A 72,089-nucleotide genomic window follows, 5' to 3' on the forward strand; every position below is an offset into this window, starting at 1 on the left:
ACTCTATATTACAATTACACTGGACTCAACAAAATAAAATTACCATCTTAGCATATACATCAATACTATAATTCATCAAATAGATGGGGATATTTTCGTCTAATTTCATCTTCAAGCTCCAATGAGGCTTCTTCAATCGCGTGGTTTCTCCATAAAACTTTCACTAGTGGTATCTTTTTGTTGCGCAATTCTTGTTCCTTTCTATCCAAAATTTGTACTAGAGTTTCTTCATATGTTAAAGCCTCACTGATTTCCAATTCTGCATGACTGATGATATGGGAAGGATTTGGGACATATTTCTTTAACATAGAAACATGAAATACGTCATGAACTCGAAATAGAGATGGCAGTAAAGCCAGCCGATAGGCTACTGACTCAATCTTCTCAAGTATCTCAAAAGGGCCAATAAACCTAGGGCTCAACTTACCATTCTTCCCAAATCTCAAGATCCCCTTCGGTGGAGTTATTCTCAGAAATACATGATCACCCATTTCAAATTCCAGTTTTCGGCGGTGAGTATCCGTGTAGGTTTTCTGCCGACTCTGCACTACACTGATCCTATCTCGAATAAGTCAGACTTTATCACATGCTTGCGGAATTATCTCTGGACCCAAAACTCACCTTTCGCTTACTTCATCCCAAAAAAGAGGAGATTTACATCTCCTACCATATAATGCCTCATAGGGTGCCATGCCGATACTAGTCTGATAACTATTATTATAAGCAAATTCAATTAGCGGCAAAAACTAAATCCAGCTACCTCCAAAGTCTAGCACACAAGCAGGAAGCATATCTTCCAATACCTGGATGGTTCTCTCAGTCTGACCATCGGTCTGAGGGTGAAAAGTTGTGCTGAATGCTAGCTGAGTCCCTAGTGCCTCCTATAAACTCCTCCAGAACCGTGATGTAAAATGTGGATCACGGTCCGAGACTATGGATACCTGCACTCCATGGGATCGAACAATATCCTGTATGTAAATTTCTGCTAACCTGTTCATAGGGTAGTTGATCTTAATAGGTAGAAAATGCCCTGTCTTCGTCAATCTATCAACTATCATCCTGATGGCATTCTGACCATGGATACGTGGTCCCACTTCCACTCAGGAATGAAAAGTGGCTGCAACTGACCAGTCGGCCTCTGGTGCTCAGCCTTAACCTGCTGGCATGTCAAACACTGCTGCACAAACTCTGCTATCTCTCTCTTCATGCCACTCCACCAGAAATAATCTCGCAGATCCCAATACATTTTTGTACTTCCAAGATGGATAGTGTATAGAGATCTGTGTGCCTCATCTAGAATCATCCTCTTAATACTATCATCTGCAGGCACACACAATCTGGTGCGAAATCTTAGAGCTCCATCATCAGAAATACTGAACTTTTCCCCCTAACCATCTTGAACTTTGGCTATCACCTCCACTAACTCTGGATCATCTCTCTGAGAAGCTTTAATCTTTTCATACAATGTGGGTTGTACAACCAAACTGGCAATAAACGCCTGAGGATCATCCTTCACTAACTTTACATCGAGTCTTTCTAAGTCCATCTGAATCGGATGCTGAACTATTGCTGCCAACTGTGTTGTGTCTCCTAATTTATAGCTCAAAGCATCAGCCACCATATTTGCTTTACCTGGGTGGTAGCTGATGGTACAGTTGTAATCCTTAATGAGTTCTAACCACCTTCTCTACCGCATATTCAACTCCTTCTGTGTAAAGATGTATTTTAGGCTTTTATGATCAGAAAATATCTCACACCTCTCACCATAAAGGTAATGCCCCAGATCTTCAGTGCATGTACCACCGCAGCCAATTCTAGATCGTGAGTAGGGTAGTTTTTTTCATATTCTTTCAGCTGTCTAGACGCATACGCCACCACCCTACCATACTACATCAGCACACAACCGAGCCCTTCCAAAAACGTGTCACTGTAGATAACATAACTATCGCCTCCTGATGGAATCGTCAGAACTGGTGCAGTGATGAGCCGCTACTTTAATTCCTGGAAGCTCTGCTCGCATTCTTCATCCCACTCAAATCTGGCATTTTTCCTAGTCTACCGCGTGAGAGGACTTGACAAGGCTAAAAACCCCTCAATAAAACGACGGTAATAACCTGCCAGTCCTAAGAAGCTCCTGACTTCCTACACATTTCTTGGCCTAGACCAGTTTACCACCGCGTCAATCTTGCTGAGATCCACTGAAATACCGTCCCCTGAAATCACATGGCCTAAAAATGCCACCTTCTCTAGCCAGAACTCACACTTGCTAAACTTAGCATAAAGCATCTCCTCCCTGAGAGTCTGCAACACCTGCCTCAAATGCACCTCATGCTCCTCAAAACTTCTCGAGTACACCGGTGTATCATTAATGAAAACTACTACAAAATGATCTAGATACTGGTGAAAAACTTTATTCATCAAGTCCATAAACACGGCCAGGGCATTCGTCAGACCAAAAGGTATAACGAGAAATTCATAGTGCCCGTACTTGGTCTTGAAGGTTGTCTTCGCGGCGTCCTCCGCTTTTACTCTCACTTGATGATACTCGGATCTGAGGTTAATCTTGAAATATACCTGTGTACCCTGGAGCTGATCAAACAAATCATCTATACGGGGTAGAGGATATTTATTCTTAATAGTAACCTTGTTTATCTCCTTGTAATCGATGCACATCCTTATGGACCCGTCTTTCTTCTTTACAAACAACACTGGAGCTCCCCATGGCGATACACTAGGTCGTATAAATCCCTTGTTCAAAAAATCCTGCAACTGCTCCTTCAATTCTCCCAATTCAGCTGGAGCCATACGATACGGGACCTTAGAGATCGGCGCAGTTCCTGGAGGTAAATCTATAGGAAAATCTATCTCGCGCACAGGAGGCAACCCTGGTAGCTCCTCTGAAAAAACATCTAGAAATTTTCATACTACTGAACTTCTATCAATCTTCGTTCATTCTCTGATGCTTCTTTCACAAATGCTATAAACCCCTGACCTCTGCCCAGGAGTAATTTGCCCGCCTGCACGGTTGTCACCAGCTGTGTTGGAGCACATGCCCGTGAACTAACGAATCTGAATTCCTGCTCTCCAGGAGGTCTGAAATTACTTCTTTCTAGAAAAAATCAATGCTGGCTTGATTGGCAGCCAACCAGTCCATACCTAGTTAGACCTGACAAAATGGATAAAAATCCGTTAATTCGAACCGTATCCGACCCGTTCTAACCGACTCATGATCATCCGTTTGTTAAATGAGTCGAATATGAGTTTTAATTTTCATATCCGCCCCCTTAGCGGGTCGGGTCGGGTTTATCCGGCGGATATCCGCCAACCCGCTTAACTATTAACTCATAAAAATAGCCCACAAGCCACAACCCACTGCCCCTAAGCCCACTGACACTGAAGCACTGCCCAAAACTCAGAGGCCCAATGGTCAATGCCCCGGCCCAAGCACCCACAGCCCACATGCGTGCCCCTCTTGACTATTGAGTCTCCCTCGGCCCTCCCAGACTCCCACCCTCAGGCTCCCAATCTTCCAGCCCCCACCCAGGTCAGCCCCATTCGCGATTCTTCCATTCGAGCCCTAGCCACAGACACTAGAGACTGAATCACTCAGACAAGGAGAAGTGGAAACCAGTCTAGGCGTCGCTGCCGCCGCACAAGACCCTTCTTCTTCGACCCTTCGAAGCCCTCTTCCCTCGGCCCTCTGAGTCGTGAGTTTCTTCGATCCTTCGAACCAGTCTTTGCAATCGCCATAGCAGGTTCCAGGAGCTTTGCGCTTCGAATCAATAGGAGCTTCAAACCAGCAGGTGCGAGGAGCTTCGAACCAGCAGGAGGGGGCTTTAGAACTCAGAACTCAGAAGGTAGTTTGGTTACTGGTAGTCCCTCCGAGCTCCGCTCTGGTTTATGCCTTCCAGGCTTCCACAGTTCCACCCCTATTTGTCTGTTCCACAATCCACACTTCCACTGTCACTGTGTTGTGTATTTTTATTTTTATTTTTCTACTTTTCTTCTTCATGCATCCATGAGCCATGCTACTGTGTATTGTATTTTTATTTTATTTTTTTACTTTTCTTCTTCATGCATCCATGAGCCATGCTTCTATTTTTATTTAATTTTAAATATATTAAATATTGATTCCTTCCAAATTGTTTAAAGAATTGGTATTTGCAAATTGTAACTTAGGCTTGCCACAGCAGTGTTTATGTTTTCCCCTAATTATGCATGGATGTTTCCCGTTGTGGGCATATTTGGTACTGCAATCCAGTCATTGAAAAAAGTTAAAGGACCTCAGTTGTGAAAAATAATTTTTATTTTTTCAAAGAATTACAAAAGATGACATACCTTGCTTTGTAGTTTTCTAGTATTTGTGCAGAAGAGCTGGAAAACAATAATAGAAGAAATCCTTTTCTAGCTTTCTTGAAAATAAAAACTCATTTTTGTAAAACATACACTTACAGGAAATACAATTTGACATTGCAAAACATTACTAAATATATTGTCGTGTAAATTGATAAGAGTTGGATGGAATGAAAAATGTAAATGAAGAGAATGACAAAACTGAGTAATAAATATGATTTCATGTCGCTTGATTTCATTATATTCTTATGTACTAAACATGCAATAAACCATAACATGCATGGATAGTGTTATGAGCTTGGATTTTGGAACATGGAATTGAATTTGTGTGGATTTTTGAAATAAAATCAACACAATTTTGTATTATTGTTTGTTCAAAGTAACGCATATCCAAATCTATGTCCTAAAAATCTATGCTCTTCCCATGAATCCTATGCATGGTTAGTGTTTGTTGCTCAAACAATCATAATATTCAAATTGTACTGTTCATAGAAAACGTGTTATTGTCATAAAAAAAAATTAACAATATAATATATATAGGCCTATAAAAATAAAGTTCTCTTAATCCATCTATCAACCTTGAGATTATTACTAAAGTCTTAGCTAATAGGTTGAGTGCAATTCTTTGATAATGGAGTCCTTAGTAAAAGCATTAATTCCTCCTTTAAAGCCTTGGTACCGAAGAAATTTAATTCTATTTAATTCCTCCTTTATAGAAAAAAAAACCAATGTTCAAGTTAGTGAAGGCTAGTGAAAATATGAATTTTTAGCTTTAAGCCAATACTTCTAGCAACTACATTATTTGTCATGTTAAATACTTTGACATTTCTGCATTGCTATTGTTGTAGGCCTTTGTCATTTTAAATACTTTGACATCTCTACCTTGTTATTGTTGTAGGCCAGCATAGTAGCATTGTTTTTGTTTCAAGATGAATTTAATCTTTCGCTAGGCAATGTAAACATTTAATCCCATTTCATAATTTTTTGCAGTGCATTACAAGGATTTGGGAAAAAAAATGTCTCAGTCAATAGCAAATTCAATTGATCAAAATGATGAAATGAGTGAAGAAGAAGTTCAGTTGCCAGATTCATCAAACACAGAACTTACAAAAGAAACAACTCCACAGGTAAAAAGAGCTAGGAAAAAAACATCTAGTATTTGGACAGATTTTGAGTTGATTGAAAGTGGAGATAAACAATATGCTCAATGTAAGTATTGTCCTAAGAAATATCTTTACCATAGTAAGAACTCTGGGACATCAAACTTACATTGTCATATGAAAAAATGCATGGGAAAGAAAAATAGTGATTTGAAACAAATGCTAATGAGTCAAGGTGATGGAAAGTTGTCTTTGCATACACGAAAACTTGATCAAGTTGTACAACGTAGGAAGTTGGCAATGGCAATTGTGAGACACAATTTGCCATTTTCTTTTGTTGAGTATGAAGGAATTCATGAATGGGCTTTAGAATTAAATCCAGAGACAAAATTTGTGACAAGAAATACTGCAAAAGCTGATGTTATGAGGGTTTTTTTCAAGGAAAAAGAGCACATTCGTGAGCTTTTATTGAATAATTCTAGTAGAATTCTCTTACTTCGGACTTATGGACTTCGTTAAATACTGATGGCTATTTATGTTTAACTGCACATTTTGTAGATAAAAATTGGAAGCTTCAGAAGAAAGTATTGAGTTTTTCAAGCATGCCTCCTCCACACACTGGTCTAGCACTTAGTAACAAAGTCATGGACTTATTGGTGAATTGGGGTATAGACAAGAAGCTATTTTCCATAACATTGGACAATGCTACATCCAATGACTGTTTTGTAGAGTTTTTGAAGTCTAATTTGAACTTGTAAAATGCTTTGGTAAGGGAAGGAAAATTTTTTCATGTTCGTTGTTGCACTCACATATTGAATCTCATTGTCCAAGATGGCCTAAAATTATCTCATTTCGCTGTGGACAAAATACGAGATTATGTTAAATATGTGAAGCATTCACAACACCGAAAGTTTAGATTTCATGAATGTTGTGAAAAGGTGAGAGTGCCACGTGTGAGAGGATTTCGCCAAGATTGTCCTACTAGGTGGAATTCTACTTGTATGATGCTTGAAAGTGCTTTATATTATAGAGATGCTATTTGCCAATTCAGGTTTAGTGAGGAGAATTTCAAGTTTTGCCCAAACGATGATGAATGGAAGGAAATTGAGAAAATTGCTAGTTTCTTGAAGGTTTTTTATGACTTGACAAATCTTTTTTCTGGGACATCTTATCCAACTGCAAATTTGTACTTTCAAGGAGTATGGAAGGTACAAGTAACTTTACTTAATGCAGCATTGGGTGATGATATCTTTTTAAAGAATGTGGCTACTCAAATGCAAGGGAAATTTGACAAATACTGGTCAGATTATAGTAAAATTTTGGCAATGGCTGTTATTCTGGATTCTCGTTTCAAGATACAATTTGTATCTTTTTGTTTAAAAGAAGTGCAACCAATGTCTTGGAAAGATCGAGTAAACGACATCCAGCGTGAGATGCATTCACTTTTTGATGAGTATGTGAAGCACCACTCCCCTTCGACTTCTAATAAAATGCCTTCCTTTGAAGCATCTATTAGTCATGATCGTGGTCATATGACACCTATTGCAACATCAGTTGACGTGACACTAAAAGTAAGATTTTTTTTTAAGTACAAATTTTATTTACTTTTATTATACATCTATAGAATTTTTATATTTCTATTGTTATATACTTGTTTTTAGGGTTTAAAAGCTTTTGCTAAGGAAGATGAAGAAGCTCCAATGTCAGAACTAGAAATGTTTTTTAGAGAGAGGATGGTAGATTGTGATAAAGAATTGGATATTTTGGACTTTTGGAGGAGTCATGAATATAGGTATCCGATTCTTTCTCGAATTGCAAGAGATATCTTATCAATTCCAATATCAACTGTTGCATCGGAATCAGCATTTAGTATTGGAGGAAAAGTGATAAATATGTCACGTAGTTCTCTTACGCCTGATAATGCTGAAACTATCATTTTAACTCGTGATTGGCTGTATAGTCGAGGAGGTATGCTTATTTAATTATATTTCTATGTTATTATAAATACTATGTATTATGCAATATTTATTTATATTTTAAAATTTGAATGCAGTTGAAGAATTTGTAGATAAGGAAGAACTTGCTGAAGATATTGCTCAAGCTGAAAGAGCAGGTCGTACCTCATCTAGTGTATCATCTTGCTCTATTTGACCTTATTTGAATATTACTACACTAGCACAGGTTGTGCAGCTAGTGCTTCTATTTATCTTTGAAAATTATGTAGTCGATAAATTATTATTTATTTGTTGTTTTAACTTGTAGTGTTGAATAAATTATTTGTAATTTTTTTTCCAGTTTGATAACTTGTAACTTTTGAGATGTTAATTAATAAGTTCAATTTATGTTATTCAATTAATAACTTAAATTATATTTTGAATTCTTTCATGATAGGCACACGAGGAGAAGAAGATGAAAGCTTTGATGTCACAAATGAAAGCATTTCAATTAATTCAAGGCATTCAAATAATTTTGAAGTTATTTGAAGGATGGATTGAGATTTTTTTTAGTTTGTTGATAGTTTTATTTTGAGAGATTCACACAATTTGAAAATAGTTGTATTTAAAGAAACTCACATGCTGTAAGAACAATTATAATGTTTAGATTTTAGACTCACACTCACACGAGTCACACAGTTTGAGTTTTTATTTTGAGTTGGATTGAGATTAATTTATTGTGTTTTACTGTTTACAGCTTTACTTGTATGAATTAGGAGTTGTTAATTAGTATAAATGATTGAATGATTGATATAGTTACTAAAAAAGTTAATACACAAACTAATTGCAAGTTTTAGTATACAATTTAAATTATTATGACAAAAATAAATTATTAATAAAATTATATTTGAGAATGGCGGATTATCCGCTCATCCGCCATTAATTATCCGACCCGAAACCGCCTAATCCGCCACTTAAACGAGTCAAATATGGATTATGATTTTTTCACCCGATAATCCGCCTTATCCGCCACGGATAAACCGACCTGATCCGCTTTGCCAGGTCTATACCTAGTATTATATCGAAATTTCTATCAGATAGCCCCTAAGTACCCTCTGACATCTGATCACTGATTTTGATGGTGTAGCTACTGACAGTGCTATATCTAATGACTGGGTCTCACTCTCAGATAATTTTACACAAGATATAGAAATGAAAGAATGAGTAGCACCCGAGTAAAAAAGAACAATAACTGGGTATGATGAAACAGTATATATACCTGTCACCATTAGTAGTAGCCTTTGCATCTCCTGGCATCAGAGCATATACTTGTGCTGGACCCACATTCCTCTACTGGCCACGACGAGGCACCTAGTATCCTCCCCGAGCTGCCTGATGTCCTCCCTGATAGGGCCTGGGTGCTGGGACTTGGTCCTTCTAACCTGGGCATTCACGCATCACGTGACCAGGTCTCCCACAATGATAACATACACCTCTGCCTGCCTGGCACTCCCCCATATGATGTCTCCTGCACGTCTGACACACCGGGTAGGTCGACACACCCTAGTTCCCATGAGGTCCTACCATCTGCCTCTGGTCTCCCCTATCGCGACCTCTTCTCCATGGGCCCCTACTGGAGCCAACCTGAAAATCCTGAGGCATAGGCCTCTTTCTCTGACTCTAAGCTACTACACCTTTCCGAATGCCACTCTCAATAATCGCGGCTCCATCTACAACCTCTGTGAATGTCTGAGCCCTGAAACCAATCACCTACTCAAATAAGTTCTGCCTCAATCCCTCTTCAAACTTCCTTGCCTGTTTCTCTTCATCAGGTGTCAGATGTGGAGAAAAACATGACAACTCAACAAATCGAGCCGCGTACTGGGATACAGTCATTTGGCCCTATACCAAATATAGGAACTCTGCTACCTTCGCACTCCGAATGATAACAGGGAAATACCGCTCGAAGAATAGATCCTTGAATTGGTCCCATGTCACTGGAACTGAAACCGGCCTCTGCTCCTCTATCAGATGCGCTGCTCTCCACCAGCGTTTCGCCTCCTATGTCAACTTAAATGCTGCAAATGCTACTTTTTGTTCATCCGTACATGGAAGCACTGCCAACGTCTCCTCGATATCCTGGACCCAATTCTTAGCTACAATTGGGTCATCACCTCCAGCAGAATGGGGGCTTCATAAGCGTAAACTGCTCAATCGAATAGCCTCGCTTCCCAAAGCTTCTGGCCATCTCAGCCATCACCTGCTGAGTGACATTGTGCAGCACAACATCAGTATCTCCTCCACCTATGCTGGAATGTCCAGGTCTATCCTCTCCAGCATTCGTGCCGCTGCTTCCTAGGTCCATCCTAAAACAGAAAACACACTTAAGCAACTTATCCCCTATACAGACCTATCTTGTACCCACTCAAAATTAACTACCCTTTCTGACCTTAACCAATATCCAGTTCTGTCACCTAGACACACGACCCGACAATAGTTTACTATGATTTTCCTAAAATCGTCACCCTAGGAAAAATACAAAAACAACTACGGTAATCCTGTACCCAGACACAGAACAATCTCAAATCCTTTTCCTATACTCTGGTATTGCTTCTGTTGCATTCTAAAGTCTACAGAACCTAGTAACCTAGACTCTGATACCAAACTATAATAACTAGCTTAATTAAATGGTTTTGTTTTTTTTTTTTTTATACTGTGATAATCTACATGCTTTGATACCAAACTGGGGTAAAACCAACCATAAACCTAAGCAACAAGAAGTGAAAATTAATTAAACATATCCATACAATACCAAACAATACCAGAGTACTAACATGTTTTCCAAAATATACGCATATATCTGTTTCCCCAAAATTTCCCTCAACTATGCTGGGATATACAAAAACACTCCCAAAATGTACTCACTCTCTACTGACAGGGCAGTACTGCGGCTCTTCTATTTGCGAGCCTAGTCTGCTCGCCTACCTTGATCACCTGAAAAATGATTCAACACTAGGATGAGTCAACACTCAGTAAGACGAAATATGTTATTACTAGTGTGTGGCAAATGAACTACAATATAAAGAAAATCTGTAATAATATAAACATGCATAACTGAATATGTAAGTACAGTATAAGTAATAAAATCCCCCCCCTTTCCATGTTGCTTAACATAACAGTATCGTAGGTTACTATTCAAAATACTTATATTATACGTAAGTATAATCCCTATTTCTGTAAATCTGTACGTACGTAATAGTAGCTGAAAATGTTCCCTGTGGATATCTGTGTGTCATGACTTAGCCCCTCATGACAGGGTTGTGCGGCCCGTAGGCGGGATTTACGCTGACTGGCCAACCAGGAATAAATCACTATACTCCATCGGTCGATCTGCCCACCTCAACTCATATCTGATGGGGGGACCTGTCCTCGTCAAGGGCCTAGGTGATCGACCTACTACTACGTATTATCTAAATAGGTGGTTACACTCATAACGTAACGTAATATCTGTAGCAACGGTAGCGTGCTCTGTAACTGCATAGTCCAACAAGGTCTGATACTATATAATGTATTTCTATATACAACTATCTGATTTACCTTGATTCTGAAATAATCGTAATAACCATGATATTGCATAATTGTACTATAATTCATACATCATAATATTGAGAACTGTATAATCATAACACTGAAACTGCATAATCATAATACTGATATTCGTATAATCATGGTACTGAGATTCATAAAATCATAGTACTAAAATATCGTAAAATTAGGATACTGAAATATCGTAAAACATATCTTCGTACTATATTCATATTCACAAGCCACACGATACTTAAATACATAGTTTTCATTGTCGCGATGTCCCGGCGCACATGTGCCTTGGGGTGGCGAAATAAAAATCAATTTTAATTTTCAAGGAAAAATGAGAATATCGGAGTTGCCACTAACCTTTAGTGTGGTTAGAACACATGATTACTACCCCATTAGGGGTAGAATGAGTCTACGTTACCACAGCTGGGGTTTGGAGTTCGGTTACGCGAAGGGAAGGTATGAGCACCCCCTACGCGCTCGTTCTTACGAACGGTACCTATTTAATTTGAAATCATCCCTAAGTTAATCTAATAAGTCTTTTAAAATTACTCCTCTAATGAATTTACCAATACACACGCAAAATGAATAAATAAATACATAAACAAATAAATAATACAAAAATATACGTAATATATAAATATTTACATATTCCCTCAGAACAAAAGGTTCGTGAAACCCGAAGGCTCATACCCCCGCATTAAAATCATAGGGATAAAAATTAAGAAAATACTTCAGAGAATACACTCCCAAATTTTGAAATTGTATTAAATTTTTTATGGGAAAATACTAGTATAGGAGGTTTTAATATATAATAATAGGATAATAAGTAACAAATTATCATAATACAATATATATATATATATATATATATATATATATATATCAAGATACTAAAGACATCATAAAAGGTAATACCATATATATTAGAAATAAATAAATATATATATATATATATATATATATATATATATGTCTTAATAGATAATACCTAGTATAGGTATAATAGTAATACCATAATATTCTATATATTATCATACTAAATATAATAGTAACTTACCTAATGTGAACACACAATCAATACATATAGAAACAAAATTACCAAAACTAAGGAAACCATCTACTCATCAAATTAAATCAAGTAACCCAAAGATTAGCAGGTAATTATACAAAGAAAAGAAGGTGGTGAAATTATGGAAACAAATACAAACTATTCCTAATATGTAGATATTCAATATGGTGACCAAGTACAAAATTATGGTAATAAATCAAAACAAAAATCAACACACCATTCTAAATTTTTGGATGTTAAACACAATAATAAAACATGACAACCATCTTACACGTGATATGATGACCAAAACCCTAATATGAATAATACACATTTGAATCAAGACCACAAAAAAAATCTTACACATAAGAACCACAACAAGATAACAACTCGAACCCTGAGAATACATATTACACATACAACTTGAATATTGCACCTAAAAAAAATATGACGACAGAAATTATTACATTTAAATATTACAATTGAAATCTTACCTTGGCAATAAAAAGAAAAATCCTACAATAATGAAGATAAACAAATTAGTATTTATAAATATGGACATTAATTATTAAAAATCCTAAAACAGTAAATATAAGTAAATGTTAATACCAAACAAATACCAAAAGAAATTAAACTTTAAAACAAGAAAAATGTGTGTATGTGTATTTACTCGCTGTGTATTTTAACGTGTGTGTTATATGTGTGCAGTGTGTGTTTTGCAGTGTGTGCTGTGTGTGCGTGTGTGCGCGCAGTGTGTGCTGTGTGTGTGTGCAGTGTGTGTTTGTGTGCTACTGTGTGCCTGAGTTAGTGTGTGTGCAGTGTTTGTTTTGTTGTGTGTTTGTGTGTTGTGTGTGTGTGTGTGCAGTATGTGTTTCTGTGTTGTGTGTGTGTGCAGTGTGTGTTTTGCTGAGTGTGCTGTGTGTGTTTACAGTGTGTGTGTTGTGTGTGTTTGCAGTGTGTGTGCGTAGTGCATAGATGCAAGGAAACTCACCAGATACTTACCAAGATGAAGATGGCCATAGAAGAAAGCTGGGAGACACCGCGAGTGGCAGTGCCTCTGCAGGTTGCTGTTGTTGGGCCAGCTGTGTTCTTCGCCGGAGATACTGGAGGCTAGTCAGAGATCCTGGACAGTCTGGTGTGTGGCCAAAGGGAGGGGCATGGTTCTGCTGTGCTGCAACTGGTGTCGAAGGCATGAAGAGCAGGTTTCGGCGAGTGGGTGGTGGTGACTGGCAACGAGAGATGGTGGCTGGATCTGCGGCGTGGAGTTAAGATTCAGCGAGACTAGGCTGGTTCCGCTTGACGCCGGCTAGGATTGATGAGTTGTGGCTGTCTGGTAAGGCTTTGAGGAGAGCCGCGGGCGGTTATAGGAGGAAGTTCTCAGGTGAAGAGGTAGAGGGGTCGTGCTGGAGGATAGAGATAGAGGATGGGCTCGGCGAAGTTTGGGTATCGTGGGGTTGCTGGGTGTTTCTGTGAAGGTTGGGTTGGAGGCAAGATGGCCGGAGATGAAGACGATATTGGGGAGAGATAAGAGTTTGCGGGAGAGAAGAGAACCAAGATGGGGTTTTTTGTTTTTTTGCCTCCGCCATCCTGGCTTGTGCGCTGCCCCCACTTTATAAAAAAAAAAAATTTGGAACCCTAGACTCTTCTTTTTTATTTTATTTGTTTTTCTTTTATTTTTCTGCTTTTACTCTTATGGTAATAATGAAAATAGTAATAATAATAATTATTATTATTATTATTATAATAATATAAGGATCAATAAGGTAATAATAATAATAATAATAATAATAATAATAATAATAATAATAATAATAATACTAATAATAAATAATAATAAATAATTATAGTAAAATAAAAATAATAAAGATACTATCAGTAAAATAATAATAATAATACTAATAATAATAATAATACTAATAGTAATAGTAAAAAATACTAAAAATAATGACAATAATAATAATAATAATAATAATAATAATAAATATATCCAAAATAATAATAGTAAAGTAATACTAATAATACTACTGGTAATAAATAATAATAAATAAAAATAATTATAAGAAAGTAATAATGAAAATACTAATAATAATAATAATAATAATAAGGTAATAATAATAATAATGAAAATAATAAGAGGGGACCCCTTGTTCTATTTGGTCAGGGCAAAAATAGGGTGTCTACATTCATCATTTAATAAATTGTATAATATTTTAAAAATACCTAGCATAGCATAGCATATTTCCCTTACCTGACTAATGGAAAACCCCTAAAATATTTTGGCCTAACACCCGTAGGATTTCCTGATCAATATCCTGAAACTGAAAACTCACAGTACTAAACTTTAGTATTTCTACGTATACATCATTTCTTATAACTGCCATGAGATCAAATTTGGCTTAAAAAGCCTTACCTCAACTTAGGGATGATTTCCAACTTCGTTTCCCCAACGATTCGCTTCGGCAAACTTGTAGAGAATTTTTCCAGAAACGTCGTGGTAGCCTCAAATCTTTGATCCGGCGACTGGAGGGGCCGAAATCAAAGAGAGAAGGGAGAGAGTGACGTAGAGAGAGAGAGAGAGGTGCACTAAAAGTGAATAAAAATCGGATTTTAGCAATTTATAGAGCCAGATTCATCGACGAGAAACGTCATTTCATCAACAAATCTTTCAGTAAATTCATCGATGAAACCCTGTGTTCATTGACGAAATTCAGAGTAGCCCAAACCGTCTCTCGGTATTTTCTCATCAACGAAGCCCTGTATTCGTCGACGAATTTCCTTATACACTCATCGACGAAGCCCTGTATTCGTCGACAAGTCTTGGAAATTCCTTGAATTATTATTATTATCTCCAAAATGCGATGTCGTCGACGAAGTCTACTGCCTCCTTTTGTTCTTGTTTTCACTTTCTCTCCTTATTTATTATTTAAATTCTATTATTCTTTGAGTCACTACATCCACCCTCTGCAACCGCCGAGCACAGCCCCAGGCAAGAGTCCCCATTCTCGGCCTTCTCTACTCCAGCTAGCCCACACCAAACCAGTCCACGACCAACCACCATCCTCACACAAGAGCTCCTGTCTGCCGCCTTAATAGAGCCCTGTTGCACAGCCCCAGTGGCTGAGAACCACCACAGCATTAGCAGTCCCAACTTCCCTCTAAAACTCCCTCGGACTTCCTCTGCTCCACGAGCCAAGCGACTGTCGAGAAGACCTACAGATCACCAGAACTCTCCAACAACCCAGTCGAGACCATCCTCGGCTCCCCCACTGCTACACCGGCACCCAACTCCGGCCTCCTCTGTAAGTTTTTGTACACCCACCATCCTCACACACAGCACAAACATGCTTATACATACTGATTTTTTTTTAATTCTTTTTTTTTTTGTTTAAGTATTATGTTCGATATAAAAACTAATTGATTTATTCTTCTTGGGTGCAGGATTTTTCTTCATATTTAAATTTTTATTGTTTTTTTTTCTTATGCATATATTATTATGTTGTCATATATGTTCATATGGTTAATATTCATATTTTTTTATTATTGTAGAATTTTTATTGTAGGAATTTGTTTTAGTGTTTAAAGTTTAAATTTTGATATCGAATATTGTTGAAGGATTTTTTTTTTTATATATATATATTCATGTTTGAGTGATCATTATTGTTATTTTAGAGTTTTTTCTTCTTCTTTTTTTTTTTCTTTTTGGCTAGAGGTTGTCTTAATATTCAAGTGAAGTCGTCTTAATATTTAAGTTAAAGTTTTTGAGTTTTCATTGTTGATGTGTGTCCATTTTTAATTATCTAGGGTTTTCTTTATTATTGGTGTTATGTTTAACGTATATGTGTGCGTATTTAAAGTGGTTATCATGGTTGTTAGATTTAATATTCATATTAAGGTTTTTCTTTATCATCTTTGTTATGTTTAATGTTTAATATTCATATTTAGGGTTTTCCATTTTGGTTATTGTGGTTTATTCAATGTTTATTTGTTCATATTTAGGGTTTATTACTTTGTTGTTATATTGTACATTTAGGTTTTGATTTATCATTCTCATTAGTAATATGATAGTTCATTATTAAGGTATTATTATAATTATTATTTATTATGGTAGTTTATTAAGGTATCATTATTATGTAGAAAGGTAGTTTACTATTGAATATATAATATTTACGTGTTTTGATATATCGTATTAGTATTATACTATGTTCTTTATTAACTATTTGAAATTTCGGTAAAATACAGGAAATCATAAAAAATAGAAAATTAGGAGAAAATTCTAAAAATATTTTTGATTTGACTTTCACTAATTGTCTTTTTGTTATTTCAAAATTCAGCAAAATGTGAAAAAAAATATAAAAATCAGAAAAATAAAAAAAAGCAAGAAAAATATTTTGAAACTTGTAAATCATTTTTTGACACCATTTGAGTTCCAAAAACCTCCCAAACTAGAATTTTAATACTTAGAAAAACCCTAAAAGATTTCCAAAATTTGGAAGTATATTTTGTAAATTATTTTATCCCTATGATTTTAATGCGAAGGTCTGAGCTTTTGGGCTTCACGTACCCTTGGTTCTAAGGGAATATATATATATATCGTACATTTTTGTATAATTTGTTGACTCATTTATTTTGCATGTGTATTTGTAAATTCACGAAAGGAGTGACCTAAAGACTTTTTAAATTAACTTAAGGATAATTTCTAAATTAATTAGGTATCGTTCGTAAGAACGAGCGCGTAGGGGGTGTTCATACCTTTCTCTCATGTAACCGAACTCCAGACCACAGTTTTGGTAACGCAGACCCAATTTTACCATTAACGGGGTAGTAATTAAGTGTTCTAACCACACTAAAAGGTTAGTGGCGATTCCAATACTCCATTCCTATTTTTTCCTGAAAAATCTAAATTTTTTTTTATTTCGCCGGTCCCAGGGCACTCGTGCTTTGGGACGTTGCGACATCAGGGAATCCCAGAGATCGAGTTTAGCGAGATCCAGGGGGTGGAGACTAGTTTAGTTACTTTTTGTCAGTGTCTTCAAGAACTCATATATGAGTAGTTTATGTAGTATGCCTTTGGGCTTGTATTATCGGTCGAGTGAACCGATTTAGTTGACTTACGAGTATGAGATGTAATATGTGTATGGAAAGAACCTTACTATATATTGTGATTTAGACTCTGGTAATGGAATGTTGAGACTATTTCATTTATTCCGCTGCATATCGTATGCGATATGATGGTATCAGGTATTTAGATATCACTGAAGTAGTACCTCAAGCCCACGTGTCGGGTTGGGGCATTACACTATGATCTTTTTCTTATGTAAATAGTCACTGCAAGGAATGAGTTACCATTTACAATATTGGAATATATGAAATAAAATTTTGTACATTTTTGGGAATGTGCGCAACTTTGCACATTGGAGCATATTTCTAGCTCTCTATGGTTCTTTGGTGTATGCTATTCCCCCTCGTATTTCTTGTACTTAAAGAAAATATTCAACCTTTCCATATTCTTATAAGTTAACCATGGGTTTTGAGAACAGCTTTTCAGAGGGACAATGGCTTGTTAGTTGACTGAGACAGAGTCCTCAGTCGCCTGATGAATTATAACTCAGGATTCTAAGGGTGTCAGTGCAGGGTCAGTCGACGAACAAAGGGACCTTAGTCGATTGACTGAGATTTCAAAAAAACTACCAAGAACTATCAAAGGGCAGTTGACCGACCTCTTTGGGGTTAGTCACCTGACCTGCTATAGGTTTGGATATTAAGCTGATTTTCACAGGTTTTGTTCAACTGAAACTTGTGGGATTTTGAAATGAGGATTTTTTAAAGTGGTTAAAGAAAATGAGGCAACGATAATGGAATAAATTTAAATTAAATGGGTGGAAAATGTTGGAGATAATAGATTCTTTTAACTTTCAGATGACTCATAAACGAGATAAAGTTTGTATATATAACTTAAAGGCACAATCAACTTTATTGGAGTGGATTACCAAAGGTGGATTACCAAAGGACAAGAGTAGGACCCCTAGTTTTGTTGAGATGTATTGAAGTGGGTACACACTCTGAAGGGTGGACAAAATCTTTTATCGAGGACTTTGTGATTTGGGAAGGTTTTGTGTTCCACATGATTTGGAAGAGGATGTCTTGCCGGAACTACTTCGTTCTAGATACATGATCTATCTTGGCAGCACTAAGATGTATATATATTGAGAAAGTCTAATCGCTTATACATGATAGCTAGGAACATAGGCATTACAGTGTTTGGATGTTTCAGATACCTGATATGTTTACTATTTTATGGTGGAATGTTTAGCAGCATAAGCATCTATTAATGGATTTAGCACTTTAGCTAAGGCATGATGAGAGAAGTGAACAAGTTAGAAGTTGCATTCAAACTTTTGTGGATATTCAAAAAGGGATAGTGTTCTTCCAATTGTTAAAACATGATTGAAAATTTATCTCCAATGAATGTATATGAATACTACATGTCGGATTACTAGGATAGACATGACATGGTTTAATGGTTAAGAAGAAACTAAGAAACGTGTTCGTAGGTGTGATCAGTTACATTGTAAAATGTCTTGAGAGTACCCTTTGCCAAGTTTTTGAATTTTGAGCTAGTGTATTGTTGTAGTATTTTTCGAGGGACGGTGTTGAAGCGGTGCCTCCTAAAATTCTTTAGACATTGTGTTCTATCATGTGGCATCTAAAACAAGGTCATTTTGTATTTTGAAGCTGTTAGACATGTTCATGCTTGTCTTTTATATGATAGTGAGATTCCCAAAATGTTGATTGAAAGTGTAAGCCCATGCATAAATTTGGCATTGAGAAGGAATGGAGTGATTAGAATTCTAGGGAATGCTTAGAAGCTCATATAATTTTTGCTCAAATGAATTACAAAACGATGGTAAGAGTTTTGAAGTGCCTTTTATACATTTAATCTGATAGGCAAATGATTGCACATCCCAATCTGAGATAACCTAGCAGGTATGGTGCTTGATGAGTATAAAGTCATCATTGTAAGTTCTCATTTTAAAAGTGAGGCTAACCATTGGTGGGAATCTATGCAATGGGTAAGAGATGTTGAGGGTTGAGGCTTTGAGTTAGGACTGACTTTAAAATAGTTTTCTATGGAAATATTTTCGAAAAGCACTCCAAGAAGCCAAATTACAAAAATTAATGTTAGTTGAGTCAGGGGAATTTATTTGTTAGCTAATAATATAAAAGAAATTTTTTTGAATTATCACATTTTTTCCAAAAACTAGTTAACACTGAGGAATTGAAGTATGATTCTTTTATACAACACTAAGGCAAGAGTTTATTTAATTTTGGTTCTACCCACTCCTACATTGTTACATCCTTTGCTAATATGTTGTGTTCATAATTTAAACATTTAGAGTATTGTTTTTCGAATTGCTTCACTTGTGGGGAAGACTATAAATGTGGACAGAATATGCAGACATGCATTTTAAAATATTGGTGGAAATGACTTCCCGGTTGGTATATTAACATGGATATTGTGGATTATGAGGTAATCCTATAAATGGAGTGGTTATGTATTTATCATACACTTAGTTGATTATTTCCAAAAGAAAGTAGTACTCGGAGATCCAAATGGAGTGATGGTTTCCTTCCAACTAACAAGCTCTCATGTTTGATATCTTGAGTGCTTTTGAAAGGATGGAATTTGGGCACATGTCTGAGGATTGTAACAGCAATGGAAGAAAATACACAAGGTAATAAAACCCGAACTGCTTTACCCATAGGTGATGAATTTCTAGATACTTTTCTAGATGATTTATTGGGGTTGCCTCCAAAAGAAGATTGAATTTAATATTGATGTGGTGCTAGGAATAAAGCCTATATCAATTGCTTTATATAGAATGACATTAGCTGAACTAAGGTAACCTAGAGTGCAACTAGAAGATCTACTCGTCAAGGAATTTATTCGATCTAGAGTATCACTGTGGGTTGCACCTGTGCTTTTTACTAAGAGACATAATGGGTCACTGAGGCTATGCGTTGATTATTGAAAGTTGAATCGGGTTACATTAAGAATTGGTATCGACTTCTAAGAATTGGTGGACTGTTTTGATCAATTGACAAAATCCCAAAATTTTTGAAAATTGATTTGCAATCAAGTTATCACCAATTGAGATTTGGGAATTAAATATCCCAAAGACGAAAATTAGTACATAGTATGATCACTATTAGTTTCTTGTGTTACTATTTGGGGTTATATTCAATAAATTTTGAGGACGAAATTTCTATAAAGAGGAGAGAATGTAACGACCCCAAAAATAATATACATGTAAGTGTAAAAATAATAATAATAATAATAATAATAATAATAATAATAATAATAATAATAATAATAATAATAATAATAACTAATACTAATGTGTGTGTGTGTGTGTGTGTGTATCATTATATCATATTATAATACTTACTTAACAACTATTATTATTATGTTAATAAATTATCATTATATAATATTATAAATTTATGATATATATGTATATATATATATATTAAGGAAGTTGAAGACTTCCTGAGGAAGCTTTCTAAAACCCCCTCCCTAGGCCGTACAAAACTCTCTATCTCTCTCTCTCTCTATCTCTCTCTCTCTCTCTCTCCATTCTCTCTCTCTCTCTCTCTCCTCAAGCTCACTTTCTCTCTCTTTAATTTCTCGATATCTCCCGGCTAAATCGAAAAACGAATACCACTATGAGGTCCTAGCAATAATCCTTAACAAGTTAACCAGAGTGGAATCGTCATTTGGGGATCCTTGGCACCACTTCATGGCTAAGGTAAGGGGAAAAATTTATGTCAGTTATTTTAGAAAATCCTCTTAGTTAAATCATAGTATGTGATTAATGGAATATTGTATATGATTTTCTTAGTAATTTTATGGATATGAAAATTATGATTTATTTATTAAATTGTAGTATTTGATTAAATTAGATTTTTGGGAATATTTTGGAATTAAGTTAAACTGCAGGGATTTGATTAAATTAGATTTTTGAGAATATTTTGGAATTAAGTTAAACTGCGGAAATTTGATTAAATTAGATTTTGGAAATATTTTAGAATTAAGTTAAATTGTAGGGATTTGATTAAATTAGATTTTTGGGAATATTTTGGAATTAATTTAAATTGTAGGGATTTGATTAAATTAGATTTTTGGGAAAAACTGAGTATTATGAGTTTGAAAAAACCCTAGAAAATGTTATATATTATTTTTCAGCAAAACCTATATTTTTCCTAGGTAATTATGATATTAAGAATTATTACTCAAATTGTGTGACATGAGAAATGATTATACGTTTACAATTAGAATATTTTATAACGATATACAGCAGATTATGATTTTTATATTGAGTACGGGATATGTTATATATATATATGATTTTATACTGATTTTAAAATTTTATGAATATGATGAAAAATGATATGGCAGTTTTATGCAGTAATTTGATACGATAGATTTATGGTAAGTTACGAAATGACGACTTTAAGCCGAGTTATGATATGATATGCTGGTTTTATACCGAGACAGTTATGACATGACGATTTTATACTGATTATGATATGATAGATATGATATGATAGTGAAAACACGCTTTAAACAAATTTATGAAATGATGATTATGAAATGAGATTACGTTATCAGTTATGTTATATAAATTTATTATTTAGCTTGGTTTGGATTTGTAGTTCTATTTTGGTTGGTTGTTGGTGTTGTTTTTGGGAGGCCTTTTATGTCTATTTTATTTGTAATCTCCCAATGTTTGTCTTGTAACCACGGTATTCCTCCGCCAAAAGTGAGGATATATCAATAAATAATTGGAGGTGCCGCCCTCATTTCTGAAAAAAAAAAAAAAAAATACACCATGATGGACTCGGTATGTTCAGAGCACGATACCCTAGCTAGCTAGACAGATCAGATAGTGTAACCCCCTTTGTGCCGGCCAAAGAAGTGTTGCGGAGAGTACGACGGGCGGACCAGGTTGGGTGTTTAGCCGACAGTGCAACCACACTATTCAAAAAGTGTTGGGTTAGAGGCCAATTAGCCCCAAAGTGTTGCAGCGAGTAGGATACCCATTGTGTGCCGACCCAAGAAGTGTTGCGGTGAGTTGGATGGGCAAACTAGGTTGGGTGGGCAATCGTGCATAGTTATGATATATTTGACTTAGCCTGATAGGCCAGTCATGGTTAAGTCTAACCCTCGGGCCGCACAACCCGATCATGCGGGATTAATTCATGATGTTATGTTAGAACCATCAAGGGAAAGAAAAGGACGTATCTTATGTATATATGTAGTTTTAATGAAAACTGAATTATCTATTATGTTAAAGTATTTTTGAGTAAAAAAATATGTACCTTGAAATGTATAGGTGTGAGTTATAATTGTTATATAGATGCTTTTCAGTTACAGTTTAATTAATAGCTATGTTTAAATATGTAAAACTCATCTGCCACACACTGACAATAATTTATTCCTTTTTACTAAGGGTGTCTCACCCCATGATTATATAACATTTTTCAGATGCCATGAGAAGATTAGTCGAAGTCAGAGTAGCGTAACAAAAGCGTGGGTGTGATAGAATATTCTATTTAGAATAAATATTAAATAAATTATGTTTTGATGAGTCCAGAATTTTAGGGATATTAATTGTGCTACTGGAAAATATTATTGTCATGATGAGGTAGATTAGTACTCTGGTAATTTGCATTTAAGGTCTTTTGCTGTCTGTATCAGTGATTATTATAATATGAAATATTCAGGTTATTATAAGTCGTATCAGATAAATTGAGAATTTTCCAAGTCGTCACATATCCATTGAGTCTTAAATCTTTAAAGCTAAAATAGATTTCTTTTGGATCTACTGGAATATATAACTTCATCAATTTGTAATAAAGTACCATTAGGTAACTTTATATTAGCTATTCTGGAGCCTTCAATCAAATTTATAGAACCAGATATTGTATTAACATTTATTGAAAATATATTCAAGTAATGAAAATATTTCTCATTTCAAAGAATTGTGTGTGTTGTAGGACTGTCAGCTAAAGAAACTTCTTCCGAAGACATCTTAGAATCGATTAAAGTTTTAAGACAATTCACACTACAACAAATATTTTAAAAACTCATTACTATAATTGATCATAACAAAAATTTATTTATAATCAAAATACAATATTACTTACAATCTATCCTAAAATATTACATCATTATTTTCATCTTGATTTACAAGGAATCAGCTACATCAAAATAAATAGAGTTTGATGATCCAGCATTAAAATCTTTTAAAACAACATTATCAGCAAAATTTGTTTCAACTTCTTTAATCTTTTTCTTTTCTTTTATAGATGCTTGGTATAGATCTACCAAGTGCCTGGGTGTACGACGGGTAGGCAACCAATGACCTTTTCCTCCGCATATGTAACATTCAGTTTCACGTTGCTTAGGTCGCTGATTTTGATCATTTACCCGCTTCTGGGGGCCATCCCTCTTCTGCAGGATTACAGTCTCACATTTATGCCAGTGATTGTTTCAACCATGCCCACGACCATGACCATGCCCACGACCATGCCTGCGACCTCATCCTCGACCACGAGATATATTCATATTCACTTTAGGGAATGGGTTCGAACTAGTTGGACGAGTTTGATGATTTTTCATCAAAAGCTCGTCATTTTGCTCAGTGACAAGAATACATGATATTAGTTTATAAAATTTAGTAAATTTCCTCTCCCTATATTTGTTAGTTTTACTGTAATCCCAAGAGTGGGGTGAATTTTTATTTTAAAAAATTAGTCTCCTAGGTCAATCAACTAGTAGCAGTATTACACAAATCTAAGGTCAATCTAGTGCGGATAAAATAAATCAATGTATATTCAACATAAATTAAACTACACAAGTAATCTAATTAAGCATGCACAATAAAGCAGTAAGGAGAGATGATACCAGATATGTTATCGAGGTTCAGCAAACTGCCTACGTCCCCGCCTTGACTCACAAACACAAGAATTACACTAAAGCTCACTTAACGGGTGGAGCGACACCTAAATACAATCAGGTCAATTAGCATATGGCTAACCAAAACCTTTACAACCAATCCTTTCGAGCTGGATTACCGTCCCCTCAAGCCACTCCTAGAATACAATAGAATCACTATAACGACCTAATTTTCATGCCAATTTTTTTTTTTTTTACACATATATAAACTGTAAAATTTCACCATTCTGATACCTTCTAAAGTAAACCATAACCTCATCACGGACCAAGTAAGGACTGTGGAACCTGTATAACCATAAACTACCTATGCAGCGGAAAGCATAAAGCAAATATCCACATCAAATATATACAATACTAGAGAGTCAGTAACTCTCCAAAATATACATACTTAACCATTCCCAAAATGCCCTCACCTAGACCTAGGGACTACTCAAAAAATGACTTCCCAAAATACTTACCCTCCAAACAGGGCAATACAAAGTCCCTTCTATCTTGGTGCCTGATCTGCACGCCTAGCTGGATCACCCGAAAAGTGGTAAATTACTGGGATGTGACAACTCTCAGTAAGGTGAAATATGCTAATACTAGTGTGTGGCAGATGAGTTCGCATAACTGTAATATCTAATTTAAAAGTATTATAAATAACTGAAACTAATATAACACATATAATTGATACATAGTATAACTCACACCTGTGTTGCTTAACATAAATTGTTTCTTAATGTTTTATTCAAAATAATTTTAGTATCTATAGGTATGACTGCTATTTCTATAAAGTCTAGATATATAATAATAACTGAGAAAACCTCCCTAGATGGATAATTGAAGGTCATGATTTAACCCTTTATGATAGGGTTGTATAGCCCGCAGGCGGGACCTTTCACTGGCTGGCTGACCAGGATAAGTCAACTGAACTCCGAAAGTCAAATCGGCCTCCTCAACCCTAACTGGCGAGGAGCTTGTCCACAACATAGGCACAATCGACTACTGAAAATCCACATACTATTTGAGTTATGTGGTTGCACTTTGAACTGAAAATAGCTACAGTATGGTGCTCTGAACTGATCTGGTCCATCAGGGTCTGCTACTATATTTATGTAACTTATATTTCTATATTACTATTTTACCATGATTCTGATGTAACTGAAATAACCATAACATGAAATAACTAATCTGAATGTGTTGTATAATATGAATAATTGAATATTTGAATACAAAATATCTGAAGATTTAAATACTGAATATTTGAAATGTTATGATTCTGAAATTTGTAAATCATGGTATACTGAAAATGTTGTTTTATATATTTTTCTGAATATATTCCATAAATTATGATTCTGCAAAATCTGAAAATATCTTTTTATCTATAGATATTTATACATGTATAAATGCCGTACATCATGATATTTTGAAATTCTTATAAATTCTGTATAACAATATTTTCTACTAAGATACTGTAAATCATGATATCTGAAAACTGTATAAATAATGTACTAATTTGTTACTAACTAATGCCACACAACTAAATAAAAGTTCATGTATTAAAATATGTATAAATCTATATTCTCAGTATTCAAATCACACCTTGTACCCATATTCAAATATTATAATTGATACTAATAAAAATTCCTGAATTTGCTAGCATAACATATTTCTCTTACTTGACTATTTGAGCACTAAATGCTATTTACAATCTCACGAATGCAGCGTTCATAATTTCAACATCCTAAGATAACACACGTATAATTTCCCAATCAAACAACTGAATTCACCTAAATAATTATCACATACATATTCTCCCCAAAGCCACATATGCTAAATTTTTAGACTATAAACCATTTATCATTTTACCTAGGTTCCTGAAATATCACCCACTGGGGTCCTCAACCCATACTTCCAGGGTCCCAAAGCACCCTATCCCTAAAAATATAATACCCTGATTTTACATCACAAAACTCCAGTATTTCTCATATAATACAAAATCTAGGCTCAAATAAACCTAGTAATACTGAAAATACCGAAACAATCTACTTACCCTGGTTTTGGGATGGTTCCCAAACTTCTCAAGTCAATATTTCGCTCTAGTTGTGTTATAAAGAATCTCCCTAGGATTATCGTGGTAGCTTCTGATCATTGAACCGAGGAGAATCGGAGTCGAAAATCTAGAGAGAAGTGAGAGAAACCGTGTAGAGAGAGAAAAAAACTGATAAAAATGAATTTTTTCTATTGAAATTGGTTTTGGGGCTATATAAAGAGTACTATCCACATGGCCTCGTCGACGAGCCACGTCACCTCGTCGACGAGTCCAGAAGGAGTTTCGTCGACAAGCACTTATACCTCATCGACAAAATTCAGGCCCTGGAAACAGCCTCTCAGTAACCTCTCATCGATGAGACACGCGCCCATGTCGACGATCCTAAGAAGATTGTTCGTCGACAAGGCCCTGCTGAACCCCCTTGAAAAATTTCTCTTCTCCCTCTCTCTTTTCTTAATTATTTAATTCCTATAATTATCTGGGTTACTACAATCACAATACAATTTGCGTACAAATATTATGCTTCTCAATCAAGCATATTTGCAGTAGTATTAATCAAAGCACACGAGTGTATCAACAAGCTAATCTTTGAAACTATGTAAAGATGAAAATCTCAATCAAAGTTTAGGATTTCAAAGATTTGTACCAAGAATAATCAAAATATCTCGAAAATATTTTCTCAATATCAAAGCACAAAGAGATATTCAAAAACAGGCTTGTAAAATTATTTTTGCACACATAAAAATACAAGCACAATGAGTCTTTCAATAATAATGCAAAGACTCACTTAGCTATAAGGTTTTTCCCACACACAGATTTATTAAATAAAATCGGTGGAAAAACCTATCTAAACCCTCAATCCTAAAATCAAATATGCAATAAACCAATAAGGGTTTTTAGCATACTAGAACAATTAATAAACATTCACAAGGCTTGATTTCTTAAAAGAATGGTAGTATATGAGTGTATAGGATTTGTATGAAGAAATAGGATTTAGGAAATTTCAGAGGATTTTTTACTTAATCAATGTGCTAATTAGGTGCTAATCCAAGAAAATGAACCCCTATATATAGAGGAGCTTAAAATTATAACCGTTGGGGATGTATAGGGTATTATTAAATTTGTTTTAAAAATTTTTAGAAAAATTAACCTTATTTAAACCCTTTTAACCACGGTAAAAATTTATGCAACTCGAGAGTTTCAGGTGCCTGACCTGTGGTTTCGTTGCCCGAACAAACACATGAGAAAAAGTACGTTCTTCATGTTCGGGTGCCCTAGGAAGAGAACGGTTTTCTGAACCAAGGATATTTTCCAAAAGTTCGTGATTCGGTTACTCGGTATCAAGTTCGGTTTATTGAACTTGAGTGTTCGGTAGCCCGAGGCAGTTTTGAACATGAAAGTTTGGGCTGCCGAGTTGGTGGAAAAAGTAATCGTGCGAGCTCGGTTGACTGAGGACAGTGGAGTCATTTTTGGTTCGGTCACCTGAAGTCAAGTCAGCTATTTGACCTTTTAACTGTTCGGTCGATCGAGGTGTTTTAAACACCAAGGTTCAATCGCCCAAAACCATATTCTTTTAGCCCTTTAAGTTCTATTTAAATTCAATTGATTCCCCTGATATTTTATGTGAATTTAGGGACAATCTTACGTGTAAGTGCAAGGACTTAGGGTCATTCTAAGGTATTTGAGCTTATTGGTTCCTACATGCATGATATGCATTCATTATTACAAACCTTTCCTATATTACTATTACATACCCAAATTGAACGTAAAATAAATTACAATGAATGAATCTTCTGGGTCTTTATTCTTCATGTAACGACCTACTTATCTTATCATACAATAAAATATATTTATTAATATAGTCAACCCGAACTCGTGGGTAACGGGGACACACCTGACATTCACAGCAGAAACCTAAGCAGCAGTAAATATAAATCGCATTCTTATAACCATAAAATACATAACACCAGAGTCAACTAAATCCCAAAATACTATGTTTATATACAATTTCCCAAAAGTACAAAATATATACATATCTAGGAACCTATAACATAAATCCTCTGTTCCTAGATCACAACTTACCCTCCTAGCTGGGTAGTACCACACTATCTCAACGGCGGCCTCGATTCGCCGGTCTTTATGGGTTTCTTGAAAATTATTTAACTTCGGGGGTAAGACACTTCTTAGTAAGGGAAAATAAACTAAATACAGTAGTGTGAATATTTAGTGCTATAATACATATATAGTACATTTTATATGCTGGAAAACATTCATCATAACATACTAAATAATCATATATTTTCATAATTTCTAATAATTCATACTGATCATGAAATGTTTAATATAACTGATAATACTAAAATTTACCCATGATGTATAGCTAGATGATGTCATGTATTACCCCCCATGACGGGTTGTGCAGCCCGAAGGCGAGACCCGACAATGGTTGACAAACCACTCCCGAGTCAAAAATGTCTGTAAGTACAATGAGCCCGCCACACCCTGGTTTGGACTGCCAGGTGGATGTCTACAACTCTACACTGAAAGCCACATCAACTATCCATCTCCCACCCCCTTGTGAGGCGGTTAGCACAAGTTTGAACATAGTAATCTGATCTATATAACTATAGTACCGTGCTCCTGTAACTGAACTGAACTATCATCCGGGTTCTGATAATATATAATACATGACAATATATTTGTCTAACATAAATAGATTGATAGTATTTTCTGAAATAACATACATACATATGGTCTTGCGCCAGTTTCTTTCATATCTGCGGCCTTGTGCTGAGCATTCATAAATACAGCCTTGCGTTGAAATCATTCGTAAAACAAGGCCTTGTGCTGGCTATCAATCACGATCTTGCGCCGAACATTTCATAAATATCATTCTGAATAAATAAATCATTATCATGTATTTTGAAACCATAATGCACTGCATTATTTCACAATTCCTGAAAACATACTTTATTCATAAAATTGTCACATCATAATACTTCTCACGTAAAATAATATTCATGTCACACATTACTGTATAAAACCATACATTATATTCTAAAATCATAATTCATAGCATTTCATACATATATATACATTTCAACATAATAACAGTATTTTCTCAAATATGCATTTTCTCCATAATATACAAATATAATACATATTTTCCTAAAAATTAAATTGCTAATAAATAATAATAATTTGCATGAAAAATAACTGCTTTAATTTACTCCCTTACCTGATACTGAAAAGAAACTCCTTAAAATATCAGTCCTGCACTTGTAGGGTTCCCCATTCAACTCCCTGAAAATAATAATTCCCAAAACTGAACTTCAGTATTTTTCTATGAATATCATTTCCTATAACTATGAGAAGATCAAATTTTGAATAAAAGGTCTTACCTTAAACCAAGGATGAATTTAAACTCGGTCCCACCAACGATGTACTTCGGTAAACTTGGAGAGAACTTCCCCAGGAGCATCGTGGTGGCCTCAGATCGTCGATCCAGCAAGAAACAAGGCTGGAATCAAAGAGAGAAGAGAGAGAAACCATAGAGGAGAGAGAGAGAGAGAGAGAGTGAGTGAGAGAGAGAATTTTTGCTGATTTTCTATGTAAAAATCTGAGTTTTAGGCTATTTATACTATGAGCTTCGTCGATGAGTCACGTCACCTCGTCGACGAGGTCAAGAAGGCTTCTCGTCGATGAACTCTCCCCCTCATTGACGAAATTTAGATTTGCCAAAAACATCCTCTTGGTATTTTCTCCTCGATGAAGCGTGCCCTCGTTGACGAGCCTAAAACACCACGTTCGTTGATAAAGTCTGTTGCTACCTTTTTATATTCCCATTTACCCCTTTCTCTATTATTTAAATATCATTATTCTTCGGGTCATTACACTTCAAGTCTTCATATGCCATCAAATGATCTTTCTAATATGAACCCACACACAAACTTGATGGACATTAAATACCTAAGTATTTGTCATAATTAAAATCGGGTATGACCTATTAGGTCAACATTCTCCCCATTTTTTATGATGACAAATATATCATGCAAATGTGGGTACAGCCTTGAAAAGCTCCCCCTGCCAATATGCATAATGAGACATTTAAAGATTTAACGTTCAAACATTTTCAAAAAAATACCCAATTTTGCTTCTTTTCAAAGTTCAAATATTTTTCAATAAGTACCCAATTTTGCCTCTTCTCCCCCTTTTGACAACAACAAAAAAGGCTACGGTAAGTATAAGGCATGTACGCAGGGCATTAAGTATGAATCATTTACATGTAGGATATGATCGGGAAAGTTTTTAGAAACTTCGGCTGCATGCCGTTTGAAAATAGAGCATTTTTCCAAAAATACCTATATAGAAATGACCTGATTGAGTTTTAAATTGACAATTTATCCACAACTACAAACTCAAATAGTTCAGTATAATCAAAACAGAAAACATAAACAAAACTATCAACATGCAAGAAATATGACAGTCATGCGTTCCAAAAACATATACAAACTCATAAAGTATAAATGAATGATAGAATTAAAGTTCAGAGCTAGAAGTTTCTATGCTTAAGCAGCTCCCACTAAGTTTGTGCATTCTATCAAATTTTTAGGAGGCATCTCTACTATGCATTAGACCTAACTCACGTCTAATCTGTATGAACCTATCTTCCTGAAGGGGTTTGGTGAAAATATCAGCTCATTGCTCATTTGTGCACACAAACTCAAGTACCACATCCCCTTTCTGCCCATTATCACGAATGAAATGCTGTCTAATCTCAATATGTTTGGTTTGTGAATGTGAGATAGGATTTTTAGATATATTAATTGCACTAGTATTGTCACATTTAATCATAACTGTATCATAGTGCAATCCAAAATCCATAAGTTGTTGTTTCATATAGAGCATTTAAGCACAACAACTTCCAACTGTAATATATTTAGCTTCGGATATGGATAAGACAACTGAGTTCTGTTTCTCAGAGAACCAAGAAACTATAGACTGTCCTAAATAGTGACAAGTTCCGCTAGTACTCTTCTTATCTACCTTGCTATTGGAAAAGTCAGTATCAGTATAACTAACAATATCAAATGACATATGCTTAGGGTACTATAAACCTAATTCGACAGTCCCAACTAGGTACCTAAGAATTCTTTTGACTGCTAATAGATGAGATTCCTTAGGAGCAGCCTAAAACCTAGCACACATACACACACTAAACATGATATCAGGACGGCTAGCAGTAAGGTATAGGAGGCTACCTATCATGCTACGATATAGTTTCACATCAACAGGGATGTCTTGCTCATCTTTATCAAGTTTTGTGGAAGAACTCATAGGGGTACCAAGAATTTTACCATCTTGCATAATAAATTTCTTGAGCAAGTCCCTAACATATTTAGATTGACATGTAAAAGTCCCACGTTTAGCCTGTTTGATTTGAAATCCTAAGAAAAAACTCAATTCACCCATCATACTCATTTCGAATTCACTTTGCATGCATTTGGCAAACTCATTACACAAATCATCATTATTAGTTGCTCCAAAAATAATATCATTAACATAAGTTTGAACAAGGAGCATATCATCATTTTTAGATTTGATGAAAAGTGTAGCATCAATTATGCCCCAGGTAAACCCATTTTCTAATAGGAAACCACTAAGCCTCTCATACCAAGCTCTAGGAGCTTGTTTCAATCATTGGACAATTGGTATACATGATCAGGATATTTATGATTTTTAAAATCAGGAGGTTGTTCTACATACACTTCTTCATTTATATCGTCATTTAAGAAGGCACTTTTAACATTCATTTGGTACAATTTAAAGTTCTTAAAAGTGGCATAAGCAAGCAACATAGGAATGGCTTCCATTCTAGCTATAGGAGCATAGGTTTCCTCAAAATCTATCCATTCTTCCTGATTATATCCCTGGGCAACTAGTTTAGCTTTATTTCTAGTTACTATCCCATTCTCATCCTTCTTGTTTCTATACACCCATTTAGTTCCAATAATAGTATGATCATTAGGCCTAGGAACTAGGGTCCACACTTTACTTCTTTCAAATTGGTTAAGCTCTTCCTGCATAGACATTACCCAAGACTCATCCTCTATGGCTTCCTTAATGTTTTTGGGCTCTTCCTGAGATAAGAATGCAAAATGACTAACTAAATTTCTTAAGGAAGATCAGGTGGCTACACCACGTGAAGGTCCACCTATAATTTGATCTAAAGGATGGTTCCTAATGAATTTCCAATCCCTAGGCAGTTCTTGAGCCTCACTTTCAATTATATCATTTTCAATTGATTTATCATTTGCTTCTGAATTGATATCCACATTATTTTCAATAGATAGCTTATATAATCCTTTTCTTATATCAATATCATCTTCATCATCTCTTTTAGAAAAAGGATTAGATTCATCAAACACAACATGAATGGATTCAATAATAGTTAATGTTCTTTTATTAAAGACTCTATATGTTTTACTATTAAGTGAATAGCTTAGGACAATACCTTCATTAGATTTAGAGTCAAATTTCCCTAGGTGCTCATGATCTCTAAGTACAAAGCACTTACAACCAAAGACATGAAAATAGAAAATATTAGGTCTATGATTGTTCCACAATTCATATGGAGTCTTATTAAGTGAAGACCTGATTAACAATCTATTCATGACATAACATGCAGTATTCACAGCTTCTACCCAAAAATATTTGGGTAATTTATGTTCATTTAGCATTGTCCTACCCATTTCTTGCAAGGAACTATTCTTTCTTTCTACAACTCCGTTTTGTTGTGGGGTCCTAGGTGTAGAAAAATTATGTGAAATTCCCTTTAAGTCACAATAGTTTTCTATGCCATCGTTTTTGAATTCAGTTCCCCTATCACTTCTTATGTGTATGATTCTGTAGCCTTTTTCATTCTGAATTCTTCTATATAGTTTAGTGAATTTTTCACATGATTCATCTTTGTGAGAGAGAACTAGCACCCATGTGAACCTAGTATAATCATCCACAATAACAAAGGCATACAATTTTCCACCTAGACTTTGAACTTGATTAGGACCAAATAAATCTAAGTGTAGCATTTCAAGTGGTCTAGTGGTGGATATGAATTTCTTTTTTAAAAAAACAAAAATTTGATTTAGCTTGCTTACCCATTTGACATGCATCACAAATTTTATATTTTACAAAATGTGTTTTTGGCAAGCCTTTAACTAAGTCCTTTTTGTCAAGTGTTGACAACAGATCCATACTAGCATGTTCTAAACATCTATGCCATAACCAGCTAACTTCATTTATTACAGAAAAACATGTAACTTGTTGAGAGGCTAAATTATCAAAGCTAGTAGTATACACATTTTCATGACGTTCAACAGTAGAAAGTACTTTGTTATCAGATTTGCTTTCAACTATGCATTTATCATTTTCAAAAGATACTTTATATCATTTGTCACACAATTGGCTAATACTCAATAAATTATGTTTCAAACCATCAACAAGCAGTACATTATCAATAACCAGAGAAGGTTCCTTACCAACCTTACCTACGCCGATGATTCTACCCTTTGCATTGTCCCTGAATGTCACGTACCCTCCATCCTTGGGAGTGATGGATGCAAACTTGGACTTGTCACCCGTCATATGTCATGAGCAGCCACTATCCAGGTTCCACTTGTCCTTGGATGAGGACGATTTCAAACACACCTACAAAAAAATCTAAGTAACTGATGCTAGTCCCCAAATTCTATTGGGTCCACTGGGGTTAGTGCCTGGATCACCTTTGACTCTACACACCCTTTTAATTTTTACATGTCTATTTCTAAGTAGATGGTCAAACTGAATATAACCAATTTGTTTACATTTAAAACATATCATTCGACACCAAGGATCTTTAGGTGGAATTTGGGATTTTAATTCTCGAGTAAAATGGCCCGAATAAAGATTAGGTCGTTTTACATTTTCAATACCATTTAATCCAAGACCTTCTTTGCTAAGAAAGTTTCTTTGGGTCCCAAGAAGTTTTTCAAAATTACGTTAGCCCTCAATAAATTTATAAACAAATTTGGAGCTATCCTCCAATTTTCTCTCAAGCTCAGTAATTTTAAAATCTTTTTCTTTAAGAATAGAGGCATGAGAATTCTTTGCAATTTTAAACAGTTTTGACCAATTTTCACATTTCTTTTTCAAAACATCATTTTCCTTGGTCATTTTGCTTAGTAATTTAGATACACAAATATATTCATATTGCAATTCTTTAAATGTAGGCATGCTATCAAAATCACAACCATCATTAGAATAATATGAAGATAAGGAGCAAGAAGACAGTACCTCATCGCCCCGTGCCATTAGGCACAAGTTGGCAATCTCAGAGTCGCTGCAACTTGAATCTAAATCGTTGTTGTTTTGTCTATCCCATGAGGTACCTACTTTCATGGCTTTCTTCTTTTTCTTAGACTCATTTTTCAACAACGGGCAATCAAGTTTGATATGCCTGAATTTGTTGCTATTGTAGCATGTGGGAGCGTTCAATTTTTCTTTTCTTTTAGTAGACTCTCCCTTCTCAGATACTGAATCTCTAAACTTTTTGCATGGCCTAGTGTTCTTCCTAAAGAACATGTTGAACTTCCCAGTAAGCATAGCCATGTCATCTCCAGATTCAGGTTCACTGCACTCACTAGATGTATTAGTAGACATTTTTAATGCAGTCACTTTTCTTATCCTATTGTGCTCATTTAGTCTCTCATTAATAGTTAACTCATAGGTGATAAGTGAACCTATCAATTCATCTAGTGACATAGCCTTAAGGTCTCTACCCTCAAATATGATCGTAGCCTTTGCTTCCCAAACAAGAGGCAAACCCCTATGGACTTTCATAATCATCTCATGCATAGGATAGGTCTTACCTAATGCATGCAGTGAATTAATGATGTGTGTGAATCTAGTGTACATGCTCTGTATGGACTCACCAGTGTTCATCCTAAATGCTTCATACTCACTAGTCAACATATCAATCCTACTATCCTTCACATCTCTAGTACCCTCATACGTGACCTCTAACTTATCCCATATTTCTTTAGCAGAAGAACATGTCATAACTCTGTTAAATTCATTAACATCAAGACCACGATACAGATTATTCATGGCAGTAGAATTTATACTAAGAGCTTTCATATCATCATCAATATATTCCTTTTCAGTCTTAGGAACTAAAGTTTCGCCTTCAGTTTTAATAGGAACATAGTTTCTCGTAGAGACAACCCTCCTCACCTTCCAGTCAATATTCTAAAGATAGATGTGCATCCTCTGTTTCTTGAACGTGTAATTGACACCACTAAAAATCGGAGGGCCTGTGGAAGAGGGTCTCTTAGGGAAATGGGTTACAATGTTATGAGTCATCTAGATCTTTTGCAAAATAACTATTACGTCTAAGCAACTAGGCTTTGATACCAATTGTTAGTTTTACTCTAATCCCAAGAGGGGGGTGAATTAGTATTTTAAAAATAAGTCCCCTAGCTCAATTAACTAGTGGCAGTATTATACAAACCTAAGGTCAATCTAGTGCGAATAAAATAAATCAATGTATATTCAGTAGAAATTAAACTACACAAGTAATCTAATTCAGCATGCACAATAAAGCAGTAAGGAGAGATGACACCAGATATGTTATCGAGGTTTGGCAAATTGCCTACATCCTTACCTTGACTCACAAGCACAAGGATTACACTAAGGCTCACTTAACGGGTGGAGCGGCAGCTAAATACAATTAGGTCAATTAGCACAGGGCTGACCTCAACCTTTACAACCAATCCTTTCGGACTGGATTACCACCCCCTCAGACTACGCCTAGAATACAACAGAATCACAATACAATTTGTGTACAAATATTATGCTTCTTAATCAAGCAGATTTGCACTAGTAATAATCAAAACACACCAATAATGTAAGACCAATAAGCTTTATGGTGTATATGTGCAATCAAAACTCAAAGTAATAATTATCTTAATTTAAGCACACGAGTGTATCAACAAACTAATCTTTGAAACTATGTAAAGAAGAAAATCTCAATCACGGTTTAAGGTTTCGAAAATTTGTACCAAGAATAATCTGAATATCTCAAAAATATTTTCTCAATATCAAAGCACAAAGAGATATTCAAAAATAGGCTTGTAAAAATATTTTTGCACACATAAAAATACAAGCACAATGAGTCTTTCAATAATAATGCAAAGACTCACTTAACTATAAGGTTTTTCCTGCACACAGATTTATTAAATAAAATCAGTGGAAAAACCTAGCTAAACCCTCAATTCGAAAATCAAATATGCAATAAACTAATAAGGGTTATTAGCACACTAGAACAATTAATAAACACTCACAAGACTTGATTTCTCAAAAAAAAAAAAAAAAAGAAGGTATTATATGAGTGTATAGGGTTTGTATGAAGAAATAGGATTTAGAAAATTTAAGAGGATTTTTTGCTTAATCAATGTGCTAATTAGGTGCTAATCCAAGAAAATGAACTCCTATATATTGAGGAGGTTAAAATTATAACCATTGGGGATACATAGGGTATTATTAAAATTTTTAAAAAATTTTTAGGAAAATTCCCGAGAGTTTCAAGCGCCTAATCTGTGGTTCACTCGCCCAAACAGACACATGAGAAAAAGTACGTTCTTTATGTTCGGGTGCCCTAGGAAGAGAACGGTTTGCTAAACCAAGGCGATTTTTCAAAAGTCTGCGATTCGGTCACCCGGTATCAAGTTCGGTTTATCAAACTTGAGCATTCAGTAGCCCGAGAAAGTTTTAAACATAAAAGTTCAGGTTGCGGAGTTGGTGGAAAAAGTAATCGTGCGAGTTCGATAAATCGAGGACAGTGGAGTCCTTTTTGGTTCGGTCGCTCGAAGTCAAGTCAACTATTTGACCTTTCAACGATTCGATCGACCGAAGTGTTTTGAACACCAAGGTTTTGTCTCCCGAAACCCTATTCTTTTAGCCCTTTAAGTCCTATTTAAATTCAATTGATTCCCATGATATTTTATGTGATTTTGGGGATAATTTTACGTGTAAGTGCAAGGACCTAGGGTCATTCTAAGGTCGTTGAGCTTATTAATTCCTACATGCACTGTCGCGACGTCCCGGGAGCACGTGTGCCCCGGGTGGCGAAATTAAAAATCAATTTTAATTTTCAAGGAAAATATGGAATGTTAGAGTCGCCACTAACCTTTTAGTGTGGTTAGAACATATGATTATTACCCCGTTAGGACTAGAATCGGTCTACGTTACCAAAGTTAGGCTTAGGAGTTCGGTTACGCGAGGGGAAGGTACAAGCACTCCCTACGCGCCCGTTCTTACGAACGGTACCTAATTAATTTGAAATTATCCCTAAGTTAATCTAATAAGTTTTTAAATTACTCATTTTTATGAATTTATAAATACATATGAAAAATAAATAAATAACTAAATAGATATAATATATACATATATATTCCCTCAGAGCTTAAAGGTACGTGAAGCCCGAAGGCTAATACCCCCGCATTAAAATCATAGGGATAAAAAAAAAATCAAAAATATTTAATAACAAAAATATAATAAAATAAAATAATAATAATCATTATAATAATGAACATAATAATAACAATAATAATAATAATAAATAACAATAGTAAAAATAATAATAATGGTACTAATAATAATAATAATAATAATAATAATAATAATAATATTATTATTATTATTATTATTATTATTATTATTATTATTATTATTAATAGTAGTAATCCCATAATGACAATAATAAATAATATTAATAGTAACAATATGCACATATTAACAATAAATACATACTCTGAATATCATAATGGTAACGTAATTAGGGGTGAGCATAATTCGGGGAAAACCGAATTAACCGAATTAACCGACCGAAATTGGTCGGTTCGGTTCGGTTAAAAAAACCGGTTCGGTCGGTTCGATTATGCATTTCAATTTTTCGGGGAATCGGGTTTTGGTTCGGTGAATAGAAAACATTAATTCGGTTAACCGATTAACCGAATTAATAATTAATTAAATTTTAAATTTAAATTAGTAAATGAAAATCCTGTTATTCTATTATCTATATTTCTAATTTTCCATTCCCTCTCACAGTCTCACTCCCAGTCTCACACTTAGACTCTCGGTGCTCTCAGAAGTCAGAAGGCCCTCCCTCTGTCCCTCATTGCCTCTCCCTCGCTCACCCGAGCTCAATCCACCACAGTTCGCACCACCATCTTCACGCGAAGGCGATGCTATCGCCTGCGCCCCTCGCCATCGTTGTCGCTGGCAGAGCAGTTCGCGCACAGAGCAGTTCACTGAGAACCACCCCGGCTCCTCCTCACTGGCATCAAGCTCGCCCGAGCCCAATCGTCTCCCTAACCAACCACCTTTCCTCCACATCAATCTCCACTTCTCAGTGCTCCGGTTCTCCCTCTTCGCGAATCGCCTCTTCCTGGCTTTGCGGCTTCGCCTGAGCCCCTCTTCGGCTCTTCCAGTCTTCCTAGTTCGTGACCCGTCCCGATCCCGAATCCCTCTTCAATCGGCTCTTCCCTCGCGTGGGCGTGGTGATGGATCTACACTCAGTGACTCAGGACTTCAAGGCTTCAACCTTCCCCCACCTTCCCTTGTTTCAGTTTGGATACACATACACTGATACACACAGTGATACAACAGTGATACACCTTCCCTCCTTCCTAGTTTCGGTTAAAATGGTTAACCGAATTACCCGAAAAATAAATTCGGTCGGGTTCGGTTCGGTTCAGCCAAATGGTTCGGTCAGTTCGGTTAACAGTATTTTTTAACCGAAATTTTCGGTTAATTCGGTTAATTAACTGAATTTGGCCGAACCGACCTTTTGCTCACCCCTAAACGTAATAATTTCACACATGATAATAATAATAATACACTATAAATAAAAAGTAATAATAATAATCTTCCTAATGGTACACACCCCTAATATCCTATAAATACCTTTACACCCATATGGAAATAATTAATAAAAGAAATAAACCAAATTTCAAATTAAAACATGGAAACCAATGCAAAAGTAAAGAAATAATGAAATTATGGAAACAAGGTATTGCTGAAAATAATATATACATACAACATGGTTGCCAAAATTAATACACAACCTTAAATGTACAAATATTAAACATTGAATGAATGCAATAATAACAAAAACACCAAATACATACAACAATGAAAATCCTTGCAACAGGAATATTAAATGATAATAACATTAACACTTAAAATGTAACCATCATGAAAACCCTAGATAGTAAACATACAATATGAAAATTTCCCATTTAATAATAATATACTAATATTGCAATGATAATAACAATAATAACAACACACAAATTATAATAATATAACATAAATATTTCCATAATATAATAATAATACTGGTAATAGTGTGCAAATAATATAATGCTAATACAATCCACATAATAATAATACCAACCATATACAAACAATAGAATATTAATACTAATAAAATCAATATGATAATCAATATAATAATAGTACCAATAGTAATATCCAAACAATACCGTAATTTTACTAATAGTGATATACAATTAGTAATATAAGAATAATGCAATCATGTAATTAATAATAATATACAAACTACGTAATTCTAATACTAATATAATTAATATAATAATAATGTTAATATTAATAAACCAACTATATAATAATATTACTAATACTAATACATAAACAATATGGTAATAACACTAATACAATCAACATAATAACAATACAACCCATATAATCACAATATTAAAAATAATATACAAACCATATAATAATATTATTGATGGTAATATACAAATAATATAACAACACTATTAATAATGATATTTACTATAACCAATAATGTATAAATAATATTATTAATCAATAATGTACAACTAATAATACTAATATGGTATATACATATATATATGCCTGCAAAAGTAAAAAAATCCTTCAGTATCTCAGAATATAATACACAAGTATCTACAATAAAGTGAGTGGGAAACTATGGCGGTGGGAGCTTTGATGGAGCTGTGACCCGAGGAGGCAGTTCTCGGCTCTGCTGTAATTGCTGCAATGCTCGGGTGGAGGTCTGGTCTGCTGGTGCGTCACGGGAGTTGCAGGTGTTGGAACAGGGGGCTGCCACGGCTGCTGTTTGCTGCTCTGGAGCTGGGCACGACAGGAAGGAGGCCAAAAATGGGGGGGCTGTTGCTTGGGGCTGTGCTCGGCGGTTGCAGAGGAACTCTGTGGTGGCTGCAGATGATGGCCGCTGGTCTGATGGCCGGAAATCTCCAATGGCTCGGGTGGCTGGGAATATTGCAGCAAGAGAGTAGAGGGAGTGGAAGAAAGAGAGAGCGGAGGGTAGGGGAGGAGAGGGAGAACCGAGGAATAAAGAAGAGAGGTTGAGGAAAGAGAGCAGGGAGGCAGAGGGTGCACGAGACACCTCTGTAGCAAAAATAGGTTTTTTTCTTGTGCGCCCGCCCCCGCTGCTCCTATGCTGTGCGCCCCCTCCTTCTATAAAAAAAAAAATTTGTGAAAACCCTACAAAAACTTCCTTTTTGATTTTATTTTTCTTTTTTCTTGTTTTTTATGCTTTTATTCTTATGGTAATAATGAAAATAGAAATAATAATAATAATAATAATAATAATAATAATTATCATAATAATATAAGTATCCATAAGGTAATAATAATAATACTACTACTACTAATAGTAAATAATAATAAGTAATTATAGTAAAAATAAAAATAATAAAGATATTATTAGTAAAATAATAATAATAATAATACTAATAAAAATAAATTAATAATACAAATATTAAAAGTAATAAATAATAATAATAATAATAATGATAACATTACCAAAAATAATAAAAATAATAATAGCCACAATAATATACTAATGCTAATAATAATAATAATAAAATAATAATAATAATAATAATATATCAAAAACAATAAAATAAATGAAAAATAAAAATAATTATAGTAAAGTAAAAATAAAATAAAGATAATAAAAGTACTAGTAATAATAATAAAAATGAAAAATAATAATAATAATGATAATAAAAATACTAGCAAAATAATAGTAAAGTACTAATAATATAGGAAAATAATAATAATAATAATAATGAAAATAATAAGAGGAGACCCCGTGTTTTATTTGGTTAGGGCAAAAATAGGGTGTCTACATGCACGATATGCATTCATTATTACAGACCTTTCCTATATTACTATTACAAACCCAAATTGAACGTAAAATAAATTACAATGAATGAATCTTCTAGATCTTTATTCTTCAAGTCTTTATATGCCATCAAATGATCTTACTAATATGAACTTGCACACAAACTTGATTGACATTAAATACTTGAGTATTTGTCATAATCATAATCGGGTATGACCTATTAGGTCAACAATATTGCTGCTGTAGGAGCATATTAGTAGAATGGAAAGTAGTAAAAAAATTTTCTAGCATGTCTTCAGCAGTAATATTTTCACCACATAATTTTAACTTCGAGCTAATCTTATGTAGGGCTGAGTTATATTCATCGGCTATTTTAAAATCTTGTAACCTTAGGTGCAACCATTCATATCAAGCTTTTGGTAAAATCACAGTTTTCTGATGGTCAAATCTATCCTTTAAATTTTTCCATAGGATAAGTGGGTCTTTAACAGTGATATATTCAATCTTTAATTCTTCATCTAAATTATGATAGTGGAAGATCATAACTTTTGCACGATGCAGTTTTTCCATTTAAAATAGTGTTTCCCAAATTCATTGCATTTAGGATGATATCAACATTAAGAATTCATGATAAATAATTGTTAGCTTTAATATCAAGGGGAACAAATTCAACTTTGCTTAGGTTCGACATCTGAATAAATTAACAATAATAAGGTAATTTAGAAAATAAAATGTAAAAACTGAAATAAAACTAGGATAATAATATAATATTATTTCCACCCTTCTAGGGTACTTAAATATGTTTCTTCAAGAACATTATATTATTTTTCTCAATTTATACTCTTCAAAAGTATAATTACAACTTACAATATTAAATTAGTTAATAATTTACCACCTCTTCCGGAGGTTAAATATACTACCTCATCTGGAGGATAAATGTTTCACCTCTTTAAGAGGTCGATTTTAACTTCTCTTCGGTAGGTTAAAAATATACTCTCTTCAAGAGATAAATATTTACCATTTCTTCTAGAACTTAGATACATAACCTCTTCAGAAGGTCTATCTCTTCGGGAGATTAAATATGTAGATTAGAAATTTAAATATATTGCCTCTTCAAGAGGACTATCTCTTCAGAAGATATATATATATATATATATATATATATATATATATATATATATATATATATATATATACGGAAGATTTAAATATATAGTCTCTTCAGGAGGACTATTTTACCATCTCTTCTGGAGAATGTTACTTTAAATATTTATAGGCGGTATAGAAATAAAACTGTCCATTAAAGCGGTATAAATATAAAAATATATATCAGTCGGTTGGAGTCTCGTAAATTAAATAAGAATTAAAGAAATATGTTAGCTGGTTAGAATCTCGTACTGATAACGTGTTATAAAATATGTTGAAAATAAATAGGAAAATAAATAAAAAGAGACAAGACATAAATTTACATGATTCAGCTATGCACGGACGGATGGAATCAAAACTTCACTATCATAGGATGAATTATAATATGATATGGAACTGACCTTGTACAAGATATTTCTATCTTCTCTTTATCTCTACTCTTCTTTCTATATACCCTACTTACTTCAAGCATGCAAGTGAGTATTCAAACATGTAATGTTTATACAAATATGTAAAGATATATATTACAAATGTGAGGGGTAGGGTGCCCTTTTATAGGGTAATATGGATACTAATGCATTTATTGAGGTGGAAACCAAAGTGGTGGAAGATGGAGTGACATCCACATTTCCCATAATCCTGTTTTTCATAATAACATTGTATATTTAATTTAACATTTCTTTTTTGGTTTATTGGGAGGCTCATTGGGCCTAAGTAGTCCCCATACTCATACCTCATCCCAAGATTAGTATTTATTACATCCAATATAGAAATTTCATGTTCAAATAGTTGTGAGGTGTCTCACCAAGTAATTGACCTACCCACAACAACGTATTGGATCTTGATACATAACTCATTAGATGCATTGTTAAAGAATTTGTAAATTTGCAACAGGATAGATAATAAATTACTAACAAAATATATTTCTCCCTAAGATGAAATTTGCCTCTATTATAAATTGGGCAAACGGGTAATATAATGAATCACTTTTATGTTGTATTTGAAAGTATGAATTTGGGTCTTAAATTTAGATTTGAGTAAATTTAAAGAAAAAAAATTAATATAATTTTATATTACATTTTATCTAAATTCAATACAAGTCTAAATCCAAAACTTATCCAAATATAAAGTTAAAATATAACAAAATACAACAGATGTTGTTGATAGTGCATATCTCAAAATAATCTAAATAAGCAATTGAAGACTCTTTCCGAAATAGATGTGTTTATATGAATTTAAATTAACAAATTTTTTTTTCATACAGTTGTGTTTTATGAATTTAAAGTAGATTCTTTTAATAAATGTCAAAGTCATATTTAAGATTTAGGATAATATGAATATCCCAAATTAGTAAAATTATAGCCCAAAGTTTTGGAAGGCCTATAATAATATCGATAACCTAGATTAATAATAGAAAAAATGACCAAAAATAAGATAGTTAAAGCCATGCAAACATGCAAGTGTAAAGTACTTTACCCTCATATGTTTTAACACATAGGGTTCAAGGGCAAAATTTATTTGGCATGGTAAACAACACATTTATAAATACATATTCTTTTTTAAAGATTTTCAATGTGGGACAACTTTTCTATTCCAGGCAACTTTTATAGGCATTCTATTATTTTGAAAACCCTAATGAAAGACTCAAGACTTGTTTGGGATTATATTTTTTAATTTCTATTTTTAGTTTTTTTTTCCGTTTCCTGTTTTTGTTTCACCAAGGTAAAGAAATAGATTATAAAATACGTTTGTTTCTGGGGTCACTTTTCTATTTTTGCTGTCGGTTTTCAATTGTTTGTCAAAAAATTAAAAATCATATATTATAATTTTTCAGTTATTTTGGCAGCTTGTTCCCAAAAATTTTAATATCTAAAAATAGTTTTTTATTAAATTATTTATTTTATAAACTTTTAAATTAAAATCAAAATTAAATGATCATATGAATTTAAATATAATTAAAATAAAAATATACATAAATTTTAAAAAAATAATAATAAAGTCAATTACGAAATACTTTTACCATTTTTCAATTGCCATATCCAATAAAATTTTTATTGTAAAGTAAAATTTGAAAATAAAAAAATTAAATAAAATAATCGTAATAAATTTTATTTTTATAATAGTAATTTTTTAATGTGCATTATTTGTAATTTTATTATTTTAATCATATTTTTATAATATTATTTGATTTAAAGATGAAACTAAGTATTTTTAACTAAAATTTTAATTTGTATTAGTTTTATAAATGTTAACCAAACAAGTTTCTGATTTCTATTTTTTATTTTTTATTTTTGAATTTTAGTTTTTATTTCTAATTTTTATTTTTTCTAGTTTTTTATGGTGATATCAAACAATCCCTCAATTATTTTGAATGTTTCCAAATAATTAATATAATTGATAATTTATCATCATACTTTCTACAACATGTGCTTCATAGGCTGGCTTGGGGGATCATTCCTTGTGGTTATTATGAATACAAAATTCACTAACATGAAAAGAAAATGGAAACCACACCCACCCCACGCCCCCGCGCCTCTCTTTTCTAGCATTCAACAAATGAAGTCAATTCCTTTTATCATTTAAATGAAATAATAATTATACTTCTTCCATTAATGGATCAAGTCTTATAAAAATAAAAATAATTCGATGTGCTATCTTTTTCTAAAATGGCATCACTACTATAAAAGGATTTGGAAAAAATAAATACAAATTCAAATACTTGATAACACATTGAAATTCAATTTATTAGTTTTAAATACTCGATTAACTATAGTTTCGATATGTAAAATAGTTAATCGGCTCACCACAAAATACAAATCGAAACCGAATTATTTATGTTGTATTTGTGTGGCTCTTATACTTTGTGGAGTACATAGCTAGACAAAAGAGAGAAAAACATATATGAAGTCCTTTGGTGATGAGCAACAGTGACTTGGTGACAAGTGTACCTCACTTGTCGACAAATAAATACCGAGAGTCAAAAAAATTCAGAAGTTCTGAGATACCGAAAGCAAGAAAATCAGACATTTAGTGACTTGTCGACGAATGGGTCTCACTCATCGACGAGTGGACCCCGATCGTTGACGAGTGGACCCCCTTCATCGACGAGTGCTCTCAGGGCTGCGAGAAAGAATTCAAATTTTGAATATGAACGTTGGAACAGTTGGGTATTTGGAGGAAAGCCTCTGAAGGGTTGTTAAATATGTCTTTTTGGGCATATTGTGAATAGAGAGAGATCATTGTAACCATTGTATTGTGTACTTTCATTTTCATAGTGAAATCCTTTGCCAGATTGTTCCCGTGGATGTAGGCTTTGCTAAACCACGTAAATCGTTGTGTTCTTTTTTGTTGTTTTTAGATATACTGAGTGTGTGAATCATATTTTGTGCTTCATTTGCTTGATGCGTTTTATATTTCCGCTATGCAATCTCATACTCGTTTATCTCAACAATTGGCATCAATGTTGTCATGGCATCGGGTTCTTCTTATGAAAGGTTTGACATTATCAAATTCGATGGAATCGGAAATTTGGTATGTGACAAAGGAGAGTGAAGGATGTACTTGTGCAGCAAGGGATCGTGAAGGTTTTGTATGGCGTTCAATCGGTCAATATGGATGAGGCAACTTGGAGAGAATTGGAGGCAAAGGCCGTTTCCACATTATAGTTGTGCTTAGCCGACGAAGTGCTCTATCATGTGATGGAGGAGGATTTTCTAGCGGCTGTGTGGCAAAAGTTAGAAAGCCGGTACATGTTCAAATCACTTTCAAATAAATTATTTCTTAAACAGCGTCTTTATTGGCTTAAGATGGTTAATGGTTCAAACTTAAATCAACACATCAATTCATTTAATCAAATCATGTGATCTAATGCATGTTGATGTTAAGTTTGATGAATATGGTAAGGCTTTGATTTTGTTAAACTCCTTGCCAGCGACTCATACTTACGAAAATTTAATTACCACTCTTACTTGGGGGAAAGAAACTCTTAATTTAGAAGAGGTGACAAGTGTGTTGTTGAATTTTCATCAAAGGCTAAAAATTTGTGATAAAAATTCACACGGAGAAGGACTTGTGGTGAAAGGTAATAATGAGCATGGCAAAGGAAAGTTCAAAAGTGGATTGAGTCAAAAATCCCGTACCCAATCCAAGAAGAAAAAGAATATACGATGCTATCAGTGCGGTAAAAAAGGGCATGTTAAACTTGAGTGTCTGGATTGGAAGAAAGGAAATGCTGAAAAGCATGAAGGGACTTCAAAATCAGCAAATGTGATTCAAAAAGAAAATTTAGTTTGTAGTGATGGTGATGTACTTTTAGTTTTGTCAAGGTCGGATCACCTTACGGACTTATGGATATTTGACTCGGCATGTTCTTACCATATAACTTCGAACAATGAGTGATTCAGCACTTACAGGTTGGTAAATTCAACTTACATTCTTATAGGCAATGATGTTTCTTAATTGTAAGATCATTGGCATTGAAAATGTTAAAATTAAAATGTTTGATGGAGTTGTGAGAATCTTGAGTAATGTAAAACACATACCAGAGTTAAGGAAGAGTCTTATTTCACTTGGTACCTTGGATTGTAATGGTTTCAATTACAAATCCGAAGGTGGGGTTATGAAAGTATGGAAAGGTAATCTGACGATGATGAAAGGGCAAAAGTTAGATGGGAATACTTACACACTGCAGGGAAATATGGTTGTAGGTGGAACTGCAGCTGTAGACACTGAATCTGATGAAACCTTCTTGTGGTATATGCGTCTTGGACATATGGGGGAACATGGTATGAAGGAACTTCACAAGAGGAAACTCTTTGTTAGATTTTTGAGTTCGATCTTTATTTTGATCCTGATAAACACAAGTATCACTTATGTGTGTATTTTAGTATTTGAACATGTATAATTCAGGTCACACATAAGATCAAGATAACATGGAAGTCAAGACAGGACTTAAAGCTCAAATTTGGCATATTCAATGATGTCAAAGAACAAAGGAGAAGAAGAAGACATAATACTTCTTTGTAATTGCATTTATTTTTATTATTTGGTCTGTAATAATGCATGCATCTGCATGATATGGTTATTTGCTTAGACAAGACCATAGATTGACCTTAGGAGACTTAAAATTTTGGAAGACAAACATTTTTATAAAAGCCAAAATCATACAAAAGGTTTAAATGATTTAAGGTCACAAATCGGGCTTTAGGCGCCCGAAGTTAGAAAGTTAAAATAGTTCAGGCGACCGAACTAGCTGAAGGTCAATTCATTGACTAAGGCTTAGCCGACCGTCCTAGTTTTGAACTAAACATCACCAGGCAACCAAACTCCTAAAGTTACTTTTTTCACTATCCCCATGCACTTGAACCTGTAGCTCAAAATAGGCTCGGGTGACCGAAGTGTGAGGTTCAACAGACCTAAGTGTTCACCGGGCGACCAAACCTCGAGCGTTTGGAAAATCACCTTGGTCCAGTCACCTGAACCTTCCCTCGGGCACCCGAACTTGAAAAAGTACATTTTCTTTTTGTCTCTATTCAGGTAACTGTCCCTATGGACCGGGCGATCGAAACTCTCGGTTTGTCACATTTTTACTGTGGGCAATTAAGGATATTTGGGATTAAACTTTAATTAAACTTTTCTAAAATTCCTAATAGGTCCCCAACTGTAACGACCTGCTTAATTTTCATACATTTTTTTTCCTTTTATGGTAATACAAAACCAATATAATAAATCTAGAAGATCATAATTAACCTGAACCTGTGAGTATTAGAGATACGTTAGAAACATAATACGGAATACTAAGTAGCAGGAAACATAAAATCATAAACATCTCGTAATAACATATACATAATACCATCCATCTCAATACCAGAATTACTACATCCATCGTATTTATAAATACACATCCCAAAAGAGTCCTAGGGTCACTTATCACAAAAGTCTATCTGACCCTATCAAAGTACTTACCCTTTAAAAAGGGCAGATTAACAATAATTATCTCAGCGGAGCTTTATCCGCTCTCCTATCAGGGGCTTCTAAAATGATCATATAATTTGGGGTGAGACGCCTCTTAGTAAGGGAAGATAAACTAATACTAGTGTGTAACAACATGAGTTTTTCGTGTTATACATAAATCATATATACATATATTTAGTAAATTGTTAAATCTTATCTTGGAAAACATATATCATCATAACATGACAGAACATACTTCATTTTCATAAACATAATTAATCTCATATGATAATAATACGAAAACAACCCTGGTAGGTTAGCTGGCTGTTGTCATGTATTACCCCTACATGACTGGGTTGTGTGGCCCGAAGGCGAGTCTTGACAATAGTTGGCCGACCACTGCCAAGTCAAAAGTATAATCTGGAAGTCCGATGGGTCTGCCAGACTTGGTCCGTACACCAGGGGTGCTCACACTTCTTAAAACCACATCGACTATCCGTCCTCACCCTACTCTGTACAGCAGCGTTAACACAATATTGTGATGATCACGAACACATAGTAGCGATACCATGCAAGTGCTAACCTAAACCAAGCCAACCAGGTTCTGATAACTTATAGCATATAATCAAATTGTGATACATGGATATTTCATACTATTAATTATCAAATCAATATCATCACATCATTTTGCACACATATATATATATATATACATCATGAAAAATCATCGACCCGTATGCCGGCATTTCACATTTTACCATAGGTCGGCCCGTACGCCGGCAAAACATATCCATAGCTCGACTCATACACAGGCAAATCATATACATAGCTCAGCCCGTACGCCAGCAAAACATATTCATAGCTTGGCCCGTACGCCGGCAAAACATATCTATAGTTCGGTCCGTACGTCGGAAAAACATATCTATAGCTCTGCCCGTACGCCGGAAAAACATATAAAATTCTCAGCCCGTATGCCGATTTTACATTATAAAAATCCATAATATTATCATGTTCCTAGAAAACACTAATTTATCATAATTTCTACTCATGCCACACAAAATGGGTATTATATATGTCCAAAACATATCATCTTTTTTAACAGTATTTTTCAACATAATGCATAATCATATATATATATATATATATATATATATATATATATATATATATATGTTGGAATTGGTGTGATCCTAAGAGGGGGGGTGAATTGGGTCTTAAAAAATTTTTGGCTAATTTAAGCAATTCGCCGATTCACCACAATATCATATCCCATTCAACATGTATACGTGTATGTAAAGCGACTTTAACAATAAAAACAAACATATACGTGTGCAGTATCTTATTTAAATCAAATGTGTGCATGAGAATAATTTTGACATTAAATAAACATTCATGCACATGCTGAAATTAAAGTGCAGAAATTTAAATAAGATAGAAAGAGTGACACCAGATTTGTTATCAAGGTTCGACCAAACCAGCCTACATCCCCACCTTGGGCTTACCCCTAAGGATTACACTATACCTGCTCACTTAACTGGACAGAGCAAAAGTCTTTTACATCATCTCCTTACGGGATGAGGAAAGCCTCAGCTTAATTGTTAGGCTGAGTCAAACTAGTCTCACTTACGGGGTTGAGACTCCGCAGTTCAATTCTGGGCTGAACCGAACTGGTCTTACTTGTGGGGCTGAGACTCCCCAGTTCAATTAAAGGGTTGAACCGAACCGTTATAATAAAATCATTTTGTACATAAAATATCCTTCTGAAATACAAGCAGAGATGTACACACTAAGCTTATAAAAATATACACTCCAATGATATGAAATAATGCTCAGGGGAGTAAGGGTGCTTAAATACATTTAAACCCTAATAAAAATTTTCTCCAAAAAGATATTTCAATAAAGATATAGGAGAACCTAAGGTTTTTCTCTTTCCATGATTTTTGCAAAAATAGAATGTATATGAAAAATATGTATTATGTTCTCCAACAAAGATTTATGCAAGTTAGAAATATTTGGAGAATCTAGGAGTTAAGTTTAATAAAATATTTGTGCAACAAAAAATCTTCTCCCAAAATATATTTATCAAGGAAATAATCTAGGAGAAAACCAAAGTAATGTTCTCAAAAATATTCTTCAAATATTTGGTGCCTAGTGAGAATATGTGCAAATGAAATGCCCTAAATAAAATATTCTCCTCAAAGAAGATTTTGAAATAAAAACATGAGAAAGAGAGAGAGAGAGAGAGAGAGAGAGAGAGAGAGGAGAGAGAGAGAGAGAGAGAGAGAGAGAGAGAGAGAGAGAGAGATTTGAATAAAAATATTTGACCCCAAAAGAGTAATTTAAACAATAAAAAGCATTTTGGGGGAACTTTGATTAACCAAGGATTAGAGAAAAATTTAGCATTAATCAAAGTTACTAATCTGGAGTAATGAGGGGTATTTATAGAGTTTGTGAGAAATATGACCGTTGGGGACACAGAGGTCATTTTATAAAAAGTTTAATGACGTTCAATTAAAATTAACCTCGTTTTAAAAAGTTAACCGCGATAAAAATTCGGACCAATTCGAGAGCACCGATCGACCAGAAGACTTTTAGTCGACCGAAGTTCATATGGCTCGATCGACCGGGCCAATTTTGAACTTCAAGGTTAGTCAACCAGGAAGGGCGATTTTTTCAATTTAGCGCTATTCGGTTGACCAGGGTGAAAATGAACTAACTGGTCGGTCAACCAAAAGAGGCGACTTTTCAAAATAGCGAGGTTCGGTCTACCGAGACATTTTGAACTGAGAAGTTCGGTCGATCAGGTTGTTGGGGCATCTCCCGAGGACCCTCGGTCGACCAGAGCGTTGAAATACATTTTGGGCTTGGTTGACCAAATGGTCAAAAAGTTGACTTCAGGAGGTTTCAGTCGACCGAGGCAATTTGAACTACAAGAGTTCGGTCGACTGGGACATGGTCAACCATTGACCTGGACCTAGGTTCGGTCGATCGGACTAAAATAAACTACCTAGTTCGGTCGACAGGACTAAAATGAACTACCTAGTTCGGTCGACCGGACTGTGGTCAACTTGTTGACCCGAATCGCGTTTGGTCGACCGGGGCATTTTGTATATAGGATTTCGGTCGACCGAATGAGCACATTTTGTGCATTTCAATTCTGTTTAAGCCACAATCACCTTATTTCAAATGACCAAGTATGGGTATGTATGAATGAGTATTCTAAGGTCATTTCTCGGTCCTTTTTGAAGACATCGAAAAAATTCAGTGTCAATCGACCATTTTTGTAAACTTTATTTTAGCCTCGATTTTGACCCTAAAGCTATTCTAAAAACTTTGTATGATTTTGATCTATTTAGAAAAAAATATTTGGTGAGATGTGTTGGTCCCTAGGGTCTATCTACGGTCGTTTGGAGCATTCAAACATATCATGCAGATGCATGCAATATTACAGACCAAAGACAAAAAATAAATGCATATACAAATTAAAAACAAATGTCTTTGTATTTTTGCTCTTCCGACTTCATGGAATGCACTTGATCGTATAGTCTTTAAGTCCTGCAAGCTTCCATCGACGTTGCCTTGTGTGTGTGTTAAATTAATGGACTTGTTCGCATGCTAAATACACACATAAGAAACATGTGCTTTGTCAGCATCAAAACAGAGATCAAACTCAAAAAGTCAACAATATATATAAACATATATTTCCCTAAAATCAAATACTATAAAATTATACTTATTTTTCATAAAACATCTAGTTTAGTTTATCCCCTTACCTGGTTCCTAAAAAGCCCCTAAGAAAAATAGTCCTGCACCCACAAGGTTCCCCGTTCAACACCCTGAAAATGATATTTCCCATAACTAAACTTCAGTATTTCTACTCGTACTACGTTTTATACAACTGTCAAGAAGTCAAATACTAAGTAGAAAGTCTTACCCTGAATTTGGAATGAATTCTGAACAAGCCCCACCAATGATCTACTCTGGTAGATAAGTAGAGAACTTCCCCAGGAGTGTCGTGGTGGCTTCAAATTGTCGAACTGGCAGAAGATCAGTCCGAAATTTTAGAGAGAAGTAATGGAAAACGAAATGAAGAGAGAGAGAGAGAGACATTCTCGCAGGTTTTTTGGCTATAAAATGAAGGTTAAACCTATTTATACACTGGCCTTCATCAGCGAATCACGTCACCTTGTCGACGAGGTCATGAAGACAACTTTTCGATGAACTCTTGCCTCGTCGATGAAATTTAAAATCACCCAAAACCCCCTCTCGGTATTTTCTTGTCGACGAAGAGCACACTCGTCGATGAGCCCAATATGCCGCGTCGTCGATGAACGCTTTGCGTTCATTGATGAGGACCTACTGTGTCCCCTTTTTAAATTTCCTTTTCCTCCCTCTTTATTATTTAAATATTATAATTTCTCTGGGTCACTACACCAATGGTCATATTTTGTTGAAAAATTATAAATACCCCTTTCATAACTTTAATTAGTAACTTTGATTAGCCAACTTTTCTCTCTAATTTTATCCTAATCAAAGTTCTCCCAAAACACATTTTTATTGCAAAACTCTTTTCTTGGGGCAAATTTTTTACTCTCCAAAACTCTCTTTCATTTATTATTGTAAATCATTTTTACAAGAGAGTATTTTTATTTAGGCATTTATTTCATTCAAGTGTTTTTAACTCTCTCTTCATTCAAGTGTTTTTAACTCTCTCTTAGCTTGTATTTTTGAAATAACATTTTTGAGAGCAAAACATTGAATTTCTCCTAACTATTCCTTTGATAAATATTGTTGGAGAAATATCTTATAGGGTTAAATCTTTGAAGTGTTTTATAATATATATCATCTTTCAAAGATTGGAAATCTATTTTAAGAAAAAACAACCTTACTTTACTGAACACATATTTCATATCATATTTAAGTGTGTATTTTATGAGCTTAAATGTGTACATCCCAGCTTATTGTTTGAAGCATGTAATATGTACAAAAATGTTTTATTGTATCGGCTGGGTTCAGCTTTAAATTTGAACTGGGGAGTCTCAGCCCTGTAAGTGGGACAAGTTGGGCTCAGCCTTATAATTGAGCTGGAGTTTACCTTACCCTGTACGGAAAGATTGCAATGCTTCTGCTATACCCGTTTAAGTGAGCAGGTTTAGTAGAATCCTTGGGGGGTATGCCCAAGACAGGGACGTAGGCTGGTTTGGCCGAGCATCTATAACAAATATCTTCTCTCTCTCTCTCTCTCTCTCTCTCTCTCTCTCTCTCTCTCTCTCTCTCTCTCACACACACACACACACACACACACACACACACACACACACACACAAACACATTTACTTTCAACACTTTAACTTCCATATGTGTATGCTAGTTTACTTACTGTTATTATTATTTGCATGCACACATTTGGGTTAAATGAAATATGCTGCACGTGTATGTTTGAATGTATAGTTACATCATTTTTTCATACACGCTATTATATTAAATGAGATATGAACTATGGTGGTGTAAATGTTTAATTTAGCCAAAATGTTTTAAAATCCAATTCACCCCTCTCTTGGGATCACACAAATTCAAACAATTGGTATCAGAGCAAGGTTACAATAAGCTTAACCGCTATTTGCATAAAGATTGCAACGACTCATTTTTTGGTATAGCCATGTTTTGAGGGTCAACCCTTCATAAATTCTCTACTGCTTTTATTGAAAAGATTTTACCATATGAAATTTGAAAATGTTTTTGTAAAATCAAATGATAAGAGGATTTGGAAAGTGTTGGCAAAGGTTTTCATATCCCATTGAAAAATGATTTCAAAATGCATGTTTCCCAAACCTGAAAATGATTTGAATATGCATGACATAATTTTAATGCATATCATTTGAATGCCATGCACATATTTATGTGATGCCTTAACTACTAATGTCTTTAAAAGATTATGTCTTGTAGTAGTCCTAAGGAATTTTGGGATCAATAGAATTTTGGAAAAATCGAGAGAGAAAAAGACACCACTTTGAGCTTAAACATTTAAGAAGGAGTAAATTGAAAAGGTATATATCTTCCTCCTTCTACTTTATTTGATGCTTGATTCACATGTTGTATGTTTTATGTCTATTCTTACTATGTGAATCTTGCAATTTTTGTATGCCATCTTATGAGAAGCTATATAGGAACATTTTTAATACTTAAAAGATCTTTATTAGAATATATTATATGTATAAAGGGGTTATGATGTTTTTAAATGCTTAAATAGTGCTTTGTGCTTAAAATTATGAATTTTAGTATACACTATCATTTTACTTTGAACCATTTGGAAAACATGCCTTTATGAAAATTTAAATGAAAATATCAAATCTATTCATTTAACTTCTACATATTATTATGATTGGTTATAATATGAAAATATTGGCAGTCGCATGGTTGAGTGAATCCACTGCTAGTGGACAAACGTGTATTTAATTCTTAATGCTATATATATTTGCTTAAAATTTAAAATTTTTGAATATAGCATATTTTGTCCTTCACACATATTTGAAGCTTAGGGAATTCATATTATATATATATATATATATATATCATATAACCCTAAGTTTAAAAGATTTCATAAGCTCATCCCCTTTTTAGAAAATACTAGGCATGCCAAATACTATTAATTGAATATAATTCCTTGGTTGCATAATTAAGGGGGAGCATCAAATTTTAGAAGATTCATCCAATATGCATTTTATTGTAATGTGTTTATTCTTTTTGGATGATTTGTTATTAAACTGAATGCAATTATTCATCATTGCTAAATGATTATATTATGAATGGATAATTTTTTTAAAATTACCTTGAGATGAATGTCACTATCCATTATTTGCAAAATGATTATGTTTTCTTATGGATAGTTTATATCATATATGAATTATTGTTGTAACTACTGAATTGCATGTTTGTACTAAATGTCTCTAGCATGGCTGATGTAGTGATATAAATTGCATGTTGGTAGTGGATATAGGTTCTCGCATGCTGAAACTGAATTATTATGATTTTCCTACTTGAATCTATTAGGTTTTAGTGCATAAATTTTTGGGAAATGTCCTATTTACAGACGGCATGCTGCCAAAATTTCAGTAGACTTTCCCAACATAGTTAAAGAATATAAATTATGCACTAATAAGATAATGATTTAATGCATGCTAAGATATTTTTGAAAGGATGAGTGAATAATAAATGGAATATTAATTCTCATCGTTAGTTGAAAATGCATTCACAAGAACATGTAGGGAAAGACTGCACTAGTCATATGATAAAATGCCTTAATAAAAAACTAGTGTAGTTATGTTAAAAGGAATGCTTGTACTATCTAGTTTATTTAGTGAAATTAATTTTTGATTAGTATAAGCAACACATTTTCCTTCCTAGGATGCACAGTAACCAAATAGTTCTGTACATGTAAAATCCAAACCGCTATATATTTTGAAGACATGTATACATTTTCTTGTCGTCCTAGGAGGAACTAGTTCATGGAAACCATTTGGTCCAATTTTTTGGTTTATGTACTTTCACTTAGGACCCAAATGGTAAAACATCGTCCTTGTATTTGAACTTCTCATATTTGATGATGGTCCATAAACTAGGAAATTTGCATGACTTGGAGGGAGTTTTTCATTTTGCACGCACTCATTGGTATTGTGAGTTGTGTCATCCTTTTTTTGATCCCCTATTGCATACTTGTTGAGTATAGCCTCAATTGGCTATCATGCCTTAAATTGAAATGCAATAAGTCATGCATGTATGTGCTAAAATGCCTATATTTGCTGCATGCTGAAATCTTTTGAAAGGATGAACATATGATGAATGTTTTAAATGACAATCATCCTTAAGCTAAAATTCAAGTATGTATGCAAATATACAGGGGAGTTTAAACCCCACTCTTAAGAAAAATGAATAAGAGTTTAATGCCTATATTCTCTTGCATACTGAGTTTTGTTATGAAGGATGAACATATATTGAGCGTGCCTAAACGAAATTCATCCTTGTTCGTAAATACACTTATGTGTGCTTGAAAATATATCGGGGAGCTTAAGCCCTATTATTAAGAAAAGGTTTAAATTCACCAGCCCCATGGACTCACATTCTCATTGCTTACTTTTTGAGTCCAAAGCCTTTTTAGGTACCATGAACATCATATCCTTCACCTATTGAATCAACATTTGATATAGATTGTTCTTGGGATACAGAACATTGCACATGACTTAAAATGTTAGACTTCTGGTGCATTAGTGTTCTAGGACTAATACTGTTCAATCACTTAACAAATTTTCACAATTATTAAACAATATAAGTAATTAATTGGATCTAAGCACATATTCAAATTGATAGGGGAGCATCTAAAATTAATTTTCCATCTTGTTATGCTCACCAACATTGTAGGCTTAGATCTATTTTGAATTTATTGTGGCATATGCTTAAATGTAATGTTTCTACTGATTTTTTTTAATTAAAATATTATTTTTGTCACAGGTTCTTTAAGTTTTCCACATGATCCCTATTTTTTAAAAAAATTATTTATTTTCTCTAGATCCATATGGTTGTTTTTTTTTTTTTTTGTTATACCTTGGAATGCTCTTAAATGTCAAACCAAAAGAACATTGCTTGCTTGAACTTTATTTTAAAGTTTCGTTTTCAACAAGCATTGCCCCTAGTTCTTATCTAAAATCATTAGGGGATATATATTTTATACACATATTTATTTATATACATTTTTTTTTCTTTCAAATGCAAGAAATGAACTTTCATTGAATATATCTTGTTTCTTGCTTGTGTGTTTTAATGTCTTCATAACTTGTGATATCTTGTTTTAAAATTGTATGTCATGAAATTTTTTTTAAGGGCGTTGCATAACTAATTCATGGATCATTCATGAAATGCATGCGAACTTGTTAGACCACTATTATGCTCAAACTGTCTCATGTTATCATAATTGCAATGGTTTGAGGATATTTCTGGTTTGACCATGGTTAGCATGTTATTTTCTTAATGACCAGTTATATTGTTTTATGAAAAATAAATGTCAAAACCATAAAGGGAGAGTGTTTTTCAAAAAGGGGGGAGTTCTCTTGCTAAGTTTGTTTTAGATAATCAAAATGTTTTTTACTTATCTTAGCATTTTTTGTTGATTCCAAAAGGGGGAGAACTTTATGAGCAAAATGTTTATGACCACAAGGAAAATTTATTGAGGGTAAATATCATAAGGGCAAATTTCTGAGTTTGTGTTTTAATACAAAAATTAAATGCATGATCATTTGTTATGTCTCTTCTTTCGTGAATATGCTTGAATTTTACTGCTTATATTGTCTATGCATATTGTTGGGGGGAGAGCCTTTTCAAGTTGTACCCATTTTGCACTTATGTGTTTGTCGTCATAAAAAATAGGGAGATTGTTGGCTTTTTGAGTCTGATCTCTGTTTTGATGCTGACAAACACAAGTGTCTCTTATGTGTGTATTTTAGTGCGTGAACAGGTATGACCAGAAGGAAAATTTATTGAGGGTAAATATCTTAAGGGCAAATTTCTTAGCTTGTGCTTTAATGCAAAAATTAAATGCATGATCATTTGTTATGTCTCTTCTTTCGTGAATATGCTTGAATTTTATTGCTTATATTGTCTATGCATATTATTGGGGGGAGAGCCTTTTTAGATTGTACTCATTTTGCACTTATGTGTTTGTCGTCATAAAATATAGGGAGATTGTTGGCTTTTTGAGTTTGATCTCTGTTTTGATGTTGACAAACACAAGTGTCTCTTATGTGTGTATTTTAGTGCGTGAACAGGTATCATTCAGGTCACACATAAGATCAAAAAAACATGGAAGCTAAGACAAGATTTAAAGCTTAAATTTGGCGTATTCCATGATGTCAAAGATCAAAGGAGAAGAAGAAGACATAATATTTCTTTTATAATTGCATTTATTTTTATTATTTGGTTTGTAATGCATTTGCATGATATGGTTATTTGCTCAGACAGGACCATAGAGTGACCTTAGGAGACCTAAAATTTTGGAAGACAAACCTTTTCATAAAAGTCAAAATCATACAAAAGGTTTTAATGATTTAAGGTCACAAATCGGGCTTTGAGCGACCGAACTTAGAAAGTTAAAATAGTTCGGGCGACCGAACTAATTGGAGGTGAATTCGTTGACTAAGGCTCGAGCGACCATCCCAGTTTTGAACTAAACGTCACTGGGCGACCGAACTCCTAAAGTCACTTTTTTCACTGTCCCTAGGTGCCCGAACCTGTAGCTCAAAATAGGCTCGAGCAACCGAAGTGTGAGGTTCAGTAGACCGAACCATTCACCGGGCAACTGAACCTCGAGCGTTTAGAAAATCGCCTTGGCCCAACCACCCGAACCTTCCCTCAGGCACCCGAACTTGAAAAATTACCTTTTCTCTTTGTCTCTATTCAGGCGACCGTCCCTAAGGACCAGACAACCGAAACTCTCGGGTTGCCATATTTTTACTGCGGGTAATTAAGGGTAATTGGGATTAAATTTAATTAAACTTTTCTAAATTCTCAATAGGTCCCTAACGGTCATATTTTGTTGAAAAACTATAAATACCCCTTTCATAACATTATTTAGTAACTTTGATTAGCCAACTTTTCTTTCTAATTTTATCCTAATCAAAGTTCTCTCAAAACATGTTTTTATTGCAAAACTCTTTTCTTGTGGCAAATCTTTTACTCTCCAAAACTCTCTTTCATTTATTATTATAAATCATTTTTACAAAAGAGTATTTTTATTTAGGCATTTATTTCATTCAAGTGATTTTAACTATCTCAAGCTTGCATTTTTAAAAAACTTTTTTGAGAGCAAAGCATTGAATTTCTCCCAACTATTCCTTTGATAAATATTGTTGGAGAAATATTTCATAGGGTTGAATCTTTGAAGTGTTTTATAATATATTTCATATTTCAAAGATTGGAAATCTATTTAAGAAAAACACCCTTACTTTGCTGAGCACATATTTCATATCATATTAGAGTGTGCATTTTATGAGCTTAAATGAGTACATCCCAGTTTATTGTTTGAAGCATGTAATATGTACAAAAATATTGTATTGTACCGGTTGGGTTCAGCCCAGAATTTGAATTGGGGAGTCTCAGCCTCGTAAATGAGACAAGTTGGGCTTAGTCTTATAATTGAGCTGAGGTTTACCTTGCCTTGTAAAGAAAGGTTGTAACGGCTTCTACTCTGCCCGTTTAAGTGAGCAAGTTTAGTGGGATCCTTGGGGGGTATGCCCAAGGTGGTCCGTAGGCTGGTTTGGCCGAACCTCGATAACAAATATCTTGTGTCACTCTCTCTTTCTATCTCATTTACTTTCTGCACTTTAACTTCCATATGTGTATGCTAGTTTACTTGCTACTATTATTATTTGCATGCACACATTTGGGTTAAATGAGGTATGCCGCACGTGTATGTTTGAACATATAGTTACATCATTTTTTCATACACATTATTATATTGAATGGGATATGAACTATGGTGAATCGGTGTAAATGTTTAATTTAGCTGAAATGTTTTAAAACCCAATTCACCCCCTTCTTGTGATCACACCAATTCCAACACTCTTGAAAAGTATAAAAACGTGTAAGATGGATTTTTGCAAGATTTGTGTTCTTGGAAAACAAAAGAGGACAAAACTTAAATCAGTTATACACAATACAGAAGGCATTCTTGATTATGTACATTTTGATGATTGGGGCCCAATCAAAGTAGCATTAAGAGGTGGACATGTTTACTATGTGAGTTTTGTTGACGACTACTCACGAAAAGTTTGGGTATACTTCATGCGGCACAAGTCTGATATGTTTTCCAAGTTCAAGTTGTGGAAAGCTGAAGTGGAAAACCAAACTGGGGGAGGGGGGAGAATCAAATGTCTTAGGTCAGACAATGGGACCGAGTACATTGATTCTAGGTTTATGGAGTTTTGTGAGAAGCATGGCATTAAGAGACACTTCACTGTTCGCCAGACACCTCAGCAAAATGGTGTGGCTGAAAGGGTGAACTGAACTTTAGCTGAAAGAGCTCGGTATCTCAGGCTTAATGTAGGGCCACCAAAGAACTTCTGGGCCGAGGTGGTTAGTATGACTTGTTTTGTTGACTTTTTGAGCCGATCTCTATTTTGATGCTGACAAAGTACCAATATCTTATGTGTGTTTAAGTATGTGAACATGTCTAAATTTCAGCACACATAAGATCAAGGGACTTAGAAGCCAGAAGAAACTCCAAGATCATATGTATGTGGTGAATTCCATGAAGACACACAAGCAAGAAGATTGAAGACATTTAATTTTATTGTAAATGCATTCTTGTTTTTAATTTTGTCTATAATAATGCATGACATGCATGATGTGAATGTAAGCTCAAAATAACTATAGTCTGACCATAGGGAAATTAAAAGACCATAGATAGACTTTGGTCGACCAAAGTTGGATTTTTTGGCTTAATTCAAAAGTCTCGACCTTAGGGAACTGGACAAGGACCATAGCTGACCTTAGGACATAAAATATTTCATGGAAAAGTCCCTCACTTAAAAACCATACTCATACATTTAAAGGGAAATTTTGTTAGGTAAAAAAGAGGCATTATATTGAATATTCAAAAACCCTTCGTTGACCAACATGTTGGCTTTATAAATGCTTCGGTCGACCAAACAGGGAGAAAGTTAACTTTTTTACTTGTCTTGGTCGACTAACCCATTTTTGAACATAACTTCCTTGGTCAACCAAACAGTCAAAATTGACTCTTCCACCTTTCTCGGTTGACCAGCCATATAGATCAAAAACACCTTAGTCGACCGAACCATATGAGTGGTCAACCAGTCTTTTGCCTTGGTCGACCGAACCCACGAAGGGTTCAGAATCGCCCTGAGACGGTCGACCATCATGCTTCTTTGGTCAACTGAACCTTGTTTAGAAAATCAAAATTTACATAGGTTGGTTGACCGACCTTTGACCTTGGTCAACTGAACCTCTCGGGTTGACAGGTTTTTACCGTGGTTTACAAGGGTTAATTTTTAATTAAACATAATTAAACTTTCTCAAAATCCAAATGAATCCCCAACAGTTATATTTTGTGGAGTATCTATATATACCCCGCATTTGTTTTGATTAGCAACCATATTAGAAAAATTGATTAAGAAAAATTCTCTCAAATTTTTATACTCTCATTTGCTCATACTCCATATCTTCAAAGCTAATTTTTCATACTCTCTTACTCTCATTAATTTCAAAATCATTTTCAAGAGAGTCTTGATTTGTTCTTTCACTCTCTTGCTTGCATATCAATTGCTTTTAAGGGATTGTTGAAAGAGTTTTATTTTTGGGCATTCATTCTTTGTAAAGCATTTTTACTTTATCCTAAGCTTTTATTTTGAAAATCATTTTAAGAGTTGCCTTCAAGTTTCTCCCACTTATTTTTTCTGGACAAATATTTTTGGGAAAACTTTTATTGGTTAATCTTTGAAATACTTGAGCACATATATACAATAATATATTTTGTGCTGGTAAAGTCTTCTTGCATTTGTGCTCATATGGATGTACATTATTTTGCAAGATCATTAGAAAACAAAAACCCTAACTTCCTTTGAACAAGTTTTTGAAAATCTTTTGGGAAGAGATATTTTGGGGTTGAATCTTTGAAATATTCACTGTATACATTATACTCAAAGATTCCGAAAAGTTATTTTTGAGAAAAATCCACATACTCACTAGAGCTTCAATTCATATCATACGTGAGGGCATTTGTGATTTATTGTTGTACACATCTGCTTGTAGTAGAAACATTTCCTTGTACACGAATTTTATTATTTGTTGTATTCCTGATGTGTGGTTAGAAGAGGGAGACAAGCTCTGTGAAAAGTCTCGAATTGCTCAGACTCGGTTAGGAGAGCACCAGACTGGTTCAGACCCAATTAGGTGAACTAGGTGCACCATCCTTGTAAGGTGTTGTATTCGGTGTCGCTCCACTCGTTAAGCGAGCCTTAGTGGAATCCTCTTACTTGTGAGCTTGAGGTGAGACATAAGCAGTATTGGCCGAACCCCGTTATCAATTTTTGTGTCTACTCTTTATACTTCTGCACTTTAATTTGCTACACATGTATCCTTATATCTAATTTATCTTATGTGTTGTGCAAGTGTTAAACATTGTGAATGATTGGAAAATACTGAGCTTGCAATATCTTATTTTAATAACTGCTCAGTTATATTGTGTTGGGTATTGGAATTTGGTTAGAAAGACCCTAGGTTGCGATTTACTGCTTGTAGATTTGAGCTTAACCTAGGAAAAGTTTTAAATTTCCAATTCACCCCCCTCTTGAGAATATACCAATTCCAATGTGTTTCTTGGTAAGTCGATTACCAAGGGCATCACTAGAGGTGAAAGTGGCAGAAGAGGTGTGGATGGGAAATATAGTAGACTATTTCGGATTGAAGGTATTTGAGTGTCCAGCTTATGTTCATATGTCTAGTGAGGAGAGACCGAAGTTTGACGCCAAGTACAGACGTTGCATAATTTTGGGATATCAAAAGGGTGTAAAGGGGTACAAGTTGTGGGATCTAGTGGCAAACAAGGTGGTGATCAGTAAAGTTGTAGTCTTTGATGAAAAGGCTATGGTGAAGCGTACTCAAGATAGTGAAGAACAGAAATAGGAACCAAAAAACTGGGACAGATATGAACATGTTGTGCAAGTGGAGTTGGAAGCTCAGGGCAACGACAATGATCTTGGTCCTTTGGTTGCAGGGATTTTTAGGTTAGGAAACCAACAAGTCAACAATCTTCCTATACAGAAATCCAGACGCACTATCAGACCTCTGCCAAGGTATGGATTTGAAGAGTTAGTGCCTTATGCTTTCCTTACTAGTTGCAACGATCCAACTACATTTCAAAAGATAGTGCACGACTAGAAGAAAGGTAGGTGGATGGGTGCAATGATTGAGGAAATGGAATTGCTGCATAAGAATCAAACTTGGGATTTGGTTGAGCTTCCAAATGGGAAGATGGCGATAGGTTTTTAATGGGTATATAGGAAGAAGGAAGCAATTTCAAAAAAAGGAAGGAGAAAAATTCAAGGCACGGTTAGTGGCAAAAAGGGTACTCATTGAAAAAAAATGAATAGAGTATGATGAAATCTTTTCACCTATGGTCTACCACACTTCTATCAGGATAGTGTTGGGGTTGGTAGCTCATTATGATATGCATTTGGAACAAATGGATGTGAAGACGACGTTTCCTCATGGTGACTTGGAGGAGCAAATTTATATGGTACAACCAGAGGGATTTAATGAACCAAGGAAAGAAAACTTAGTTTACAAGTTGAAGAAATCTCTTTACGGGTTGAAACAGTCTCCAAGAAAATGGTATAAAAATTTGATTCCTACATGATCAAGATTGGCTACAAAAGATGTGAGTATGATTGCTGCATGTATGTGAACAAACTTGATGATGGTTATCTTATTTTCTTGTTATTGTATGTCGATGACATGTTGATAGCTGCTAAAGATTTAACTAAGGAAAATAAGTTAAAGGAACAGTTGCATAAAGAATTTGACATGAAAGATCTTGGTTCAGCCAAAAAGATACTTGGGATGGAGATTCGTCATAACAGAACTGCAGGGAGGTTATGGTTATCTTAGGGTGGTTATGTGGAGAAGGTGTTGGATAGGTTTAGCATGGCTGATGCAAAATCGGTGTGTACACCTTCAATGAGTCATTTTAAATTATTTGCTGTAGATTGCCCAAGTATGGATGATGATATCTGGGACATGTCAAAGGTCCCTTATGCTAGCGCCGTAGGGAGTTTAATGTATGTCATGGTGTGTACAAGACCAGACTTAGCACATGCTGTGAGTGTGGCGAGTAAGTTTCTTTCTAATTCTCGAAGACAATATTGGGAAACTACAAATGGATATTCAGATACTTGCGGGCTACTTAGGGTTATGACATCATGTTCGGCAAGCAACAGGATAGTCCATCAGTTGTGGGGTTTGTAAATGTTGATTATGCAGGGGATATGAATAACAAAAGGTCTACAACGAGTTATGTATTTACCCTTGTAAGAGGACCTATATGTTGGATATCCATGGTTCAATCTCTGCTGGAATTGTCCACAACTGAAGCGGAATATATGGTAGTTGCTAAAACTGCAAAGGAAGCCTTATGGCTTACCAATTTGGTCAAAGCGCTGAGTTTACAACAAGATGGGGCTGTGCTGCGTTGTGACAATCAGAGCGCTATATACTTAGCAAAGAATCAAGTGTACCATGCTAGAACAAAACATATTGATGTGAGGTTCCATAGGATTCAGGAGTTGATTAATTCAGGTGAACTTATCTTGGAGAAGGTTCATACGTCTTAAATTGCAACGAATATTTTAAGAAAGCCAGTCGTTACTGAAAAGTTCAAGCATCGCTTAAACTAACTTCATGTCTCCAAGTGCTAGAAGGAAGACAAACCGAAGCGAACGTTCTAAGGTCAAGGTGGAGCAATCAGATATGTTTTTCAAGTTCTCTTAAGGGGCGTATAATCGCCAATATGGAGATTGTTGTATTTGTGTGGCTCTTATACTTTGTGGAGTACATAGACAAAAGCAAGAAAAACATATATGAAGTCTTTTGGTGGTGAGCAGCAGTGACTTCTTGTCACACCTTGAACCCACAGATGGACCCCAGGGTGTGATTTAGTAACCTAACCTATCTCTGTATCATTTAAAACATACATGATATTGTACTGAATGAGGGTTCGACCCCCTGGGGTACACGTATACCCTATACGCATTCACATACACATACATACACATCACATACGCAACGAAAATGTTCTTTCTATTACATACAACGTTCTATACTAGAATCTATACATATCTAGAGTCTATGCTCCAAAATACAGTACATACCCTGGGTGTCTACAAAATCCAACATTGAGAACCCGAGTACAAAGTCCGTACTTACACAAGTACTTCTACACAACTAACCAACCACCACGCTTTTGATACGCTAGGACGCTAGTGTTGGCTACTTGAAGGACCTGAAACACATTTGTATATTTGAGGTAAGACACTTCTTAGTAAGGAAGAAACATGTTATATCAGTGTGTGGCATACAAGTGTTATTTCGACATAAAACATAACACGATACAGTTCTAGTATTTTCACAATCCAGTTCTAGTACATACGATATAAAACATATGGTCAGTGTTGTCACACTTTTTGGCCGAAATCGGTCGTAGTGCATGGAGCATCCAATAACCTGGCATTAGCCAAAGCCCCACAATGATATCGTTGCTACTACGGTGTCAACTCACACCCATCGGTGACCATCCGGAACAAATATGTGATTTTTCACACCCTCGAATATAGAGCCGGACACTATTGCCCACGGTACTTAGCCGAGACATGGCAATTTCACAAAACCTGGAACATTTTGGAACTCATGTTCCTATACCTCTCAGCTTACGGTAATTAGTCGTCACGACGGTTTCACAAACCTGGAACATTTTACATACAATAGTTTATTCCACACTTAATTGGGTTTACAAAAAATCATATCGTTTTCAATTCGAGAATACAATTTAATACAAATACAAATACGATCATCTCTATACCACAATTTTATACAAACATACGATTTTCTAACGGAAACAGAGATGATACCCGAAACCCCCAAATTTTCTGAAAAATGTAACCTAAAATTCCGTATTTTCACCCAAAAGATTTCCCCAAATAAGTAGCCAACACATACGTATAATCGTAAGCTACATATTTACCGATCCTGATTTCAAGAATAACTGATATAAACAGAATTCCCTTACCTTTCCCCGAATACCAAAACACGAACTCTATGACTCCAAAACTACGAATTGAGTTCTCAAAACCTAAATATCAAAGAACTATACTTCACTATGATTCTTACTATTACATATATACCGAAACGAAAACGAATCGGACCTTTACCTCAGTTTTGGGTTGAAACCCGAAAATTCTCTAAACAAATTTCCGATCCACTATAAAAGTAGAGGTTCTCCTCTTGATCCATGTAGCAACACCGGATCATTGATTTTGGCAACAAACGGCCCGAAATCCGAGAGAGAGAGAGAGAGAGAGGATTTGGTTTTTTCTTCATTAAGTAAATAATTTAGATATTTATAACTTGATTGACCTGGTTAGACTCGTTGATGAGCTGCAGAAGGAAGTTCGTCGATGAGCCTGAGATTTCAGGATTTCCCAAAATCTCTCGGTATCTCCTCGTCAACGAACCACTAAATCTCATCGCCAAGCTACACAAGAGACTTCGTCGACGAGAAAGGAAGTCTCTTCAACGAGCCCTACTGATTTTTACATTTTTAATTTTCCTTCTCTTTTCCTATTTATTTAATACACCTATCTCGGGTTGGGTTCTTACTTTTTGACGAGTGAGACACACTCATTGACGAATAAATACTGAGAGGTAGAAAAATTAAGAAGTTTTGAGATACTGAGAGCAGGCAAATCAAACATTCAGTGACTCATCGACGACTGGGTCTCACTCATCAATGATTGGACCCCAATCGTCAACGAGTGGACCTCCTTCATCGACGAGTGCTCTCAGGACTGCGAGAAAGAATTCAAATTTTGAATATGAGCACTGAGATAGTTGGGTATTTGGAGGGAAGCCTCCGAAAGGTTGTTAAATATGTCTTTCTAGGCATATTGTGAATAAAGAGAGATCATTGTCACTATTGTATTGTGTACTTTCATTTTCATAGTGAAATCCTTTGCCGGATTGCTCTCGTGGATGTAGGTTTTACCGAACCACATAAATCGTTCTATTGTTTCTTGTTGTTTTTAGATATACTCTGTGTGTGAATCATATTTTGTGATTCATTTGCTTGCTGCATTTTATATTTCTACTGTGCAATCTCATACTCATTTATCTCAACAATTTAAAATAGTTAATTGAAATTCAGTTAATTGATTTTCAAACCAACACCCAATAACTACCAAACCAAACTGTTGAATCCAATTTAAAATTTTAAAACACCATATCTTAATATTTTTCTTTAATAATAATCAACTTATAGATTTTAATATATTCATTACTAAAATTTAAGCATCGATCTTCGAGTAATACAATTGTTTTTAAGATTTAAATTACTAAAATTATATATGATATTTAATAAATATTTATTTTATATATTTATAATATATCTGTCAATTTGATTAACCATGGTTATTGAATGTGTCGAAACAACAATAACAAGAAGAAATCCTAAGTCCCACTAGGTGAGTTTGGTTGACTTGGTTGCATGAATTCTTTTCCGCCAATTCACCGGATCTAAAACGTTTTCCTATATTAAATTAAAGGTTATTAAATCTTTACTCACTATCTCTTTCGAAGTTATTTTAGGTCTATTCCTACCCATTTTTCATGTCAGAAACAAAAACTAATTTACTTCTCCTCATAGGTTCTCTACTAGGCATGCGTTTTAAATGCCCCAAACAATATAAACTTGCCCTCCTTTATATTGTTGTCAATCGAAGCTATACCTAAATTATTGCATATATGTTTGTTTCTTATTTTTATATTTTAATTTTAAACCACTCATCCACATTAATATTTATATTTTAATAATTTTTACTTTTTGTATTATATGTTGTTTCTTAACTGTCCAATATTTTGAACTATAAAACATAATTGACCTTAGAGCTATCTATAAAAGCTATACTTTTAATTTCAAGAGTATTTTAGGATTACACAATACACACATTCCTTCATTTTACTCAACCTATTTTAATTCTATGTACCGCATGTCCTTTAATTTCCCTTGTAGCTTGCATAGTAGATCCAAAATATTTAAATTTGTGTTATTAATATCTTGATTATCAAATTTAATTTTTTTCCGTTGCTATCCTTTACATTTCATATATTATGTCTTATTTTTATTTATTCTAAACTCTTTAGACTATAACATGGCACTCCGAAGTTTTAAATTAAATGGATCCAAACAAAATAATTTTTTTAAAAAAATTTAAATGAAACCGAAATTTAAAAAACAGTCAATTGATATTTAATTTGATTTAATTTACTTTTTTGATTTTTAAATTTTTTTATCCACCTCAGCTTGTTGAAACATGACTACCCTAATTCCTTTTTCCTAAATGAATATATTTTCTTCATTAAAAAAAACACACAAATAATCTATATAAGTAATATTTCATAACTAGGTGCACTTCATAATCCACTTTGGGAATAAATAAAATTTAATTAATCTAATTATAATCAAAAAGTGGTCTAAAAATAAATAAATAAATAATAAAATAAATAAACAAAGACTATACACTTTTACTCCGAGTTCTTTCCGATTTTATTATTAAAAAATAATAAAATATCAAATAATGCTCTTATTGGAAAAAAAATTTCTCAAATTGATGCTCACGTAATCTCGCAGCTTGATGCAGCGAGATTTAAAAATTCAGCCAATGAGAAGTTGACACGTGGCACGATTGGAGAAAAAATCTCGCAGCATGATGCTGCGAGATTTAAAGCCTCTGACCAATAGGGTGGTGACGCGTGACACTGAGCAAATCTCGCAAGTTAGTCCTGCGAGATTTACGGCTATAATTATAACTTTCTCTTTTTACAAATTTAAATTTAAATAATAAACATTCCCTTTTAATAAATTTAATCATAACTTTCCCTTATAAATATAATTTAAAGTTGAAGTTAAATTTAAACTTAAATTTAAATTTTTAAATTTAAAATATATAATTTTAGCAATTTCCCTTATAAATTTAACAATTAGACAATTAAACACATTGTTAATTTTTTAAAAATATAATTGGAAAAAAATAAATTTTTCAATAAGTTATAAAAATGTCTAGTAATTATAATGCTGCAAAATGTTTATTGAATGTAATATTTAAAATTAACAATGTGTTTTATATAAATTTAATTATAATTAAATTTAATTATATTTTAATTATAATTAAATTTAATTATATTTTAATTATACTTTAAAATATAAAATTTAAGTTTATAAATTTTATAAACTTAAATTTAAAATATAACAATTGTTTAATTGTTAAAATATAACTTTCCCTTATAAATTTAAAATTTAATTAAATTTAAATTTTTTAAAGTTATAATTTAAATTTAATTATAACTTTCCCTTTTTACAAATTTAAATTTGTCTTGCAAAATGTTTAATTGTTAATTTTAAATATTACATCCAATAAACATTTTGCAACATTATAATTACTAGGTATTTTTATAACTTATTGAGAAATTTATTTTTTCCAATTATATTTTTAAAAAATTTTAAAATAATACATATTATTTTGTCATACGTATATAATTAGTTGACCCAAAGTATCAAAGCAGTCAATTCGAAATTTTTGTTCGGTCCCTAATCTACTTATTTGACTTTAATCATTATATTAATCATATATATTTTTTTATTTACTAAATTAATGTCATTTTAAAATATTTTAAATTATAATTAAAATATAATTAAATTTAGTTATAATTAAATTTAAATAAAGCACATTGTTAATTTTAAATATTACATCCAATAAACATTTTGTAGCATTATAATTACTAGGCATTTTTATAACTTATTGAGGAATTTATTTTTTCCAATTATATTTTTAAAAAATTAACAATGTGTTTAATTGTTAAATTTATAAGGGAAATTGTTAAAATTATATATTTTAAATTTAAAAATTTAAATTTAAGTTTAAATTTAACTTTAATTTTAAATTATATTTATAAGGGAAAGTTATGATTAAATTTATTAAAAGGGAATATTTATTATTTAAATTTAAATTTGTAAAAATGAAAAATTATAATTATAGCCGTAAATCTCGTAGGATTAACCTGCGAGATTTGCTCAGTGCCATGCGTCACCACCCTATTATGCTGCGAGATTTTCTCCCCAACTCACGTGTCAGCTTCTCATTGGCTGAACTTTTAAATCTCGCAGCATCAAGCTGCCAGATTACGTGAGCACCAATTTGGGAAATTTTTTCCCAATAAAAGTATTATTTGATATTTTATTATTTTTTAATAATAAAACCGGAAAAAACTCCTTTTACTCCCGCTGTAATTTACACAAACAGGATAGTCGCCTTCCATCTTAAACCCTCCAAGAACCCTAGCTGTCTCAAGAGAGAGAGAGAGAGAGAGAGAGAGAGAAATGGGAGGATCGCGAAGGAAGTTAAAGAGATCAAGACCGAAGGTGAGAGTAGGACTTCCAAAGAAGAAGCCTCGCGTCGTCAAACCAGCTTTCTGTATCCCTCCCAAGCTCCGAACCCTCGTTGACTCCGCCGATTCCAAGTGGGACGACGAAGGCACTGTCCTACACAACTACAAGTCTTTCGGCGTTGTTTCCAACCCTAACTTGCTCAGTGTCCGTTCTCGAACGTCTCACGTGATCGAAATCGACTCTCTCCAGGTCCCTCCTCCCCCTCCGCCCTCCGATGCCCCTGCTTCAGAGTTTGATCCCATAGATTCCGGAAGCGATCTTGAAGAAGATGGTCAGTATTCTCTCTCTCTCTCTCTCTCTCTCTCTCTCTCTCTCTCTCTCTCTCTCTCTCTCTCTCCATGTTAAATTATTACTGTTTTTTATTCGAATTTGCTTTGAGATTGATTTTACTGGGATTTTAGGGTTTTGGATGTTTTGGGGTTGACATTTTTAGAGGCAGATAATATGAACAAGATGCGTTCTGTGGCAAATGGGTTTGATTTAACAATGTTGTTATGGTTTCATTGAGGCTGTTTTTATGTTTAAATGGATGGTTTGAAATGTCATAAGCTGTAGTTGTATTGAGTACTTATTTTTGATGATGCTAATTTAGAATGCGACTCCTGGCTAGAAAAAGTTTACCAGACAATTCTGAACGGGGAAGCAACATAAGTTGTTCTAATGTTCCAATTTGTTAAAACTTGCAATCATGTTTATTAATTTTATGCCTTTTTCTTAAAATTTTGTTCTGCTTAACTTTGTTGATCTTTCCCACCCACAGAAAAGGGGAGGATGCCTCTGCTGATTATCTTCTTTTCAGAGTCCTGAACAGGGTTTAGCTCATCTCTTCTGGTCATTTGATGTGCATAATCTTTATTTTGCTTTCTTTATCCTGTGCTTCCAAATGGGCTATTTGGGTGTAAGCCGTTGGAATCTTTTTCCTTATTTTATACACCCATATCAACTTAAAGTTTTGACAATATGGTTACTGTGGATTTGAGAAGAACATGCAGCTTTACGGGCTGGTAATTTTAAACATTTTACAGGACTCAATCCCCCACTTGAGGCTCTGGGAAAAAATCCCTCCCTCAAATGTTTAGCTCTAATCTTGTAAAAGTTCTACAGAAACTTGTAAAGTTTTATATGGATGAGAGCAAAATAAGCAACTTTTTGAGCTGGAAATTTTAAACATTTTATAGGTACTTTTTACCCCCCCCCCTCTCCCCCCACCACAACCCCTAGCGCAAAAAGTCCCTTACAATTTTTAGCTCATAAATCTTGTAATAGGCAACACCACTTCTAGAGTTCGACAGATGGTTGTAGCAGTGTTTTAAAAGGCGTTCCTCCTTGATGCATTTTGGGCATAAAATGCACTAAGGTGTAACTTAAAATGCAAGACTCCTAAAATG

The 72,089-nt window shown here is 34.2% G+C and overlaps 1 protein-coding gene across 1 annotated transcript in view; it reads left to right on the top strand.

Annotated features, from left to right (window-relative positions):
* Positions 1-70,501: 70,501 nt before the first annotated feature.
* Positions 70,502-72,089, top strand: part of LOC131156687 (nucleolar protein 16) — an 8,062-nt gene continuing 6,474 nt past the window's right edge. The window contains exon 1 of the mRNA XM_058110555.1: positions 70,502-70,972. Coding sequence (XP_057966538.1) covers positions 70,633-70,972 — 340 coding nt within the window. The 5' untranslated portion in view covers positions 70,502-70,632. The remainder of the gene's footprint in view (positions 70,973-72,089) is intronic.

The sequence above is a fragment of the Malania oleifera genome, chromosome 5, assembly GCF_029873635.1.
Source record: "Malania oleifera isolate guangnan ecotype guangnan chromosome 5, ASM2987363v1, whole genome shotgun sequence".
NCBI lineage: Eukaryota > Viridiplantae > Streptophyta > Magnoliopsida > Santalales > Ximeniaceae > Malania > Malania oleifera.